The sequence below is a fragment of the Cajanus cajan genome, chromosome 5, assembly GCF_000230855.2.
Source record: "Cajanus cajan strain Asha chromosome 5, NIPB_CcT2T_4, whole genome shotgun sequence".
NCBI classification, from domain to species: Eukaryota; Viridiplantae; Streptophyta; class Magnoliopsida; order Fabales; family Fabaceae; genus Cajanus; species Cajanus cajan.
In genome coordinates, this window is record NC_138521.1 from 26,229,201 (window position 1) to 26,301,289 (window position 72,089).

General features: G+C 33.1%; 1 protein-coding gene, 1 long non-coding RNA gene and 1 pseudogene across 5 annotated transcripts in view; 2 read left to right on the forward strand and 1 right to left on the reverse strand.

Annotated features, from left to right (window-relative positions):
• Positions 1-16,170: 16,170 nt before the first annotated feature.
• Positions 16,171-26,883, reverse strand: LOC145958281 (uncharacterized). Of its 3 annotated transcripts, XR_014434015.1 has the most exons (4): positions 26,571-26,864; positions 22,954-26,451; positions 21,856-21,935; positions 16,179-16,715 (listed from the first exon to the last, which is right to left on the reverse strand). It is a non-coding gene; the product is annotated as an uncharacterized LOC145958281 (long non-coding RNA). The 3 variants fall into 3 exon arrangements; XR_014434014.1 differs by having other exon boundaries at positions 16,171-16,715; positions 21,856-26,451; positions 26,571-26,883; XR_014434013.1 differs by lacking the exon at positions 16,179-16,715 and having other exon boundaries at positions 21,550-21,935; positions 26,571-26,862.
• A 22,468-nt stretch (positions 26,884-49,351) lies between these two features.
• Positions 49,352-53,564, forward strand: LOC114917037 (myosin-7). Its single transcript, XM_083075158.1, has 8 exons — positions 49,352-50,921; positions 51,020-51,339; positions 51,427-51,569; positions 51,649-51,795; positions 51,910-52,011; positions 52,333-52,390; positions 52,476-52,577; positions 53,227-53,564. Exons 2-8 carry the CDS (start codon positions 51,160-51,162, stop codon positions 53,413-53,415), a joined length of 921 nt encoding a protein of 306 aa, XP_082931284.1. The 5' UTR covers positions 49,352-50,921; positions 51,020-51,159; the 3' UTR covers positions 53,416-53,564.
• A 17,306-nt stretch (positions 53,565-70,870) lies between these two features.
• The window catches only part of LOC109798779 (cytochrome P450 84A1-like), a 2,017-nt pseudogene continuing 798 nt past the window's right edge, over positions 70,871-72,089 (forward strand). The window contains exons 1-2 of the transcript XR_014434016.1: positions 70,871-71,495; positions 71,615-72,089. The exon at positions 71,615-72,089 is cut by the window's right edge and continues 798 nt beyond it. The product of XR_014434016.1 is annotated as a cytochrome P450 84A1-like (transcript). The remainder of the gene's footprint in view (positions 71,496-71,614) is intronic.

Consider the following 72,089-nt stretch of genomic DNA (forward strand, 5'->3'; position numbering starts at 1 on the left):
GAAAATTGTTGAGTAGCCTCTCCAGGTTGTTTGCATACCTCGGCGCTTCTGACAACCTCGGTAGCTAAGTTTACCCTCTCCAGGGTCAACTTCACTCGACGCCCGAGCCGGAAGCTGAACACCAACGTGCCTCTGACGACGCTGATGGTTGAGTACTGTCTCTCCAGACCTTGAGTACCGTCTCTCCAGACTCTGAGTACCGTCTCTCCAGACTTTCTTTGAGTACCGTCTCTCCAGACTTTCTTTGAGTACCGTCTCTCCAGACTTTGAGTACCGTCTCTCCAGACTTTGTTTGAGTACCGTCTCTCCAGACTTTCTTTGAGTACCGTCTCTCCAGACTTTGAGTACCGTCTCTCCAGACTTTCTTTGAGTACCGTCTCTCCAGACTTTGAGTACCGTCTCTCCAGACTTTGTTTGAGTACCGTCTCTCCAGACTTTCTTTGAGTACCGTCTCTCCAGACTTTCTTTGAGTACCGTCTCTCCAGACTTTGAGTACCGTCTCTCCAGACTTTGTTTGAGTACCGTCTCTCCAGACTTTGTTTGAGTACCGTCTCTCCAGACTTTGTTTGAGTACCGTCTCTCCAGACCTTGTTTGAGTACCGTCTCTACAGACTTTGTTTGAGTACCGTCTCTCCAGACTTTGTTTGGTCTCTGACGACCTAGGCAACTGAGTTTGCCCTCTCCAGGGTCTGCGTCCGTGTCTTCTGATCACTTCGGCAATGCGAGTTTACCCTCTCCAGGGATCTGAGATGATTTTTTTTTGTCTCCACAGTCCACTATGCTGCTTCAACGTTTTTCTGATTTTGTGCCACTGAGGGCTGGATAACGCAGGGATCCGTCTAGGGGATGTGCATTCATTCATAGGTTCTTGTGCCCCAACTTGCATTTGCATAGTTGGTACCCATGGGGAATTTCTGACTCCTTGGGGTGTAGACACAGATGCTCTTCTTGATTTGAGCGATGCCTTATGTTTGGCTGACGTCCTTTTGACGTAAGTGGAGTATCCCGGTTATCCTTATTCGGGTGTCTCTCTTTGATTTTTCTGATTTTTGTAGCCTCTGTGTAGGCTATTATCCACTGAGGGTTCTGGATGTTGATTTTGATTTTGTCTCCACAGTCCACGATGCTGCTTTGACGATTGTTTTTGATTTTTGTGCCACTGAGGGCTGGATAACGCAGGGATCCGTCTAGGGGATGTGCAGTTACTCATAGGTTCTTGTGTCCCAACTTTCCTTTGCATAGTTGGTGCCCATTGAGGAATTTCTGTTTCCCTGGGGTGTAGACACGAAGATGCTCTTTCTGAGATGAGCGGTGCCTTATGATTGGCTGACGTCCTTTCGACGATGGTGGAGTATCCCGGTTATCCTTATTCGGGTGACTCTTTTTGTTTTTCTGGTTTTGTCGCCTCTGTGTAGGCTGTTATCCGCTGGGGGATTTTGTCATTGATTTTGATTAGCCTCTTCTGTCAGGCATATCATCTTGATGTTCAATGATTGGCTGAAAAAGCCAAATTCCGCTTGGGGAATTGTTATTGATCTTTTGATTTTTTTTTCTTTTTGTAGGAATGCCTCTTGAGTAGGCCACTGGGGATTTGGGGATCTTATGTATCCCAGAGTATTATTTAGAAAGCCTCTTCAGGCTTAGCTTCACTCTTCGTTTGAGTTGGAAAGCTATCTTCCACTGAGGAAGTCTAAGTCCTTTGACTTGGATATTTTGTTTGGATCATGCTTCCGTTGGGGAATTTGACGATCTTGCTTTGATAGCTTTCACTGGGGAATTTGGCCCGTGAGTGGAAGCTGAGATATCTCTGGGGAGTATTATTTCGGCGAGCCTCTCCAGGCTCATTTATTCTGTACAGTTGGGGAGTATTATTTCAGCAAGCCTCTCCAGGCTCAATTATTCTGTGAGAGTATTATTTCGGCGAGCCTCTCCAGGCTCAGTTATTTCTGAGAGAGTATTATTTCGGCAAGCCTCTCCAGGCTCAGTTATTCTGAGAGTATTATTTCGGCGAGCCTCTCCAGGCTCAGTTATTCTGTATGGTGAGAGAGTATTGTTTCTGCAAGCCTCTCCAGGCTTAATTATTCTGAGGAGGTATTTTTTCAGCAAGCCTCTCCAGGCTCAATCATTCTGTACAAACTGAGGAGTATTGTTTGTACCCTTGCCTTTTTTCGTTTTCGGCTTTTGTTGACTGCTGTCATACACAAGCAATTTTCTATTTTTTCTATTTTATGCAATTGCCTCATGATGAGATCTTTGAATGTGCAATTAATGTGCGTGATGCACAAAATGCAAGTTTAATTATTTTATTTTTGGAAAAAATGAATGGCTCCCCCTATCCTCTTCTTCTTGGAGGAATTTTGTCATTGATGTGAGGGAGGATTTCTGTTATTGCCAATACGGCCGTTATTCATTTCAGTATGCCCGTATTGAATTGAAAATTTGTTCATAACCCTAATTTTGGTACGGGCATACTGAACATGATACGGGCGTATTGTTTTTCTGAAGTTTATATATTTTTTTTGTTTTTTTCAATAAACAGAGAATAAGTGATCTTCCATTACACCTATCATCTGTATGCATGTATGCAGTATGATGCACCTAATTCTATTTGATTCACTTTTCAAAAGAATTAACCGATGTGTTTCTCTGTTTGGATTTTTGCCATTCCTCTAGACGGGCTGTGTGCTGCCGATTTCTGTAACCGAGGAATGATGCATGTTATATTGAGATTTGGTGTCATCAACCAAATGATTTTCCTTTCCTTTAGAAGATGTGTCAACCCTCCTATTGACTACTATATCTCCATGTTTCCACTAGATTATTCAAAAATCGTTTGGGACAAGAGAGAAAATAAGGAAAGGATATATTTTCAAAAGTTTGTGTTTTAGAAGGGATTATTTATTTTTTTGAAAAATGGATTTTGTAAGAATGGCTTGGCCAATGGTAGGCTTAAGTGTTTAGGCTTGTTTGATTAAACACTTATGAAGTTAAGCACGTCTTGGTTATTAACATTTGTGATTTGATAACTTGGATAGCTTTTCTTGAGCCCCTTCGTTGAATTCAGTTGGTGGTACCATCATGGATTTATTCTGTTTTTCGATTGCCCTAACTTTTGCCTAAAACACCCATTTGTGGAGTTTTAGCGGACTTTTGTTTTTGTTCATTATTTCGTAACCCTAATTTTTGCCTAGGTCACCCTTTTGTGGGATTCCTAGCGGGTCTTTTGCTCTTATTTTTGCGCAGTCCCCTTTTTGGGTTTCCTGCCGAGCCTTTTGTTTTTTAGGATTTTTGTCCTGAATGGATTTCTTTTTATCCATGACGGCACTTATTGAGGCCAAGGAAAGGTGCTCCAAGTTGTCACACACTTCCACATAAAAAAGATGCGGGTTTATTTTTATTAAGACGATTTTAACCTCATTTATGTTTATTCAAACAGGGTTAAATAATGCGGTCTAGAATTTTATTGCAAGCAAGAAAAGAAGCAATAAAGAATTAATAAAGAATGATTTTATTATAATCATAGTGGAAACATGTGCCCTATCGAGGCTCGGGGGTCGGGCTGTCCCCGAGGAGTAATCTCTAATAGTCATCAGGTTTACACATCCCTATCGGAAGGAGGAGAGCACTTGATGACGACGACCGGCCTTGATGTTTGTGAACCGGCCTTCCTAAAGATCTGGCTTAAAGAACGTCGAGAAGGATCTTGATTCCTCTTCGTTCTTTGATCTTTGTTAGGGTTGTATCCTAACCCTTGTTTCCCCGAATTCTCCTTAATGATGAGTAGCTCGGGAATTCCTTGGGAGTCCTTGCCAAGTCCTTGTCCAGGCAAGTATCCGTGCTTCGTGAGCATGTAGGCTACCTTCTTCGTTTCTCGGGGAAACGTTTCAACATTGGCAATTTCCAATGCTTGGAAGGCGGTTTCTAAAGCTTCCTCTGCTGCATCCACGTAAGGTATGGTAGATGGTTTGCTGATGAGTATGTCATCTTCAGCTTGTACAGTCACCAGTTTGTCACCCACTATGAACTTGACTTTCTGGTGGAGCGTAGAGGGTACAGCTTTCGCATCATGAATCCAAGGTCGGCCGAGGAGACAGCTGTATGCGGGAGTAATGTCCATCACTTGGAATTCGACATTAAAGATAGTGGGTCCAATTTGGATGGAAGATTGATCTCTCCCACCACTTCTCTTTTAGAACCATCGAAGGCTCGAACGATCATGTTGCTCGGGCGCATTTGGACTCCCTTGATTGTCAATTGCTTGAGCGTTCTTTTTGGCATCACATTCAAGGAAGATCCATTATCTACCAAGACTTTAGCGATGTGATACTCCTTGCACTTTACAGAGATGTGCAAGGGCTTGTTATGATTCGGTCCCCCAGCGGGGATTTCTTCATCGGTGAAGGTGAGGTGATCACTAGCCGTGATGTGACTAACAATCCCCTCAAACTTGTCTTGGGAGATAGTGTGCGACACATATGCCTCGTTCAAGACTTTCGACAGAGCTTGCCGATGCGGTTCGGAACTTAGGATCAACGACAACAGCGTAATCTTTGCTGGCGTCCTATGAAGTTGATCCACGATGGAGTACTCGCTCTGTCGGATAAACTTTAACAGCTCGTCTGTCTCCTCCTCGGATTCTTTTTCCTCGGTTTTCTTTTCTTCTTTTCCTTTATTTTTGGGAGCTTTGTCGTGCAGATCATCGGGAGTGTAGATCCTGCCACTCCTAGTCATGCCCCCAAGTCCAGCGATGTTAGAAATATCGCTGTAGGCAGAAGAATGGATGTCGTATATCCACGGCACAGCCTTATTTGATTCGTAGGGGAAAGGTCTTGGAGCAGTGATCCTTAATGGTGTTGGACCTTCCCCTTTATTCGTCTTGATTACCAACAACGGAGTTGATGTGCGCTCGCTTGGCGCGGTTGTTGGCTTACACTTAATAACAAATGGCGTGCGATCCATCTTGAACATACGCATCGATTATTTCTTTCTTTTTATTAATGTTTATTAATGATTTATTGGGAGGGATGTATGAAATGCAAACCTAGATCCCTCCATGATCTTTGATAAGAATGCATGATATGAGATGATGGCGATGAATATGCATGCATTGTGTTTATTCAACTAAGCATTATCATGTTTTTAGGATGTCCCTAAGATGATGCATGATATTGCTTGGTTTGGATAAATAACCCTTTTTTCCTTTTTTTTGGGTATTTTGTTTTTTGTATTTTTTTTGGGTGAAAAGGGAAACTACCTACATGAATGTGATGAAGGTAGATGTTAACACCATGCAATGGAAGATCCTTATTCCTATTTATTTTTATTTTAAAAGAATAGGAATGTTGTATGTTTAAAGAAATGCAATGTATGCTCAAACAATTTCACATAAACAATGCACAAACAATTCACTCATCCACGAACAGTCACGAGCGAATCACGAGGTAGGGGTATCCTGCAGAAAAGTGCATATTCAAGGTGGTTCTAACTGTTCTCACCGGTCTGAGGCCCCCAAGGTGCCCCCATTATAGGGACCCAATTCCTCTCGTCGTAAGCCGATGGAAAGCTCCAACGCACTGTCGGACTCGAGTTCATGGTTATCACCTTGAGTGATGCTTTCCGACAACGGTCTACGGGCACCTATAGACCCATTCGACAACCGGCCGTACTAACATCCACTCCCTATGGCTTACCACTCATGCCCCCGGGTATAGAGGGAACTGTTGTGTGCAAAGGTTTGTGTGCAATTTTTATTTCAAACATTTGCGAAAATTAAACAAACAACAGTTATTAAAAGCCAAATAGGTAAAACATGTTATTATACAAGCGAGGGGTAATGAAGTAATTTTAACTATTATTTGTTAAAAATAATCTGTCACTAAATAGGACTGACTCTCGAGGCTTCCCCAGCGGAGTCGCCATCTGTCGCCACCGGCCCGAAACGGGCTTTCGGCATTCGCGAAGGATGGTTGGACTCTTTTATTTGTTTAAAAATATGGATTGCTAGAATGACTTATTCTCAAACTGAGACCTTGTCAGACGAGCAATTTTATTAAAAGGCTCACCAATCCATGTTAATCCCAAGCAGGACCCTCCATGGATTAGCGGTTTTCATAAAAAGGAAGGGTTCGTGGAGTCGCCACCAATGTTTTACTCAAAACATTGGAAAAAGAAGTTTAAGGCAATCGATTCAAAAATCGACTTCGGCCATGACAACCAGAATCGGGTAAGGGAGTCGGTTACGCGTGGGGAAGGTGTTAGCACCCCACAGCGCCCCTTTCGGGTTCCCTATGACAGATTATTTAAAAATAATAGTGCGAAATTACTAAATTACCCCTATTTATTCTAAGCAATTATAAATTAACTATCTACATGATGACAGTTTAAATATGTACACACAGAAAGCGGTAAAAGAAGGGACTTTAAAGAGATAAACCTTTGAAGCGTGCTTTCTTATATATCTTGACAGAAATTGGGAAGCGTTTTGGCGTTCCCTCCCTCTACAAGACCGCTCGCTCCCTCCTATAAAATTTTAACTATGGAAATCCGGAGGATTTCCCTTCGACTAGGTTCGAGACTCAAGCAAATGGCTCGTGACTCAAGAACTTCGTCGGATCAACTCTCCGAGTGATTTCTAGGCAGAGCACTGCTCAAAAAAACCCAGAATACTCAAGAAGAGGGTTAAAACTCAGTGTAAAAGTGTCAAATGACGTCCAATTGACGTCATATTTATAGGGATGAGGCGCAATACGGTCTCTGGGGGTCAATACGGTCCGTATTGAAGTTTTGAACTACAATACGGCCGTATTGAATTCAATACGGCCGTATTGAAGTTCAAAAAACCTCAATACGGCCGTATTGAAGTTCAGTGCAGCCGTATTGAAGTTCAGTGCAGCCGTATTGAATTCAATGCAGCCGTATTGAAGTTCAGAAACTTCAATACGGCCGTATTGAGTTCAGTGCGGCCGTATTGAAGTTCAAAATGTTCAATACGGCCGTACTGAACCTCTGGGAGGCCGTATTGGGCTTCATTCCTCCCACTTTTCTTATTTTAGCTATCCTAAGACCTCTAGACCTATAGAGAACCCTCCTTGGGCCTTCTGGAAGTCCTTCTGGCTGATCTTCCTTCAGTCTTCGAGAGTCTTCAAGCTTTATTTCCGACCCGGACAATTTTAGGGGTCTACAGCTGCCCCCCCTTTACTTAGTCGGACGGCCTTTTGGTGTACCGGCTGATAAGTAAAGGAGTTGACCCAATTGTCCGGGTGATGTGCCAACCTTCTGACTTGTAGCGTCTTCCGGTGGAAAATTGTTGAGTAGCCTCTCCAGGTTGTTTGCATACCTCGGCGCTTCTGACAACCTCGGTAGCTAAGTTTACCCTCTCCAGGGTCAACTTCACTCGACGCCCGAGCCGGAAGCTGAACACCAACGTGCCTCTGACGACGCTGATGGTTGAGTACTGTCTCTCCAGACCTTGAGTACCGTCTCTCCAGACTCTGAGTACCGTCTCTCCAGACTTTCTTTGAGTACCGTCTCTCCAGACTTTCTTTGAGTACCGTCTCTCCAGACTTTGAGTACCGTCTCTCCAGACTTTGTTTGAGTACCGTCTCTCCAGACTTTCTTTGAGTACCGTCTCTCCAGACTTTGAGTACCGTCTCTCCAGACTTTCTTTGAGTACCGTCTCTCCAGACTTTGAGTACCGTCTCTCCAGACTTTGTTTGAGTACCGTCTCTCCAGACTTTCTTTGAGTACCGTCTCTCCAGACTTTCTTTGAGTACCGTCTCTCCAGACTTTGAGTACCGTCTCTCCAGACTTTGTTTGAGTACCGTCTCTCCAGACTTTGTTTGAGTACCGTCTCTCCAGACTTTGTTTGAGTACCGTCTCTCCAGACCTTGTTTGAGTACCGTCTCTACAGACTTTGTTTGAGTACCGTCTCTCCAGACTTTGTTTGGTCTCTGACGACCTAGGCAACTGAGTTTGCCCTCTCCAGGGTCTGCGTCCGTGTCTTCTGATCACTTCGGCAATGCGAGTTTACCCTCTCCAGGGATCTGAGATGATTTTTTTTTGTCTCCACAGTCCACTATGCTGCTTCAACGTTTTTCTGATTTTGTGCCACTGAGGGCTGGATAACGCAGGGATCCGTCTAGGGGATGTGCATTCATTCATAGGTTCTTGTGCCCCAACTTGCATTTGCATAGTTGGTACCCATGGGGAATTTCTGACTCCTTGGGGTGTAGACACAGATGCTCTTCTTGATTTGAGCGATGCCTTATGTTTGGCTGACGTCCTTTTGACGTAAGTGGAGTATCCCGGTTATCCTTATTCGGGTGTCTCTCTTTGATTTTTCTGATTTTTGTAGCCTCTGTGTAGGCTATTATCCACTGAGGGTTCTGGATGTTGATTTTGATTTTGTCTCCACAGTCCACGATGCTGCTTTGACGATTGTTTTTGATTTTTGTGCCACTGAGGGCTGGATAACGCAGGGATCCGTCTAGGGGATGTGCAGTTACTCATAGGTTCTTGTGTCCCAACTTTCCTTTGCATAGTTGGTGCCCATTGAGGAATTTCTGTTTCCCTGGGGTGTAGACACGAAGATGCTCTTTCTGAGATGAGCGGTGCCTTATGATTGGCTGACGTCCTTTCGACGATGGTGGAGTATCCCGGTTATCCTTATTCGGGTGACTCTTTTTGTTTTTCTGGTTTTGTCGCCTCTGTGTAGGCTGTTATCCGCTGGGGGATTTTGTCATTGATTTTGATTAGCCTCTTCTGTCAGGCATATCATCTTGATGTTCAATGATTGGCTGAAAAAGCCAAATTCCGCTTGGGGAATTGTTATTGATCTTTTGATTTTTTTTTCTTTTTGTAGGAATGCCTCTTGAGTAGGCCACTGGGGATTTGGGGATCTTATGTATCCCAGAGTATTATTTAGAAAGCCTCTTCAGGCTTAGCTTCACTCTTCGTTTGAGTTGGAAAGCTATCTTCCACTGAGGAAGTCTAAGTCCTTTGACTTTTATAAATAGTTTGAACTTTGAGAAACTTCAGACATTGAGTTGGAACTGATAATCAATCTGTGAAAAGCGTTTTTGTGAGTCTTTGTGACATCTTGGAGAAGTTTTCTTTGTGAAATCCAAGAGTAAAAACGTTTGTGAAAAGCTTTGTTAGAAAATCATCATCATCATATTCTTGAAAGGGGAAGATAAAGATTTGTTCAAGAATTCCAGGTGAATTCGTTCCTTTTATTCTTTGTGAATCTTTGTGGAAAATCTTGAGAAGGGTTTCTCAAGTAATAAGGTTTCTTGTAGTGGGTTCTACAAGGGGTGCTTTCTTGGGGTCAAGAAAGTGGTTATCTTTAGTATAGAAGTATATGCATGTGTGTTTGCTTGTAAACCTTCTTGATTAAAGATAGTGGAACAAATCTTAATTAGGTGTTGATTAAGGACTGGATGTAGGTCACATGTGGAGTGGCTGAACCAGTATAAAAGACTTGTGCAATCTTCTTCTACCTTATCTTTTACATTGTGTAATTTCTTGGTTGAACTTTAAAGAAGATAAAACTTGATTAACAAGTGTATGTGAATCTTGATGGTTTAAATCTGAATTAGTGCATTGTTATTGAACCTCATTATGTTGTAATCAAGTGGGCATATTGCATTCATATTTTCATAACAAGTCTTTAGAAAAGCTTCATTTGGAAATTCAGTCATAGAAAAGTTTTAAGTGAAATAAAGATCCTAGAAACTCTGATAATTTTTTAAAGGGTCATAGAATCCAATTCACCCCCCCTCTTGGATTGTGCCATTCTTTTCTATCAATTGGTATCAGAGCAAGGTTCTTGAGAGTTATTTAAGATTTCAAAAATGGCCAACAACAACTTACCCTATGGTGAGGGTGTGTCTATTCATAGACCTCCTATTTTCAATGGTGAAAACTATGTCTATTGGAAAATTAGGATGAGAATTTTCATTGAAGCTATTGATATTGCTGTATGGGATGCTATAGAAAATGGACCCTATATTCCTATGAAAAAAGATGATGATGGTGAGCTTAAGGAAAAACATTGGAGTGAGTGGAGTGATGAGGAAAAGAAAAGAGCCCAACATGATAAAAGAGCCAAAAACATCATAACATCTGCATTGTCTATTGATGAATTTTTCAGAATTTCACAATGTTTATCTGCTAAAGAAATGTGGGATACTTTGCAAGTCACTCATGAAGGAACAAGTGATGTAAAGAGATCAAGAAAGCATACTCTCATTAGAGAATATGAGCTGTTTAGAATGCAAAATGGTGAATCTATTTCTGATTTTCAAAAGAGATTTACACACTTGATAAATCACCTTGTTGACCTTGGTAGGAAATTTGAGAAGGAAGAGCTGAATTTGAAAGTGCTGCAATGCTTGGACAGAACATGGCAAGCAAAGGTAACAGCCATTGAAGAATCAAAGGATTTGACCTCCTTGACATTAGCTACTTTCTTTGGGAAGTTGAGGGAGCATGAGAAAAAGCTGCACATATTTGATGAACATGAGCAGCAAGATAAGAAAGGCAAAGGAGTGTCATTGAAAGCCTTGAAATCTGCCAAAGGTAAAGAGGTGTGTGAAGAAACAAGCTCCGATGATTCCGAAACCGAGAACTTCAATCTGCTGGTAAAGAAGTTCAGAAAGTTCATGAGAAGAAAAAAGAATTCTCCCTATAAATTCAACAAAAAGACAAACAAGAAAGAGGAAGCAAGCACATCCTCCTTTAATTGCTTTGAATGTGGAAAATCGGGACACATGAAAGCTGAGTGTCCAAATCTCTTGAAGAAGCAACAAGAGGAGAAGAAATTTAAGAAAAATGGAAAAGGGAAGAGAGCCTACATTGCTTGGGAAGATAATGACTCAAGCACATCAAGTGATGAATCTGAATGTGAGGAGAACAACCTGTGCTTGATGGCTGGAACTGACCATGACACAATTGTAAGTGACTCTGACCTTGAATCCAATCCGGATTATGATCAGCTTCAAGAAGCGTTTATACAAATTCATGAAGAAGCTGTCAAATTAGGTGCCTTAAATTCAAAGTTGAAAAACAAGCTGAAATGGTATGAAAATGCTTTAATTGAAGCTGAACAAGAGCTTGAAGATTTGAAGCATGAGCATGAAAATCTTCAAACTATGTTTAACTTTAGTGAAGCTCACTCCTCAAAAGATGGTTGTGAACATTGCAAAATTTTTGAAAAAGAAAATGCTGATTTAAAATCTACACTTGCAAGGTTCACTAATGGAAATGAAAACTTGAACATTCTTTTGGGAAAACAAAGAAACACTTTTGATAGGAGTGGACTTGGTTTCAACCAAAGTATGAGCATGCCATTTAAGTCAAAGAAAGTAGCTTTTGTGAAAAGTCAAAACTTTAGAAAATTCAAAAGAAACTTTTCTAGACAAACAACTTGTTTTTATTGCTGCAAAAAAGGTCATACAATTAGGAACTGCTATTCTAGAAAATATGGAGTTCCAAATGGAGAGATGGCTTGGGTTGAAAAGAGTCAAAGGCTGAGAACTAACCAACAAGGACCCTTCACCCCCCCTCTGATAATTTTTTAAAGGGTCATAGAATCCAATTCACCCCCTCTTGGATTGTGCCATTCTTTTCTATCAAACTCGACCCTATAACACCCCATTTTTCTATTAAATTATATTTTGTTAATTAATAATTATTATATTCTGTTATAATTAATTGGGTTGATTTTAAGAATGATTTTAATGATTTCATATGAATATGCTTATATTATAAGATTTTATAATTAAATAATTTATTACTTTATTAAGTGAGGGAAGGATTTTGCAACTGGAATTAATTATTTTAACGGATGGGTCAAGAGGGAGTAACGCTTTTTTTTTTAGAAAAAGGAAGTTTTATGATCAATCTCTTTTTATGTTATTTTCACATATGCTTGCTCTCTAAAGGCTTTGGAGAACTAAAATTGGTGGAGAACACTCCAAAGATCCACGTCCATCTCCTAATGCTCATTAATATAAGAGGGAGTGAATAATCTCACTCTAGGCATGGGATGTATGTTGGGTAGTGAAATTGACCCAATCCCTTTTTTGGTATCTGCATTGTATGATGGGGTTTTCTAATTATGTATCTTTGTCTTTTTTGTTGTTCTTTGGCAATCCAATTGTTATTATTAACAAGTATATGTTTTTATCTTTGTGATTAGGCCTGTAATTATGTATCTCTGGATTGCTTGAGGGTTTATGTTAGAACCCTAGGGGTATGTGATAGTTATTGTGTGAGTAGTTAGTTAAAGTATGTAATTGATATGTGTATTATTTTCCTTTTAGAATGTTTAACATGACTTTTAGAACACTTTAATTTACCGATTGAATTGTAATTTGCACAATTGTTGTATGTGGTTTGAAATTTCTTTTTTTGTAGGATGTGTGATTTTTAATATAACACTAGGCACCACCTTGAGCTCATTAGGCATCATTGAGGTTGAGAACAAAGATTGCTCTCAAGATCGCTCACGTCAAGCATTAGGTGACCTTTATTGGGTGTAAAAGCTTCAAGGCTTCTTTGTGGTGCCTTTGTTGGGCGTGATCCTAGTCACGTTGGGCGCTCTCATTCTGAGGGCAACGAGGCTCTCTGGTGATCCAGCATCAGCCATAGCATGTGTGTCATCAAGGGTCAAGCTTGTGTTGCATCGTTCTTGAGATGTATGAGTTATAGTGATGTGATCCTTTATGCCATTGATTGATAATAATTGATTGATATAGTTGAATTTTTAAATGTTATATTGAGAATAGCTTATACCTTTATGGTATGAGAATAGTGATGTATGATATGACTTGATATGGAAATATATCCTTGCATAGAGTCTTGTGTAAAAGTTTGGGGATACACCACCAAGGAAGACCTCCTTGTGTAAAAGCTTGGGGACCAGTCCTTGGGGATAGTCAGGTTTGTGAAACCCCAATCCACCCATTATATGCCTAGGGTAAAGCTTGCGTAGATCCATTGTCCTGACTGGACCTTGGTAGTATATCCTCCTAGTGAGAATGGGTTGAGAGTGTGACATGGCATATACGCCTAGGTTACTCTATGTGTTGCTTGAGGCAATACACCACGTGATTATTTTTTACTAGCGCCACATGGATGATTAATTGCAGTCTATGTCTATTGCATAGTGCATGTGAATGAATTGTTTTAGTGACTTGTTATGAGTATGTGAATTCCTATCAAGATAACAATTGAATTGCGTGTTGTTATGCTTTAGATAATTGTATCTTATTTCTTATATTGTTATGTTTATATCCTTGTATATTTGCTTGTCTTTAACTATTCGGCTACATTCTACACTATGAGCTAAAGTGAGAAATTTCTCACTTCCTTTATTTGTGTTGTCCTTCTTATATGTTATTTCAGGTGACTTGCATCTTAATTTTGAAGATGTTGATGATGAGGCCTAGTCCTTATGTTTGAGTTTATGCTCTGATATAGGACGTGACATCGAGACTTAGTTGGAAATTTTCTTTCAGTTGTTATGTTTTAAGACAATAGTTATTTTCATTGTAATTTTAGTTGGATTTCCATTGCTATATGTTTAAGTTAGAATATGATACCTTCTACGTTGAGCTCACTGGATTTTATTTACAAAAGACTTGTTATTCAGTTTCTTTATTTTAGTGTGTTATGATATGCGAGGTAGAGGTGTCACATTTAATGGTATTAGAGCTTAGTTGATTCAAATTGGACGTGTGTGTTATATGTCTTAATTGTGTGTTTCATGTATTCTCTGGTGATGTTTTTTCTATGTCTAGTGTTTATAGTTGATTTGTTTGTTGTTGTGTATTAGTAATATGGCTAGTAGGAACGATCGTGTTGGCGCTAGCGCTCTTCAAGCATTAGTGTATACTATCGAGAATAATAGGGCTAAAGTTGCTCTTAGTTGGCTGGAAGGGTTTCAACATAATCATCTGCTTTCTTTTAAGGGTTGACATAATTCAGAAGTTGCGATGATTTGGTTAACTAAGATGGAGAAGATATTTAAGCAATGGGGTGTCCTATTGCTTAGAAAGTGAATTTGGCTATATTCATGTTGATTGCTGATGTATATTTCTGGTGAGAGGGTGTTTTACAAAGGATGATGGGTGAAGGCACACTCCTTAACTTGGATAACTTCAAAAGGCTTTTTATGGAGAAGTAATTGACATGATGAGCCAAAAAGGGGTGAAGTTTCTAGAGTTGAAGTAAGGAGATGGTACGGTAGGAAAGTATACTGCCAAGTTTGATGAATTGGTTCATTATTGCTTTCACTACTACCTTCCCCTTCTACATAAGCACTCCTCCTAAACCCATCTTAGATGCATCACAATACACTACAAAGGTTTCACTAGAGTCAGGTAACACTAAAAATAGGTGCAATAGTTAAGCTCTTCTTAAGCTCTTAAAAACTCTGTTCACACTTAGAGTTCCACACAAAAGGTTGGTTCTTCCTAGTCAATTTGGCCAAAGGCAAGGCTAACTTAGAAAACTTTCTATAAATCTTCTATAATACCTAGCTATTCCTAGAAAACTCCTAATCTAAAAAATTGACTTAGGTGTTTTCCACTCAAGTACCGCTTCTACCTTAGAAGGATTTACAGCTATCCCTCCTTCAGAAATCACATGTCCTATAAAGCTCACCTTATCAAGCCAGAACTCACAGTTACACAACTTAGCATAGAGTTATTTATCCTTAAGGGTTTGCAACACTATCCTAAGATGTTCGGTATACTCTTCCTTAGTCTTAGAATACACAAGGATGTCATCTATAAAGACTACTACAAACCTATCAAGGTATGGGTGAAATATCCTATTCATGTAATCCATGAATAATCTGGGTGCATTAGTCACACCAAAAGGCATAACTAAATATTCATAGTGCCCATAGCGAGTCCTAAAAGCAGCCTTTGGAATATCCTCAGACTTCACCTGAATCTGATAATAACCTGATTTCAAATCTATCTTACTAAGCACACAAGCCCCAACTAGTTGGTCCATAAGGTCGTCTGTCCTAAGCAAAGGATACTATTCTTAATGGTAACTTTATTAAGCTAACGATAGTCTGCACACAACCTCGTGCTCCCATATTTTTTCTTCACTAACAACATAGGCATTCCCCAAAGTGATACACTAGGCCTAATGAATTGTTTCTCTTAAAGCTCTTCTATTTGTTTCTTAAGTTCAACTAACTCCTTAGGGAACATCCTATAAGGTACTATAGATATGGGTGCAGTACCAGGTACTAAGTCTATGGAAAACTCGATCTCTCTCTCAGGTGATCAGCTAGACATGTCCTTGGGGAAATTTCAGGAAACTCACTTAAGGGAATCTCACTAAGCTCATTGTTTTTCTCAAGTTTCTTTTAAACAAATTTTTATCTTATTATCACTTAAAAACTCCCCACTCTTACTCTCACCAAAGGATTGGATTTTTCAAAGCAATTTAGTAGGACATGATTGGAAGATAACTAGTCCATTCCAAGAATGATGTATAGTTGACTAAGAGGCAAACAAATAAGATCAACTATAAATTCAACAAGGACTTGTAAAAGATGTTATAAATAAGCAATATGAATATAAACAAGACTACAAGTTGAAGTTGTATGAAGATGATATATTAGAAAAAAGGCAACAATTGACTTTTGACAAATAAGTGGATAACTGTTGAAACCCATAAAATTTTTTTAGTGTTTTCGAAAAATGCACTTAGTTTGACAGATGGTTTGAACCTTTGTTTGAAAATCTCATCAGCTTCAGAATGCCCCAAGATCAGACTAATCCACCGTCTGATGGTTTTTAAAATTGGTTCAAAGGAGTCGTCACTGATATTTTGCACAAAACATCAAAAAAAGAAAATAGTTTTCAAAAATTCAACTTTAGCCTTCACAGCCAGAGCCAAGTTCGGGGGTCGGTTACGTGTGGGGAATGTATTAGACACCCCACAACGCTTGAACGTGGTACCATTTGATAATTTTAGCATTATAACAACGTAATTAAATTTTTACCCCTATTTAATAAACATACATAGCAATTTACGTCTACATTACTCCTAATCTACTACATACATATTACTTTATTATCTACATGATGCCTATTCTATTACACACAAGAAAAGCGATAAATAAAGAAATAAATAAGAGGGAAGAAATTAGAACCTTCAAAGCAAGCTTTTTTATATATCTTCTTGTAAAGTTGTACAGGAGGGCTTTTTGGCAGACTCTGCACTCTACAAGACCTCACTAACACTCAAAACTTTTAACTGAGGAAACTTCAAAATCTCTGCCAAAGGTTCCAAAGATCTCTTAATCAGGCAATGATGAGTTTTTTCATTCAAAGTGACATTGAAGAGAGTCAAAGAGGGGAGAGAATGAGGTGTGTGTAAGAATGAGGGGGTGGCACGCATTTATAGGTGTCGAGGGAAAGGGAACAGTCATTCGCAATTTGGAATGGCCATTCAACACCTATAAATTACACTAAAATGTGCCAAGTGGAACGGCCATTCCAAGCCATGTATAATGTGAAGGGGGAACGGCCATTCCAAGCCTAAGGTTAGAGTTTTGACCCTTTTTGATGCAGAAATGCCTCTTGGATGTCCCGTGCTCATGTGTCTTCCTTGGCTTCAGTGGGTTGCTTCTCTTAACTTAGAAGCTTCTTGACCCTTGCAGATAAAGCCCGAACAAAAGTTGGTGTCTACAATAACAAGGAGTAAGTTGCACAAAATCAAGGAATAAAACTAAAAGTTTCAACACCACATAAGGAAAATTTTTCTAATAGTTTCAAGTTGATTAGCAAAAAGTGTCATTCACTATTACATGCACCTACACGAGCGATATCACCCTCAGCCATTACTCCTTATACAAGTAAGAAGTATCAAAACAAATAAGTAATCATCAAAATCAAGAAAACCAAGCATACTACAACACATAACAAATCATAAATCAGAGTACACACGAAAATGTAATTAAGACACATAACACACATGTCTGAGTTGAATCAACCGAGCTCTGATATTACTAAATGTGACACCCTCTACCCCACATACCATAACACATAAATAATAAAATATTAATAACTTAATCCTTCATAATTAAATACCAAACATGTTTAAACAAAGAGCACCATATCCGTAACTTGAACAAAATAACACAATCAACGAAAATTACAAAAGAAATAAAAATAAGTTTTTGAATAAATCAATAGAAACAACATCCTAATTTAATCTTATCTATGCCTTGATGTCACATGTCTTTTCAAAACAAAGCTCAACACTAAATCCTAAGCTTCATCACCAACATCCTTAGTCTCATGTTGATGATCACCTACATAACAACCAAAGGAAAATAACATAAAGGAAATGGGAGTGAGAAACATCTCACTCTAGCTCACGATGTAGGAATACACATTGGATAACCAAACACAAACAAGACATGTATATACATAGCATGGAAAAATTCATAACAATATCACACTTCACTCATCTATGACATAAAAATTAATTAACATATAGCATTAAAATGGACATGTAATGGACATGGACTACATATTATCATGTATGTGGCGCTAATAAAACATCACATGGTGCATACCGCTAGCTACACACATAAAGTAGTCTACGAGTACATGTCGGGTCACACTCTCTGCGCACTTTCATTAGAAAGACATACTACCATGGTCTAGTTAGGATAGCGAAGCCCTACAAGATACATACCATGCACATAATGGCCGAGACTGAGACTTACAAATCGAGTAATCCCCAAGGACTAATGCTCAAACTTTTACACAAGGGGGTCTTCCCTGGTAGTGTATTCCATATCGTACCCTTAAAAACATTTATGCAAATGATGCATGTAAATCAAGACTCTATGTATTATCATATCATATTATCATGTCTCATTATCATATAACCTCATCATGTAATTTCAATCATATCAATTTATCTCACATCATATAATCATCAAGTATATTCATTTAAGAATAACATTGAATAACACAAGAAATTCACATCACTTCCAATCATAGATCACAAGAGAGAAGTACCATAAGATTCACATTACACTAATAGAATTCATCAAACAGAGAAGGAAAGAAGCATAATAGGGAAACTGGCGCTTAGCCCCAAATTGGGCACTCAACATAAGGCTTCTAGAGAGTAACCTTGACTATCTGGTTGATCCATGCTCAGCGTAAAACTTACGCTCAGCATGAGGGTCACAAATAGCATTATAACTCTGCCACCTTGACACTCAGTGCTAAAAATGGCATTTAATGTGGTTTCTACATACAGAAACTTTAAAATTTGCAATTTTCATTTTTACATCCCAATCATCAATCTACTCATACAATCAATGAAAGTGTTATAAATCATGGAATAAACATTAAAAACAATACAATTTACTCATACAATATGTCTTCAAATAATCTTATCATAGAAACACCAAATTTGCAATTACCAGTCAAACACAAATAATACTCATACACACATACAAATCACATCAATTAGAACATTCAAGGAGAAATAGAAACGCAAAAGGCACATTTGGAAAAACCCCTCACTCATAGACATATAACAGATATAGGATTGGGGGCCAATCCCACTACCCAATATATATTTTCACGCCTAGAGCAAGGTTTGTCACTCTTCCTTACCTTGTTGAGCAGAAAAAGATGAACGATCAACTCTGGATGTTTTCCTCCTCCTTTAGGTTCTCTAAGTTCTAAAGCGTAAATAGTACGTGAAAAGTGAGAACCTAAAATCTGATCAGCTCTTTCTTTCTTTCTTTCTTTCTTTCTCTCTCTCTCTCTCTCTCTCTCTCTGTTTTTTAAAACTTAACCTCCCTTTAACCTTTTAGTTAAAAATGTGAGACATGGTTATCTAAAAAAAAGATTCCTTCCCTTATTTAATAAATGATTAAATAATATAACCTTTAATTATAAAACCTTAAAATATATTCATATGAAAATAATTACCAATAGTTACTAAAATTATCATATTTAATTATCACAAAATATAGTCATTAATAAAATAAATATTAATTAGCTCTCATTAATAAAAATAAAAATATCAAGATTATTAATAAAATACCTGTATTATATTTTATGAAAAACGGGGTTCATTTTTGGTTTTATGAAATAAAATTGTTGCTTTCAAATATTTGTTTAGAGGGAGCATTGATTTTAAACTCAAAATGAATGACATTCATAACTCATAATGATGATTTTTTGAACCAAAAATGAATATCTAACTTTTTTAAAAACATTTATTCGATGATTAATTATGAAACCTTTTTAAATGTTTTACTAAAACCTCTGCATATTAAAATATTATTTTCTTATTTCTAAATTAATTTGCAACATAATGTTTTACTTTCAAATAAGAAGTAGTAGAAGAAGTAAGGATTAAAAATAGGAAGACAAAAAGTTTTATACTAGTTCACCCCAACTCAAGACCACATCCAATCCTCACTTCACTAGTGAGATTTTTGCTATAACCAAAACACCACCTACCACAGCTAGGTACAGATTAACCTCACGTGGTTGTTTATCAACACAAAACACACAACTCTTACAATATATTCAACACATATGCCCTCACACTACATAGACTTAACATCTCTTCAACCACAACACCTTCAGTGCTTGGTTAGGATAATAAAACACCATATCTAATTATTTTTTATTATTTGCAAAGATTAAAATTGCTTTTTTCTCTCTTTCTCCCTAACAGATGCTTCCACTAAGGAAGATAGTGTCTCACTTCTATGTGCTTATATATGAATGCTTAGCTTCATAAATACAAAAGTGGTTACACTTTTTCAAAGAGGGTGAAGTAGAGAATGAGTTTCCTCATTTGAGATCGTAAAGCTTGAATTTCTCTCTTTACCATTGGCTTCACACCTTCAAGTGTCATCTTTAGATCTTTTTATAAAGTGCACAGGTAGAGGTCAATAAATGTGAAACCCATAATGAAACAACTCTTTCCATTGAAAGAGATTTTGAAAATATCAGTTGTACATGACTTGTCACCACTAAAGTTGTCATTCTTAAGTCATCATTATGATCAATAATTCAGATGAGTGGTTCTAATGTGCAATTTTTGATGATCTTATAAGAAGGCATAAACTTGCATTTTGATGTTGTTGGGGAAAGACATGATCTAATATAGATATCATACTTAGTCTTCAAATGAGCCCTTGGTGTGGTGGTCCATATGAAAGACATAAGGATGATTATTGAAGCGCCTGTGTGAAGTTAATTAAACAAACACATCCTTTTGTTGGTGTCATAAATGCTTACATTGAATATGTTTTTATCAAATTACCACTTATTTGATCTAAGGGACTACTTAACAATTTTTTTCATTAAAAGAAATGTAAAATTTTGTGTATTAGTTCAAAAAAACTTTTGTGTTGAATACACTCTTCCCAAGGAGTATGTTTTATTTATTTATTTTTTTAAAAAAAAGCTATCTACATTCTTAAAGGTGTCATAGATTCATAAGAAACATAAGTTTGTTTATTCTATTAAGAAAGACAATAAAGACAAATGGTAAAATGTACAAGAACATCAAATAACGCATTTAAGGTTATCGTCTTAAGACACACTACTAGAAAAATTAAAATTAGAGAGGGAACAAATTCGTCACTAATCTTCATAAAATCCGTCACAAATAAATTAGTGACGGAATTTGTGACGGAAATGACTCCGTCACAAAATTTGGCGTCACAAAATATTTAGTGACGGATTATTTTCTCCGTCACAATTAGTGACGGAATTAAGGCATCACAAACAGTATAATTTCCGTCACTAATTTATAACAATAAATGTTTAGAAATTAATAAAAATCCGTCGCAATTTGTGAGGGATTAAATCCCTCGCAATTTGTGAGGGATTATACCCCTCGCAATTTGAGAGGGATTGAGAGGTATGTGAGTCCCTCACAAATTATGATGAACGAATCCGTCATAATTTGCGACGAAGAAAATCCGTCACAAACTGTGATGCCTATTATTGAGTAGAATCCGTCACAATTTGCGACGTCATAATTCCGTCACAATTTGCGACGGATAAAATCCGTCACTAACTGGGTTGAATCCCTCACAAACTGGGCGTCTTTAATGAGGAAACTATTGTTTTAAGAGTCTGGTAATCGATTACATATACATGTAATCGATTACCAGACAATGAAAATCATATGTTCGAAATTGACTTTTTAACAGGTTCTCTGGTAATCGATTACCCATTTCTTGTAATCGATTACCACATATAGCATATATTGGTGCAATTCAGTTTTCACATGCAGTCATATTTTGTGGTTATTGGTTCTTGGTTTTCTCAATTTGTGGTTATTAGAATCAGTTGCTGCAATGCTATTGGATCAAATCAGATTTTAACACTCTATTAAGACTATTGTTGTTGTTGTGGCTACTACAAACTTAATATGCTAATACAACATATATATGTATGATAGAGTAAAAATGTAATAAAGCAAACTAGTGAAGCAGAGGTATAAGGGTCCTCTCTCAACTTTAGAAAATGCCTCAGCTTATAATTGAAGGAAAATGACATTTAGGATTATTTATAGTTGAACAAACTAGAAGGAGACATGTAATAACATGAATAGAGTACAAGCAACTATGAAAGATCAATGTTGACCATGCAAGACCAATTTGTAAAGTAGGGAGCTCAATGTTGACCTTTCCTGTAGTCCAATAGTGTAAAAATTCGTCTGTGACAAACTTTCCCTATCTAAACCCTATAATTTCAAAATAATTAAAATGATCTATTTGCACAAGCATAGAAGATAGAACTAGTCCATCCAAGACTAAATTACCTCTAGCCACACTGAGGTTGTTTCACTTCCTGTAAACAGGTATTGACCAATAAAAATAGTATCACGCCCTTCTTCACAACCTGCAAAATTCTAGATTCCTGTTTAGCAAACACTATACAGTACAGACAATCAAAGTACAATATGAGATAAATGAGAATTAGTTTCAGAACTCAATCTGCACATCACACAGTCAAGAGATAAATCTGTTACAGGTTTTCATATTTGAAGTAAATCATTCATATTAATCCTTCCTAGAATTGAAGTCCATACAAAGGATTGATTTCTTAAAAGACTTGTCCAAAAGGTAAAATTCATTGCTGAGATGAAGTAAGAAAAATGAAAATAGGACTTGCATGAAAATGAGTCCAAGTAGTCAAGAGAATAAATCCTTGTCTGGATTAAGGGATAGATGGATTGAATCCAGCAATGCCAAAAGGAATTACAGAGCTGGGGAACTTGAATTAAGCTCTGGTTTCTTTCTTTCAGTTCTATAATAGCTCAAGCTCTCTTCAATTCAACAAAACTCATTTTATTCAATATTTTGTTTTCTGGTTTCCGTCCTCACCTTACCATACTATTACTAATTTTACCTACTACTGAGTTCAAAGATGTCTTCCCTCATCATATTATTATTAATTTTATCATAGATGCATATTTAGTAGTAAATAATATCAGAATTCAGAATTATTCCAAGATCTGGAGACTAGAAATCATCATAGATTCCATAGAGAACTCCTTATTTGAAAGCAGTAATAGGTTCTTCCTTGGGCAATCCACAAAGGAAAAAACTTTTATGCAATTCCATAGGTCCAATTCATTTTGTTCTCTAATAAGAATTGAAATTTCACCTCAATAATCCACGTTGACATGTAATGGAAACCTTTATCATGTAAATTACCAAGGTAAAAATCCAATTCTTATTAGACAACAGCACCAAAAGTACCTATGGAACTACATCTAAGTTGTGTCCTTCCACAAAACCCATATATCCATTAACCTTTATAATTAAAACACATTTTATAGCAGCCAAATATCACAGATATTTTGGTCCATTACTCCATTAGCATCATTCCTTTCTTCCCAGCAAACCATCATTACCTTGATACATGCTCAATAAACCTTGAAACAACCAAGTTCCACTACTGATATCCATCCAAAACCATAAACGTAGCCCTTGACATTGTAGTTTCCTTAATATCCTATATGACACACCAATAAACCATGTAAAGGACTCAAGTGATATCTAAACGCAAATTTCAGTAAATAACTAAACGCATATGTTTTAGTGCATAGGCATCTTATTTGAAAGGTGGAACAGGCATAAAGTATCCTGTTATTAATCAAAGAAGTACCGTCAGAAACTCGATGGAGTAATGGACATTAAAATGCTCCTCACTGAAACAAAGAAGTCAACATTCATGTGGCTTTCTTTGCACCTCTTACTTCTCAGAGAACATAGTTTTAAAATTTGGATCGGTAATTATCTAATAGTTCAAAAATCTATAATGCTTAAAAAACTAAGCTTATGAAGCATTTTCAAAAGCCAAAACTTAACAAATCCAAAATAACGCCCTACTTATTTCTAAATGCTGGAAACATCTCAAACACAAACGAAACCAATCGAACACTCCAAAATTTGTAACACCCCAATTTTCAAAAAGGTTATTATTATTATTATTTTTATTATTATTATTAGTAGATGGTATTTGGTCATAATTATTTTAATAATTATAGAGGAATATTATTTTGTACGTTTTAAATAATTATTACTTTGGACAATTATTTTGTACGTATTAAATAAGTATTTTTATTAGCATTTTTTAAATAAATATTTATATGTTTTAAGAGAAGGTTGATTTTATATGATATTTTGTTATTGAAATTATATTATTATATTTAGGGTCAGAAATATATTATTATTATAGAGAAAAAATATTTTATAATATACATGTATTTATTTTATTTAATTATTTTGAGGAAAATTAGAAGTGGGTTAGAAGAGAAGGAAAATGGGTTGGGTTGACCCAGTCCAATGGATTAATTTTAAGAAAGGAGTAAGGTGGTGTTAACCCTATCTGCCTCATTTGCGTTCTGAAGGGTTAGGGAAAAAAAAGAGGAGAAACAAAGAGCTCTAAGGAAGAGTACTCAGGAACGATCTTAGATCACACCAAGACCATTCATCTTCTGCTCATTCAGGTACGGGGGAGATGGGTTTCTTCATATGTGAATATAGGGGTGTTCGGGTAGTGAGGGCAATCCCTAAGTCCCTCTAGGAACTCTATTTAAAATTCTGAACGATTATCTGTGCAATCGATGTTCTAAATTCTTAATTCATTTGGAAGAACTTATTTCTTGAATTGTCTTTGAATTCCATTGGGGCTTTCTTGTTAATTTTTTATCCTTAAATTTGATGACTTGAATTTTATGTGTTAAGAAGAGTTTAGATTTTTTTTGTAAAATCAATGGAAACCAATTTTTGAGGCTTGAGATGTGTATGGATTGATTTGGAACGTATGAAGAATATAAATGGAGTTAAACTGAACCAACGGGGTGTAGAAGTAGTGAAAATTGGTAAAAACCTTGTTGAAACTCGTAAAACGCAGGTTTAATTTCACAGAGGGGAGTCTGGACAGAGATTTGGGCGCTCAGCGCCAGTTTTGGGCGTCGGGCGTCGGGACCCCGACATACGTTTGTAATTTTGCGATATCTTTCTGTGTAGTTATCCAAATCGAGTGCCGTTTGTTTTGTTAGAAACTAGACATCTGGGGCTACCATTTAGACACAAGAATCGTGTAAACATATTAATATTTGATCAAGTTATGTGAGTTTCAATTTGAGCCTTCCAATCTGTGTGCGAACCACAACATCAATTTTTGTGAGCCCTGAATGGTAACCTAAACGACTTTATTAGGATTTGTGTTCTTCATAAAAGTTGTAGATATTGATGTTAGGATTCTAATGGAGTTGGGATCACTTAGAAAGGATATGTATATCTCGAGTTATGGTTAAATTATTAACTGAATGTCATAGATATTGTGATGTGTGTGAAGAATTATGTGAAATTTGTGGTCTATGATGTTGATAACTTAATGATAGGTACCTAGCATGTGAGGATGATATTGCATGGATTTTTATTGACATGTGATGATGTTATATAATGGAGATGCATTAATTATGAGTTACGTGGGATGCATGAGTTGCATGAAACTTATGAGTTGCATGTGGTGCTTGAGAAGCCAGACATGGCTATATTGCATTGGACCCTGGGCCCAGAGAGGGGTTGAGACAGGGGGGACCATGACGGGAGGCATTCCATGCGTGGGCCATTGGGTGTTTAACTGCGCAACTCACTGGCCACAGAGGGTTTAACGGTGGGTGGATTGCCTTTGCACGGGCCGCTGGGTGTTTAACCGTGCAACATACCGGCCCTGGGAGGGTGTGAGAACGGTATGCCCGCATTGACAACAACTAAGGGAATTGACGAGGTACGCCCATTGTGCGGAGTGCCAAGTTGAGACTCTTAGGAGAGGAGATGTGTATGAGCATATAGTGAGTATGTGTATGAAAGCTTGTATGATTGAAAAAAAATGATGTTTGGTAATTATATGAGATGTATTTGTTGTTTATAGTTAATGATGATATTTTGGTGCACGGTGTGGGGTGGGAATTGGGTAGCTCTATGTTCATATATGATGTTATCTATCTCTCACCGTCCTGTTTTTATGTGGTTTTCTTTTAGGTGAAGATGAAGGCACTCATAGTGTTGAGTTCTAAAGGGAAAGGGTTCTGCTCTGATAGGATGTGACATTGGGGCATGAATTTAGGATGCTTTACTTATGAATTGTTATTTGTCGTTTGAGGAGACTTATTTTTAGGAGTTTTATATTCACCTTATATTTGTAAATTCTGGATCCCTTTCATTTTTCTTTAGAAACCTTGATAATTTTCTTTTAAGAGTAAAACTTTATTATTATTATTATTATTATTTCTATTTATTTCAAGACTTGTGAACCTATGAGTTTGTATTAAAATATGTGGACCCTTCTTGATGTTATATTTATTGAATTATTCTTATTGTTGTTACTTATCTATTATGGGGTAGAAGGGTGTCACAAAATTCCCATCTAAGTTCCCATTCAAACAAGTTCCAAAGTAAAAACCAAAATGATACCATCAGCAAGAAACTCATTTTATAAATACCAATCAGAGATCAAAGGCTACATCAATATTGAAAATCAACAACAACAAAATAATAATAGTAATTCAAATTTCCAAAATTATATTCACAACGCTACTTGAAAAACAGTGAGATAAATCAGAATCACGATTAGCATCCATATCCAAATTCAATAGCAGTTCGTGAAATCCAAATCGTACTCAAGAGTCGTCGTCAGCAGCAGCACCCTTCGACGATCCACCAGCCTTCTTAGGCAGCAAGAGATTGTGAATATTCGGCATCACACCTCCATTAGCGATTGTGAAGTCACCGAGAAGCTTGCTCAATTCCTCGTCGTTCCTCACCGCCAATTGAATGTGACGAGGCACAATTCGCGTCTTCTTGTTATCTCTCGCAGCGTTTCCAGCCAACTCCAAAACCTAATAGAAACACCAAACGCAACACATTCGATTCAATCGCTCGAAAACAGATAATTCATTATTCCTCAAATTGAGCTTCGAAAACCTAGATCTGACGACGCGCGCGAAGAGGAAATTACCTCGGCGCGCGAATTGGAGGCCGGCCTTGCTGCTCCGGGAGCTGGCTTTCTTGGCGGTGCTGGATCCTAGGGTTTTGCCGCGACCTGCCATAGACGTGGAACGGAAGGTTCGAGAAGCGTTGAAAGAGAGTTCCGGTGAGTGAGAAAATATGAGAAGAGAGTGAAAGTGTGTTGGGAAAGTTTGAGCGGGTGCGAGGTTTATTTAGTGGGATAGAGGAGGGGATTTTAGCCAATGAGAGGGAGTCACGCGGATTGATGATGAGTGCCGTTGGATTACGTTGAGTATGGACGGTTGAGGTGTGAAGTACGAAAAATGTGAGGGAAGGGACAGCGGGAGAAGAAATAACGTAGAATAGTGGTATTTCTTGAATTGGATTGTGTAGAAATTAATTATGCAGGTGAGTTTTATATTTTTTTTTCTATAAAAAAAGTGAAGAAAATAAACAAATGGATTGTTCAAATAAAATATGAAAGTAACCGATTGTGCGTCAGTTTTTTTTACAAATAATTGTATTTTTTAGTTTAATTGATTAAATTAAAATATTAATAATTATCTATGGAAATTTCTGTAGATAAGTTATCTACGGAAATTTCCGGAGATAATTTATCTACAGAAATTTCCGTCGATAAGTTACCTACGAAAATTTTCATAAGTAAGTTACCTATATTATAGCTTTAAAATATGCTATATATATATTAGAGTCTAGATACACACTGCTATAGCTATCAAGAGTCTAGATTTTAGATTTTATTTATTTTGTTTTATAATAAATAAAATCCAATATTAAATCAAAAGATTATAACAATCATAACTCAAATCCAGGTAAATATATTTCATAATCAAAAGAAATCCAATATTAAATCAAAAGATAATAAAAATTATAACTAAAATATTTATAAATTTTCTAATATTAAATTTAGTATATATTAAAATTAATTAATTAAATATTTGTATTTAAGAAATTGCTACAAATTTTAGATATATATTTTAAATTTTTTATTTTATTAAATTAATTAAAAATTAATTAATTTTATCACTTTTTAATCAAGTGAGTGAATGATAATGAATTAACTAAATTACTAAAATTCTAAAATATATTTTAATTAAAAATAATTTTTTGGTAAATACGGTAACTAAAAAGTATTATAATAAATAATTAAATTAAAAAAGAATAAATTTTATAATGATTATTTTTTTAATGATGTTAAATTAAATATTCTAATTATTTTATAATAAATAAAAATGAAAAGATAATAAAAATATATTTTACCTTAGGTAAATTGCATTTTATCTCATTATAATGTTTAATTTGAGATCTTCTCATCTAATTTTAATTTTGAAATCTTAATCTTCTAATAATGGTAAATCTTAATCTTAATCTTCTCATGTTAAAAGAAAAATTTCGATGCAATAAAAAAATCTCATTATCTTTATTTATTTAATGCAATATATTTCTATAAAAAGAAAACTTATTATATTTTTAATTTGCAAACATAGCATAACCTATTTTTTTTGTCCTTACTAAAAAAAATTCATGGATCTGTTATTGATGATAACTAAATAGACTTTAATTATTTCTAAAAAACATTATGATTTTTGAAATTTATAAATTTTATGAATTATAATTCTTAAGTATAAAACAATTTTTTGTGTGCTAAATGTTCTTTTAAAATCATTTTTTAAGGTGTTATAAAACATATTGATATATCAAATAATTTGGACATCAAGTAATGAATATCATATATAATTAATTTGATCTTTCAATCATTTTTTCTTATACATATATTTTCTAATTAAATTTAAAAGTGTTATATTAAGTATTATTTATTTGAATTGAATTATATGTAGTATAGTCCTTTTAATTGCAAATGTAGCAAGCAACTCCACCACTCTCCACTCACCAAAACGTGTATGGTCCGTTAAATCTATTATATTCGTCAATTTTTTAAAAATAATAATAATCGTTGATATATTTTTTTAAAGTAATTACTCACAACTATTATTTTAATTTATTTTTTATTTATCTTTTAAAAATTAAGAGGTATCAAGTGTCTCCTTTTTTTTACTAGCCTAACTAAACACTTTTATTTTATTTTAGTTTCTAACATATACAATATCTTCATTTTAATCTCTAAATAATCTTGAAAATTTGTAAAGACTCAACTTAAAAATTTTAAGTAGTTTAAATAATTTTACTCACTAAATCACCATGTTCATTTAATCAATAACTTACAAATCTTAATTATATATTATCTTTAATATAAATTTTACTCAATTCATTAAATCTCTAAAAATTATTATATAAGATCTTAAAGAAGTTATTTCTTAAAACATATCATTATTCGAATTCATTGAATGTTTAATGTTAATTATAATTAAGATCTTATTATATAAAAACTTATTATATAATATATCTTAAATAAGTTATTTCTTAATCATATATATATATATATATATATATATATATATAAATAAGTGATTTGTAATGTACGAATTTTTATTATTTATATATACTTTATTTTAGTTATATCATTATTCAATATAAAATTTTTAATACATTTCCTCACATTTTGAGTGTAACATTTATAAAACTCTAAATATATAAATGCACTTAATACCAGAAAAATTTGATAAAGGGTAATACAATAAATTCAACAATAAAATATTAATATAAACTTTAATATAAATCTTAATTAAGAATACTTAAGTGTCACTCTCCTTCTTTGTATGATACTCTGTATATAGTTAACTTGGCCGGTTCCCTCTAGCATTTAATATTGCATTTAAGTTTTATCTAAAAATAAATATATTATCCATTATCTTGTCAACACATTTCTAAAAAGTGAAGAAGACGAAAGGGAGGATTTATTTTATATAAAAACTTATTATATAATATATCTTAAATAAGTTATTTCTTTATCATTAAATTATTAATTATAGTCATTTTTTAACTAAGTTATTTAATTTTAGTTTTTATAATCATTTTTTTATTATTTTTATACTGAATTTAAATTTATTCCGTAACAGCAGACGGAACGGGCCGTTTCAAAAGTGAAACGGGCCGTTCCGAAATAACAAAAATGCCCTATATTGGAGAAGCAGAACGGGCCGTTCTGGTTTCAGAACGGGACGTTCTTCTGGTTATGAGAACGGGTCGTTCTGCTTCTCCAGTTTTGGGCATTTTTCTTATTCCGGAACGGCCCGTTTCACTTTTGAAACGGCCCGTTCCGGCCACAAGCAATTTTGAGTTATTACATATTCAACTTATTAAAAATCTAAATTTAAGATATTTCTATTTATCAAATTCATTTTTTTTTTATATAAAATAACATAAATATAAATTATCGTTTCAATAATTTCTAAATTCATTTTTAAAAATTTAAATATATAATCATATTTTATTATAAATTCAATTTTAAAATTAGCCTAATTTTGAATTTTGAAATTTATATAATTCTTATGGTTTTTTAATTACAAAAATTCAAATAACTAAATTTATGTTATTTTGAATATTTTATTTAGAAATTTGATTTCATTTGAGTTTTTTCCAAAAAAAAAATTATAAATAAAATCTACAATAAATTATTACGTTTAGTCATTTTTTTAATCTAAATCATGTTTACTCATTTTTAAAAAAAATCAATTTAAACTTATTTAACTTAACTAAAGATAAAAGAAATACAAAGGTTTTGGTCTCCACTTTATTAAAAAATAACCTCCATGTAGTAGTTTTGTTGATTATCCAATTTTACAGTTTTGTTGGTTTTTATAATAAAAATAAGACATAATTTAAAACAGATAAATTATTTACGGTTGAAAGAGGATGGAGCAAAGCAATTCTTGCATTTCAAAATCAAAGTGTTTAGGGTTTATCGAATATGCATTCCAATTCATCACAGTAGTAATACTTTCTATTTTCATTCGAATTAAATCTTCGATATAAGGTTCCCAACCTCTCCATGTTCTTGTTAATCGAATTCATAACGACCATGTGTTACTGTCAAACCCATGGTTGAGTCAAGTACTATGGTATTGATAAAAATTTATTCACTAGAGTGTGAGATTGTTTCTCATAATTTGTTAGATATGACTCAATGAAGGGTTTCAAGATATCTTGTTTTCTTACTTTTTTTCCTTCATTTAGAAGCAATTAAAGTTAAAAAAATAATTAAAAACTTGTAAATTATCCTTGTCACTTTTAAATCTAAATTACATTAATTTATAGTTTGTTTTTAAACATAAAAATAAAGAAATTAAAAGATATTATTTTATTAACATAAAATAAGAAACTTTTAATTTTTTAACTAAAAATTTACACTTTAAAATTATAAAATTATGACATTAGAAAGACATTTTTCAATAAACAACTAAACTAAAAAATAAGAAATCAATAACTTAGAAAAATAAATTGACACTTTTAATTTCTTTACTTTAATTTATAAGTTTTTTTAAAATTTATTATATTATAATTAAATTATTAAATTAAAAAATAAATATTTTAAACTTTTCTAATTACACATTCATTTTTAACTTTTTTAGCTAAAAAATTATATGCTTAATTGTATTTTTGATCTTTTAAGTATTGCAATTGTGCAATTTTGATCCCTAAGATTTTAATTGGGTAATTTTAGATTGCAATTGTGCAATTTTAGTCCTTCAATTTTTAATTGAACAATTTTAGTCTATTAAATATCATAATTGTGTGATTTTAGTCTCTCTCATTAAAAATTTCATAATTTTACTATATATACATACATACATACATATATATATATATATATATACAATATTTTAAAATTATATTATTTGTCTATTCAAATCAAGGTGTATTATAATTTTCATTAATATATCAAATTGTAACATCCCGAATTTTCTATTAGCAATTTAAAATTTTAAAAAAATTGAATTGACTTATACAAACAAAATATTTTAACAATGATAGAAATTGAAAACAAAGTAATTCAAATACCAAGAATTTCAAATTCCTTGAATTTGTAAAATTACTCATCCAAACACACCATAAGGGAATGCAATTGTAAGAGACAATTATATGAGTAAGATGTTTATTGTATGGATTAGAGTACTCTGTGGGTTCTTAAGAGAACCCTGAGAGAAACAAATAAACTATGCAAGTTTATATTTTGCTTTTTGATTGTTCTGTTGTATTCCTTGTTGCGTGAGATTTATGAATATCTATTTAATTCCACAAATACATGAGTTTTGATTTGAATTAAACATGTTTGGTATTTCAAATATGAAAAAGATTATGTTATTCAATTTTTGTTATTTGTGTTATGGTATGTGGGGTAGAGGGTGTCACACAAATGATATATATTTATTATTAATAAATACATAATATATATATATATATATATATTATATTTTTATAATATTATTCATAAATTAATATCAATAATATTATTAGTATATTTATACATAAACTAATAATTTGATAAATATAACTTATTATATATTAATATACTTTTACAAAAATATAAATATACATATCTTATCTACTATATTTATATTTTTGTAAAAGTATATTAATATATACTAAGTTATATTTATCAAATTATCAATTTATCTATAAATATACTAAAAATATTATTGATATTAATTTATTAGCAATATTAAATTATTAATAATATATAAATTTTATTTATTTAGTAATAATAAATATATATCATTTGTTACATTAATAAAAATTATAGTATATGTTAACTTAAATAAGCAAATAATGGTATAATTTTAAATTATTATATATATATATATATATATTAAAATTTTAAAATTATTAAATTTTTAATGGGAGAGATTCAAATTGCACAATTATGATTTTTGAGAGACTAAAATTGTTCAATTAAAAATTAAAAGACTAAAATTGCACAATTACAATTCTTTAGGGACTAAAATTATCCAATTAAAATCTTAGGGATCAAAATTGCACAATTAAAATACTTGAGGGATCAAAAATGTAATTAAGCCAAAATTAAATTAATATTTTTTTTTAATTTCACAAGTTTTTTTAAAATATTTTTAATGAATGTCTTAGTTTCTTATGTTCAAAATTGACAATTTTTTATTTAATTAAATGAATTTCATAATTTTTTCAGTCCTTTAATGAAATAAAATATTTTTAATTTTATTATTTTTTTAAAAAAAATTTAACATATTTTCTTTAATTATGCATAATTCTTAAATATAAAAGTTTCATAAATAAAATTTAATATTTTGAGAGGGAACAATTTGTCACAAATTTTTTCACAAAATATTTTAACCTATTTGTGACGGAATTTTGAGAGAGAACAATCCGTCACTAAATTTTTTCATTTTAGTGACGAAATTTGTGACGAATTTTTTAGAGACGAAGTTTATTCCGTCACAAAATCCGTCACAAACATTTTTTTTATTTAGTGATGAAATTTGTGACGAATTTTTAGAGACGAAAATTTTTCCGTCACAAATATATTTTTTTTGATTCAGTGACGAAATTTGTGACGGATTTTTAGAGACGGAATATATTCCGTCACAAAATCCGTCACAAAAGTCAATAAATTCTTGTCCGTCACAAAACTTAAAATTCCCTCACAAAATGCGTCACTATTAGCGATGCTATATTTTCTGTCACAAAATTCGTCACAAATATTAACTTTTCTAGTAGTGACAAATGATGTATATCATTTATTCTTTTCTTTAAAAAAAACATTGTTTTTATGTTTTACTAATAAAACAATGACATTTAGCCTATATAAAATTGATCTTTCGTATTTCGAAAATACTTGTTTGTTATAATTAAAACATAATCATTTGAGGGGTTCTAATTCATCATTTTGTTTTAAAAAAAAATGTGTTATATTAATCTCTATCATTATACTTTGAGCATTATGTGAGACATGTCTCACTTCCTTTATTTTTTTTTTTGTGCTTTACTTTTAATGATTTTGACACAAAGGTGATGTTAGTGATCTAGAAGAAGAGGCATTGGCATACATATTTATTGTTTCTGATTTTCTTATTTTGGGATTGTGTAGCTCTAACAAGTAACATCAAGGCCTTGATAATTATTGTTTTCTTTATTTTAAACTTACTTCATAAACTATTTTGATATAGTTTCTTTAATTGGAGTTTATATGATCATTTAAGAGACAAATTTTGTATGTTCTTGAGATGTTGATGTGATGTTCCTTACCAAGTGAAAAATAGTTTCAAGAAATTTGTATTTCCATTAATCATTAATTTAATAGTTATGTAGTTTTTTTTTGTTTTTAAAAACCATATCCTTCATGATTCAGAGAAATTATTTTGCCAAAAGTTTTTTAACAAACTTAATTTACACCTTCTCTTGTATCTATATGACCATTTGGGTTACAACATTGCTAACCTTCTCCATCTCACTCTTACATTTTCAAATATGAATTGATGGGGTAGTAACTCATGCAACAGTTAAAGCTTTATTAAAGGAATCAAACCTTACAACCACAAAAACAACCTTTGTAAACTCCTCAACAATCTTAATCTCAGAAAATTGACAAAATAACCACAACCAACACATACTTGATATCTTCCATAACAACCTTATTTGATTGAATAATTTCATCAATGCTTAATTTTCATACCCAAATCAAACCCTTCATAATAGTGAGAAAGTCTCCTAAATAGAATATAGTGTCCTCTTTGCAAACTCCAAGGCCATGCCTTGAAACCACCACCATAAAGCTATATATAAACACACTCTTTCTTGAATATTCTCAAATAACTTATTCACATGCCCTTCTTACTTCTCCATGTCATGTCCAAATTACTTTACATTAGAAATGTCCAGTTGTACAAAAAATCAATGCACCACCATGCTATCTCATTCCATTATTCCATAATTCCCATTATTAATATGAGCATGATAGAGAGTAACATGGCCTTACCAATGTTGAGTTTTTAATAGAGTTCTTCAAGTATATTTCGAATCAATTTTCATATTTGGCAAAGACCCTAATTAATAGAAATATCATGGAAAATATTATCTCGACAACTTGTTAATTACCAAAATCGATAGTGGTTGATGATTGTTATTCACCTAATATGGTTTTTAGATCAAATTCATTTCCTTTCTAAGGTGGGAGTTTATATAACAATGTTGTCCTAACCGTAAGTCTGCTAGCATTGTTAGGGTCCCCGCGCCCAAAGTATTGTCTACTTTGGTGCTCGTTAGGCCATCATGATTTTGTCCTTAAAAAGGCGCTTCAGTGGGTTAAGGGAAAAAGGTGTTTATAAATTACCTTTAACCTCAATTCCTAAGCAAAGTGAGACTTTTAGGCATACCAAAATAAGCCCTCAATCGAGGCTAAAGGGTAATAGTGGCTTAGGCCTTCCTTCCAACACCAATGTTCCAACTATAAGTCCACTAAAATCGTTAAGATCACTGTTTTCAAGATATTGTCTGTTTTGACACTTGTTGGGCCATCACAGTTTTTCTCTTTAAAAGGCATCTTTTGAAGGACAAAATGGTGACATCCTAATGAGTGTCAAAGTGGACAATCTCTCGAGTGCAGTGACCCTAATGATTTCAATGAACTTACAATTAGAATAGTTGTAATTTGTAACGAGAGAGATAATGTAATATGCTTCAAAGACATGTATGGAATTATTGTTCTATAATATAATTACTAGTGAAAAAATACTTTTAAAATTGATTATTTTTTACTTGTAAAATTAATTGTTTGATTGATTTTAAAAGAGCCAATTTTGTATGTCTTGACTTTTAAAATCGTTTGTAAAATTAATTTTAAAAGTAACACATTTTTTTAAAATAACATGTCTATTTTGGGATCATCCCAAAACAAAACATGCAAATCAAAAAATACTAAGCAGTTCATATATAGATTTAGTTTATTAATGAGTCTTCAATGGACCAAAAGGTCTACATTTCCTATATTACTTCTCAATGGGCCAAATTACATACAAATGAAGCGTTAAAGCTAAATGTTAACCATATATATAATCAGAAGAGTTTTATATACATGCAATACATACTTGTGAACATAATAAGTAAAATAATAGTATACATCCTTAACTACAAAAATGTGTGAAACTAGAAAACATAAGTCCTAGTCAGTCTAATGCTCAAGGAAAAATGTAGCTTATTGTTTCCTAATGGTGTTTATTTCTTCTAACAACAATGGTGATCGATCTATAAATATTTATTAAGGAAAATTAGAACAACAATTAGTAATAATTTATAAAACATATAATAAAATAAGAACTTAAATTAATAACTTTTAAAATTATAAAACTTACTTGAACTCATTCAAATACTATTTGTGAATTTTCAATAGTATGCATTATCTTCATTACATAAATCGTCTCTTGATTATATAAATTTTAGGCTAAATTGCACTTTTTGTCTCCTATAATATCAAATTCGCAATTCTAATCCTTCATTTTTTAATTCCACAATTTTAGCCTCTAAATTTTATAAAATCATCAATTTTTGTCCCATTATTATATATTTATAGATAACACAATAATTATTTAATTTAATAATATTTAGGTTAAATTGCACCTTTACTTTCTATTTTCATCTCATTATACTAATTTTTATGATATAAAAATAAAAACTAAAAAGTAAAACTTAGCTTGAATATTATTAAGTTAATATTAATTTTTATACCATTTACTTAATATCAGATCATAATTAACGTTACGTTGTTTAACCATTTAAAGAGGGTTAATATTTAATTATTTAGTCATAGAAATAAAGTTTGACCCCAACGTATTTTTAATATATGTTGTCTTCAAATATTTGAATATGCATTACTTTAGACATTTATAAAATTAGTTTTTATAATTTGTCTATTAAAAATCAACAATAACAATATTTTGTTTTTATTTATAGTATCGTCAACTTGATGTTAAATTTTACTAAAAAAATATTAAAAACTATACCAAAAAACTTTAATAATTTGAATTTTTATACATGACATAATAATAAAATAAATTTGTTAGTCTATTCCATACACACACACACATCTATATATATATAAGGGATCTACTTACTTTAAGAGTAAGTCTATCTAAATTTACTTCTCTAAATAATTTATATTTTACATCAAATTTTAATAATTTATGTAACACCCCATTTTTCATAAAATATAATATAAGTTTTTTTTGTTAATAATACTTTTATTTTCATAAATAAAAATTGTTTAATATTTATTTTAATTATTTGTTATATTTTAGAACATAATATATGATATTTTATTAAAGGATATAAAAATATTTTATTAAGAGGGAAGAATTTTGTAACTGTAGTTAATATGTTTTAACTATATGGTTAAGGAAAGGTTAAGTTTTAAAAAAGAATTGATCAGTTTTTACGTTCTCACTTTTCACGTATGCACTTCAAAGCTTAGAGAGCAAGAGCAGGAAAGAAATCACCTAGAGTTGCGCACATGTCGTCTAGAGCTTATCCAGGTAAGGGGAATGAGAAACCTCGCTCTGGGTGTAGTTTGTATCCTGGATAATGGGATTAACCCCTAGTCTTGTGTTTGTTGTATGCTCATGTTTGAGGTTTTTTCCTAATGCTTCTGTTTTGCTCCTATCCTTCTTACTCATAATTAATGTCATGAATTATTCGAATGTATGATTAATTTTGTACTTTGGATGATAATTGTATGATTTGACATCCCTATTGGTTCCCATAGGAAATCCTAAGGGAAATTAATGTGATTTTGAGTAAAGATATTGGTTGTATGTGTAAATTGGGTGATATTGAATGTTAATTGCTTGTTATAGAACATGTTTACTGATTGAATTAAGCATTTGATGAATTGATGCATGATTTGTAAATTCTATATTTTCTACTATGTTTGTTTTTTGAAACATTGCCAAGTTCCACTTGAAGAGCATCAAGGGTCATCGAGGCCGAAAGCAAAAGTTGCTCTTCGGGTTTCTCACGCTGAGCGTGGGATGACTCTTGTCAGTGTGGAAGCTCTAGGAGTTCCCTGTGATGTTTCTGTCAGATGTGAGTTGATTCACGTTGGGCATGGACACTCTAGAAAGCTCTCGATGGTGTTCTCGCTAGACACGGGCTCAGTCACGTCAGGTGTGGTCAGACAGATACCAATGTGGTCCTCTAGAGGACTCGTTCTGGGCACAAGGCATGTGTCGTTGGGTGTCGTCCTACCTATGAATCTCTCGTTGTGCTTTTGTTGAATTCTATTTTGTGATCCTTTATTACGATGTTAATGTGATATGAATTGATAATGATAGCATTGTCAAGTCACTATCAAAAGTAAACTAGATTTCCCCTAAAATTTATTTGCAATACATGGAACAACCTGAGTCATTCTTCAAAAACACAAGCACATTAAACTCATATTTTATCATGCAGTTAGCAAGGAGATTTTTAATATTTGAATAGTATTCAATCAACAAACAAATAATTAGGAATTGGAAATTTAATAAGAGAAGTATCGATTTAAGGTTTCATTCCATATATAGTAAAATTTTCATAATTTAACAATAAATCCGAATTTTTAATCAACATACTTCAACATGAACATAATAATAAAAATATATATAGATATAGATCTAGACCTATGAATTCCATCAAAAACATAAAATGCAATTGCGATATCACAATTTTAATAAAATTCAATGGTATAGTGAACGGTTGAGTTAAGCAATTTAGGTTACTTTAGGTCTAAATTTAAATCTAAAAATAATCTCTAATCTTTGTTCTAGATCCAAAATGAAATTCAAAATTATGAAAAACAAAATAAAATTTCAAAACAGAGAAGAAGAGAAAAAGAGAATTTGTTAGGTAAAAGGATCAGGAACTCAAATTTTATCATAGTTCTTAAACCTGGAATCAATTAACCAACTAGTCACGATTCATAATCATGTTGCAGCAATCCAATTCATGTAAGCAAGAGAGAGTGAAAATTTAGAAAAATTACAGAGGAAACAACTCTAAAATTTGAAAAATGAGGTATATGATGTTAAGTGTACGTGTTTTACACTTATTTATAGACTACACTAATGGGCATAATATGATTAATTAAAGGTCCAACCCACTAAATCAATTAATTACACTTGTAAACAAATCCTAACATTACAATCTAAAAAGAAAAAAGAAAATATTGTGCAGGACCGCAACTTTGCAATGCAAGTTTGGGTAACTTATTGTCTAAACTTGCATTTGCTTTCAACAGAAAAGTTGTAGAACTCTCTTATCTTTTCAAGGAGACCAAGAACGTCCAAGTCTGATGTTAGGAACTCTAAATATGGTCTGCATAAGAAACAATGTCAAAATAAGAAAAGTTATAGAAATTAACTAAAATTTATAGCTAAGACCAAAATGACTCACTAGAACAAATCAAAGCTAATATATCACAATATGGTAATAATAAAAGTCAAATAAACCAAAAAATAACGCATAGAAAGATATACAAAAATTGGTTTATCAATGAACATATGAATATGAATGAAAAGTAAATATGAGGAGAATGTTAGATATTAGATTATGGAATCATGTGAATGTAATGCATAAAATCAATTTTTCATGCATTATATGCATAAAAATGTTTTTGTAATAGTACGATATGGAATACACTACTAGGGAAAGTCCCTTGTGTAAAAGCTTGGAAACCAACCTTGGGGATAGCTTGGTTTGGAAGTCTCAGTCGTGCCCTCATGAGCATAGGATGTATCTTGTGTGACTTAACTGTCCCGACCAAACTCTGGTAGCATGTCCTTCTAGTGAGAGTGCACAAAGGGTGTGACCCGACATGTACTCCTAAATTACTATAGTGTACTGCTAGCAACAATGCATAAGTGTGATATTTTTATTAGCGCCTCATGCATGATAACATGTAGTTCGTGTCCATTGCATACACATTATAATCATATTTGTTGTTTTTTTATGTTATGAATGAATTAAGTATGATGATAATGTGTAACTGTGTATGTTACATCTTACTATATGTGTTGTTTGTGTTTTGCTAACTAGTTTGCATTCCTGCACCGTGAGCTAGCTAGAGTGAGATGTTTCTCACTCCCTTTTCTTATATGTTGTCTTTTTGTGATTGTTATAAGTGATCATCAACATGATGTTAAGGGTGCTGGTGATGTGGCCTAGTCCTCAATGTTGGGTTTTGCTCTAATAGGACATGTGACATTGGGGATTAGTTAGGGCTAGCTAGTATTTGATTCATGTTATTTAATTTGAATAGTCTGGTTTTATTTCCTTTGTAATTGTTATTTTTGCTAAGTCTAATTGATATTAAAATGTGATTCTCTCTACTTGTGTGACTTTGAGTTCATTTATTACATCGCGGTTATTCAATTTATATTATAATATGTGTTATGGCATGCAGGATAAAGGGTGTCACATTTAGTGATATTAGAGCCTAATTGATTTAAATAAGATGTGTGTATTGTGTGTCTATCTACATTTTCATATGTTCTCTAATTATTCATTTGTTATATTTGATGTGATAGTTAATTTTTTTGTTGTTATGTATCAAAATTATGGTTGGTAGGAATGATCATGTTATCGTTAATGCTCTTCAAGTGTTAGTAAGAGCTATAGAGACTAATAGAACTAGAGTTACTCCTAGCTAGCTGGAGCACTTTCAACATAACCATCTACCCTCTTTTAAGAAAGGATATGACTCGAAAGGCATTGGTTGACTAATATTAAGAAAATATTTAAGGCTATGGAGTGTCCTGCTACTCAAAAGGTGAATCTTGCTACCTTCATGTTGACATCTGACACTTACTTTTGTGGGAAGGAGCTCTACAAAGGATGATGGATGAAGTAATGCTAGTTAATTGGGATAACTTCAAGAAGGTTTTTCTTGAGAAGTATTTTCCTAATGATGTGAGGAGTCAGAAAGAGGTGGAATTCCTTGAACTGAAGTAATAAGATGGTACTGTTACTGAATATGTTGCTAAGTTTGATGAGCTTGTCCATTATTGCTCTCACTACCATGTAAGGGTAATGAAAGGTCTAAGTGAATTAAATTAGTGAATGGCCTTTGTCTTGAAGTGAAGACAACAATCAATTCCCAGGAGATGTATCACTATGTTTTTTTTCTACAAGGGAAGTGGTCCTATTTGTGATGGGAGATTTGGTGGTCAGAGTAGAAGTAAGTCTTACTTTACTTCAGCCAAGTTTCAAGGGAATCGTGCTAGAGGCAATGGAAGTAAGTTTGTTGTTAGAGGCTTTTTCATGAATGGTACTGCTAGTGTAAGAGGCTTTGTTTCTACACCTATTAGTAGATGCAAGAAGTGTGGGCAATATGGGTATGAACATTATAACTATTCGAATAAAAAGATCATGTGCTTCAACTACAATGGAAAAAGTCATATTAGTACTCAATGTCCACAGCTGCCCAGGCCACGCATAATTGGAGTGGGAGATAGTTCTCAATCTGGGCATTCAAAGACTACTGGAAGAGTATTTGCTCTTAGTGGTGCTAAAGTTGCTCAATTTGAGAATCTAATACAAGGTATTTGTTTCATAGTTGAGAATCACTTTGTTTTACTGTTTGATTCTAGTGCAACCCATTCTTTATTTCTTTTGCATGCGTCTAAAAATTGAAATTGACCATGTCTTGTTTGAGCTATGATCTGGTTGTGGAGACTCCCACTAATGGTCCTATAACTACTTCTATTATTTATCTTAAGTGTCTTATTTTTATTTTTGAAGAGAAATTTTCGGTTGACCTCATATGTTTGTCTCTTAGTCAACTAGATATCATTCTTGAAATGGACTTATTATCTTTCAATCATGTCCTTTTAAATTGCTTCAAAAAATCCATATCCTTTGTTGAGAGTAAGAGTGTAGTGTTTTTAAGTGCTAATAAGATAAAACTTTTTTAAAGGAAAACGATATGGTATATATGATTCTTTCCTATTTAAGACTTGAGAGAGAAAGTGAGCTTAGTGAGATCCCTTTAGTGAGTGATTTTCTTGAAATTTTCCCTAAGAATATGTCTAGCTTACCACTTGAGAGAGAGACAGAATTTTTCATAGACTTAGTACCTAGTACTACACCCATATGTGTAGCACCCTATAGGATGTCCCCTAAGGAGTTAGCTAAACTTAAGAAACAAATAAAAGAGTTTCAAGAGAAATAGTTCATTAGGTCGAGTGTATCACCTTAGGGAGTGTTTATATTGCTAGTGAAGAAAAAAAGATGGGAGCATGAGATTGTGTGTGGATTACTACCAGCTTAACAAGGTTACCATTAATAATAGATATCCTTTGCATAGGATAAATGACCTTGTGGACCAACTAGTTGGGGCTTGTGTGTTTAGTAAGATATATTTGAGATTAGGTTATCACCAAATTCGAGTGAAGTCTAAAGATATTCAAAAGATTGCTTTTAGGACCCACTATGAGCACTACGAGTATTTAGTTATGCCTTTTGGTGTGACTAATGCACCTAGAGTATTCATGGATTACATGAATAGGATCTTTTGCGTATACCTTGATAGGTTTGTAGTGGTCTTCATAGATCATATCCTTGTATATTATAAGACAAGGGAAGATCATACTAAGCATCTTAGGATAGTGTTGCAAAACCTTAAGGATCAGAAGCTTTATACTAAGTTGTCTAAGTGTGAATTTTGGCTAGATAGTGTGAGTTTCTTAGAACATGTGGTTTTCGAGAGAGAAATAGTTGTAGATCCTTCTAAGGTAGAAGTTGTACTCGAGTGGAAAACACCTAAGTTAGTTTTTGATATTAGGAGTTTCCTAGGTTTAACTGGGTATTATAAGTTTATAAAAGATTTTTCTAAGTTAGCCTTACCTTTGACTAAGATGACTAAGAAGAACCAACCTTTTGGGTGGGACTCTATGTGTCAGGAGAGCTTTTAGGAGCTTAAGAGGAGACTGACTATTGCACCTATTTTAGCATTATTTGACCCTAATGAAACCTTTATAGTGTATTGTGACGCCTCTAAGATGGGTTTAGGAGGAGTACTTATGTAGAAATGGAAGGTAGTAGCCTATGCATCTAGGGAGTTAAAAATCCATGAACAAAATTATCTTACCCATGACTTAGAGTTAGTTGCAATAGTTTTTGTTTTAAAGTTACAGAGACATTACCTATTTAAATCTAGATTTAAGGTGTTTAATGACCATAAAATCCTTAAGTACCTATTTGACAAAAAAAATAGCTTAACATGAAATAAAGGAGATGGTTAGAGTTTCTTAAGGACTACGACTTTGAGCTTAGCTATCACCCCGGTAAGGCTAATGTAATGGTTGATGCATTGAGTAGGAAATCCCTTAAAGTGTCTACTTTGATGGTTAAAGAGCTTAGCTTATTAGAAGAGTTTAGAGACTTTAATTGGGCTTTTGAGTTGATCCTTAGAAGTATTAGATTGGGAACCTTGAAAGTGACCAATAGCCTAATAGATGAGATTAGAGAGAGTCAAAAAGTAGATCCTTTCTTGTTAAGTCAAGTAGATAAGATGAACCAAGGGAAAGAGAATGAGATTAGAGTTGGAGTTTGAGACTTAAGGATAGGTTGTGTGTTCCTTATGTGCGTGAGCTTAAGAAGATGATCTATGAGGAAGGTCATAAGAGTAGCCTTAGTATCCAACCAGGAGCTACTAAGATGTACCAAGACCTTAATAAGATGTTTTGGTGGCCTAAGATGAAGAGGGAGATAAAAAAAGTTTGTCTATGGTTGCCTAGTGTGTCAAAAGTCTAAGGTAGAGCATCAAAAACCTTTGGGAAAGTCGCAACCTTTAAAAATAAAAGTGTGAAATTGGGATAATATCTCTATGGATTTTGTGATTGGGTTACCTAGAATCATAAAGAATCTAGATTCCATTTGGATTATTGTGGATAGACTAGCAAATTCTGCCCATTTTATCCCTATCAATATTCAATACCCTTTGGAGAGGTCGACCTAGATAAGTGAGATTGTGAGGTTGCATGAGGTTCCTGCTAGTATAGTTTCTAATAAAGACCCGAGGTTTACTTCTATATTTTAGTTGAGCTTGCATAAGGATTTAGGTACCAAGGTTAGGTTGAGTAGCATATCACCCTCAAATAGATGGTCAGATCGAGCGAATCATATAATCTCTAAAAGTCTTGTTGAGGGCATGTGCCTTAGAACATGGGGGTAATTGGGATAGTTATCTACCTTTGATAGAGTTTACCTATAATAATAGTCACCATTCCATTATTGGGATGGCACCCTATAAGGCACCTTAGAGTAGGAGATATAAAATACCCTTGTGTTCGATAAAACCTAGGGAGAATTCTATATTAGGATGTGAGGTAGTTCAACAAACTATTGAGAATGTGACACTAATCCAAGATAGAATGAGAGCATTCCAGAGTAGGTAGAAAAGCTATCATGATAAGAGAAGTAAAGACCTAGAGTTTAAGGAGGGAGACCATGTATTCCTTAAGGTAACTCCTTGGACTGGAGTTGGTAGAACACTTAAATCTCGTAAGCTTAATCCACGATTCATTGGTCCTTATCAAATGCTTAACAGGATTGGTAATGTTGCTTACCAAATTGCTTTGTCTCTATCCTTTTCTAATTTGCTTGATGTTTTTCATGTTTCCCAACTTCGAAAATACATTCATGATTCGTCCCATGTTGTTGAGTTCGACAACTTTAGTTCAAGGATAACCTCACTTATGAAACCGTTCCTTTGAGGATTAAGGATAATAGGATGAAACAACTAAGAGGTGAGGAAATTCCTTTGGTCAAGGTTGTTTGGGGAGAAAATATTAAAGAAAGTGTTATGTGAGAGTTAGAAAGTCAAATGCAGGAAATATATTCGATTTTGTTTACTTCAAGTAATTTCGAGGACGAGATTTTTAAAAGAAGAGGAGAGTTGTAACATCCTATCTTTCATAAACTATAATATAAGTATTTTATTAATAATTTTAGTACTTCTTATTTTTATTAATTAAAGTTGTTTAATATTTGTTTTAATTATTTAATATATTTTAAAATATAATATATAATATTTTATTAAAAGATATTAAAATATTTTATTAAGTAGGAAAGATTTTGTAATCGTGGTTAATATATTTTAAGAACAAGATTAAGGAGAGATTAAGTTTTAAAAGGAATTGATTAAATTTTACGTTCTCACTTTTTATGTACATGGTTCAGAATTTAGAGAGTAGAAAAAGGAAGAAAATATCTTTTAAAATTAGATAATGATGACTTTGAGAATGGTGGTGGTGACTTTAAAAGAAGGAAATGGTAAAGATTTAACTTATTAATTTAGTTACAAAATAAAATATTCTCTTTTTATTATAATTTCAATTAGAATTCTAATTTTTTAAATTAAAAAACTAAAAATCAAGTATTAATAAAAAAAGACTTAATTAGTCCAAATTTTTTTATGTAACAAAATTTAGAAAAGTCTAATAATATATATATATATATATATATATATATATATATGTATGTATGAGGAGAGATCTGTATACTCTAAAAATAAGTTTATCTACATTTATTAACATTCAATAACTCATGTTTAACATTAAATTTCAACAATCTAATAGTTGAATTTAAAATTTTTAATGTATAGATAAAATCTGTAAATTTTAAAAAAAAATTAAAAATTATTTGATATTTTATTTTATTAATTTAAATCAACGTATAAAATATTTTTATAATTATTTAATAATTTAAATTAATAAAATAAAATATTAAATAATTTTCAATTTTTTTTAAAATTTACAAATTTAATTTATATATTAAAAACTTTAAACTAAATAATTCAATCATTAAACTATTAGGTACCGAATGGAATTATAACATGAAATCAGTAACAGCAGTAACGACGACGCAACACATACTTCACCCGATAACCGAGCAAAAATCACACCTTATATTATGGGAAGTAGACCACAATTACAAAACTTTGTATAACACGACTCTTCATTTTCATTTCTTTTTCTAATGTAACCACCGGCAAAAAAAAAGAAAAGAAAAGAAAATTGAGAGAATTTATTTGCAAAGCTTGAACTACGTACGTCCAAATCAGAAGATCATCATCATGAACAGTATAGTAAATTTAGAGAAAACACCATGAAAGCATAACCAAATCCACAAGAAGTCAACAACGTTATATATATATATTCCTTTATCCCTTGGAGTTTGACGCAAGAATTCCACTCTTTTTTTCTAACTTCTTACCACATCCCCACACCCAACATCTAACACTGCCAGCTCCTCCACCACCCCAACCCCAACCCTCACCACCACCACCTCCTCCTCCACCGCCACCACCACCACCACCTCCTCCACCTCCCCCACTTCCACCACCCCCTCCTCCTCCTCCTCCACCTCCACCACTCCCACTTCCTCCTCCCCATCCATGACCTCCTCCATTTCCTCCACCACCACCACCACCTGACCCTCCTCCACCCCCACCTCCTCCACCACTTCCTCCACCTCTTTTTCGTCCTTTATGTCCACCTTTTCCACTCCCACTTCCATTCCCTCCACCACCACCTCCTCCACTCCCACCATTTCCCCCACTAAACTTCCTTTCACCCAATAACATTTCCGATGAGTTTCTCTCACTTCCACCAACATCTCCACCCAAACCACGGTTTCCCTGAGAAAATCGAGTGGTAGAGTTAACAACGCCTTCCCTTGTCTCATGAAAATCGTTTCTCACATTAGCCAAACAAGGACTTACGATCACAACAACCACCAACACCCCAAACACACTCCTCATAATATCCCCCATGTCTTGCATTGGCTACGCCAAATGATGCATAACACTTACCCAATACCACCCTTTTATACCCTTCGCAATGCAGTGGGAGCACTCGTGTATTCCCATTCACAGACCCTAATGTAGTACAATAGTCCCCACATAACAAACTCCAAGCCACATAAGGCTGCAAAAGTTAGGAAGGCATCGTGATAATGAATGAAGACACACAACTTTGATTTGCCTTCAAGTGCAATTTGTCCCCACCTCAATTTCCCTGCTAGTTTTCTATCACTGCAATGCTATTGAGAGCATATAATAACTCTAGTACGTACTATCTCTCTGTCCTTATTCAACATTTTATATTATTGTTGAAACCGCAATTCCTTTATGTTAATTAATCAGTTGAGTTGACTTCGTTTGAAAATGATTTCCTATTAGTGCAGCACCCAAGCATGAGTACCTTATCGGTTTAAGATGACAGTTATTTATGTGGGAGACAAAAAAGAGCAATTACAACCCTTTTTTTTTGGGGTGAATAAGAATAAGTAGAAAGAAGAGAGAGAAAATAAAAATAAAGAGACTAACATAGAAAGAAGATATAACAGAAGAGATAGTACTAATACATGTGAGGGTGACAAATAATGTAACTAAAATTAAAGAAAAAAAAAAAAGGTTAAAGTGAGAATGAATAGAAAACATGATATACCAATATAATAACCCATAAACACATACGAAGGCCCACTTTCTATACCTTTTTGTAGCTATATATTGGCACAAATGATAAATGTCGTGGAAATTTAATATATTAGTCTTGCTAGCTGCGTTATGTGTTGATAGTTCATACTAGTGCGCTTAAGTCTTGTCTTTTTCTTCGCTTAGCTTTTGTTTTGTCGGCTAATTACATGAGAAGATTATCCATTGGCTTGGTTGCAACTTGCAAATTAACCTCTAGCTATTTTAGTTGCAAGTCCATTATAAGAAAAGAGATTCACCATGCTATATGTATATATGTATGTAGCGTAAAGCTAGGTAGCACATGGGATAGAGTGGATGTTGTTGGGTGGGGGTAGTGTTGGCTAGCTTTTTCTTAACGATTAGAATTTTGTTGCAAGCTGCGCTAGTGGCGGCGTGATAAAGATTGCATGCGGAGGACATCAACATTATAGAATTAGATCAAAGGGAAGATTGGTAGTGGAGTGTAATGTCAATGTTGCTTTAGTGCAGTGACTTAGATTTTTCAAGTGCATTATTACTATGTGCATAAGTGAGTTCCAATCTGCGGGTCTTGGTTTGATGCCAATGGGAAGGTGGATTAGCTGTCTATGCCATCATTTCTAAGTATGGAGGAAATATTCCGTTTTTCTCGTGCCATTACCATAGGATCTCATTCGACAAATATCACTGTGTTTGTTTTATTATGGAAATATAAGCATAAGTATGTAATATTTTTGTGTCCGTTATAAATTTTAAAAAATTATTTAGTATTATTCATCTCGAGAGAAGTTATCCTATCATATTTTATTTTATATTTTTATTCCCATATTGAGGGATAGGTGTTATACCCTCTACCCCAACATAATATTTAATAATTGTAAGATAAAATTAAAATAAATAAAACTTTCTCGATTAGATAAGTTTTAATTAACAAAGAGATAAAAGATTCACATTCGCATACATAATCATAGTTCACTTGCAAAAATTACAGAAGAAATAAAGTTAAAGGTTTTCCAAAAACAAAAGAAAGAAACTAAAGTCTTAAATTAGTCCTAACTATGCCTCGATATCACATATCCTATTAGAGCACGCCCAACTGAAGCCTAAGCTTCATCACCAACATTCTTATGTTGATGATCACCTGCAACACAATTTAAACACATACAAAGAGCAACAAGGGTGTGAAAAACATCTCACTCAAGTTCAGGTGCAGAAATAAAGGTTAGACAACACACACGCAACAAACATAATACAAGTCACAAGCACAAATTACATATAAACAAAACACATACAAAATCAATATCACATGCACACTCATTTACCAAGCAATGATGTCAAGGATTTGACTCATAAATGCACGCATGTGGCACCAATCACATATCTCATATCACTGGTGTGCTGACTAAACAACACACCTAAGGTAGTATAGGAGTACATGTAGGGAGCTACTCATACACTCTCAACTAGAAGGATGTACTGCTAGGATCTGTATGGGATAGCGAAAATGTGCAAGTTACGTCTCGTGCTCACAAACAAGCGAAATTGAGACATCCAAACCGCACTATCCCCTAGGACTCCGCCAAGTTGTTACACAAGGAAGGCTTTCCCTAACGGTATACTCCATATCGTACCCGTCACATAGATGCACATGATGCATGTCACACACATTCACACTTCATGGACTCATCACTCTACTTGTCTTGGAATTTCATGTCTTATCTCATTTCATCACATTTCACATTCTCCTAGTCATAGTATTCACAATAGCACGTAATTCACATCATGTCTCATGTCACTTGTTCACATTTCACATTTCTCATAGTCATACTCATTAGATCATCATTTGAAGATTCTTGTCCTTATCATGCTCATAAAACACATCACTTACGTTAACACAGCAATAAGGTAATTCTTACACAATTTGCACCTTCAAATAAGACATAAAACGTGTAAAACATCATACGGATCACGCCTGGCGCGCCTCAACTCATGCCCGGTGCATTAAATGCCACACCAAAAGCGAAGCGTCATACTTGCCGTGCCCGATGAATTTAATGTCGCGCCAAAGCGGAGAAATCTGCCTAACGAGACTTTCCTGTGCCTGATTTAAAAAAATTGCACTTGGCTTAACTATTAAGCATGGCTTAAAAAAATTGCATCTGGCTTCAAAACTGCACCCAACGCTAAGAGCTGCGTTCGACGCCCCAACGCGAACTTGCATTACTTAACTTCGCAAAATCTTGCATATTTCACAACCACACACGTAATTATAGCATTCAATTAGTAAAAAGACTTCAAATAACACCTAGAACACAAATTCATACTCAAATTTATGTAAACTACCTCAAATCTCGTCAAAAGATCATACCCCTAATTGTTTCTCATAGGGTTTCATATAGGAATCCATAGAACACTCTAATTCATATAAAAACTTATCTAATTTTGAAATCAAACACATATTCACGCATCACATCTAACCAGAAACCCAACAGAAAACTCAGATATTAAAACAGAAAACTTTGATAATTTGTCTGTTCCTAAAGTATGCATCAGGCAAGAGATTAGGGGGTCAATCATGCTACCTAACAATTATTCCCACACCTCCAAGCGAGGTTTCTCACTCCCCCTTACCTTGATGAACAGAAGATGAAGCATGAGCAGAATTGAGTTGGTTCTCTTCTTCAAGTTCTCCTTGGTCTTCAAAAGCGTAGAAAGAAAATGAGTAAGGAAGAAATGAATACATGAAATGACTTGGTAACCTCTAATAACCTCTCATAACCCCCTTTTTCTCAATTAATAAAATAAATATTAATAACAAATACCGAAAGACCTTCACGTCGTTCCTTCCCTTCTTATCACATAAATAATAGCCTAATATAATTAAAATACAACTCTTCCCTTTTAATCAAATAACATAAGCATCATAAAATAAAATACATTTCACAAAATTACCTTCATAATACTAATCAAAATAATAATCATAAAATCATGTCTCGTGAATAAAATATAATTTATATAACAGAGTAAATAATATTCATAACTCTAAAATAAATACATTACAAATAATCAAAATACACTTTCTCTTTTTTTTTTTAATTAAAAATAAGATATGCTTAGCCTTTGATAAAATACATTTCATTAAAACATGTTCCATATCAAATAATTAAATATTAATTAAAAATCATGTTTTATATTAAAATAGAGCTCACTTACACTACTACAAAAAGCGCATTTTACATCGCCATATTTACATCGGTTCACCAAAAACCAATGTAAAAAATATATGCGGTGGCAATCTTGTAAATAAATACAAAATATGAGCATATTTACATCGGTTGTTCCTAAAACCGATGTAAATATGAAGTATTCTACATCGGTTTCCTTTTAACCGATGTAGAAGGGATGAGCAATAGTGACTTTGGCGCCTCTCAACACTTTTTCCTTTCTCTCGTCTTCGACCAAACCCATCTTTAGCGCCTCCGCAAACCCTAACCCTCGACCCTTCCTTCTCTAACCTTCCGTGATTTCTTGAAATCAATGGCCAAAGGCACTGATTCTGACGAGTTCGTCTTGCTCTCTAGGGTTCGCTCTGGCCTCAAGCGTGAGTTTGCCTATGCCATGAAGGCCCAGTCCGAGATCTACGCTGGCTCCTTGGGCCAGACGCGGGCCAGCAAGAACCATCTTGACCCACCGCTTCAGCCCGTAAGCGCTCCAGGAAGGCCGAGGAGACCAAGCCCCCCGAGGATGCCGCCATGAGCGAGGAAGAGGCCAAGAGCGACGTCGTTGATCTTCAGAGCGATGATGAACCCAAGATTCATGCCGGAGAGTCTACGCCAATGTCGGTTTGCGAAGAAATTGAAGGAACTTCTTGCTACGGGGATTCTTGAGGGATTGCCAGTGAGGTACAAGAAGGGGACGAAGGTATTGTTTGTTTGGTTCTTTTGATTGTCTTGGTTTTAGATTTGAATTGGGAGTTTCTGCTTGATATGTGAGTTTCATGTGTTTGAGGATTTTTGTAGGCACGGAAGCCTGGAGAATCAGCGCTTCAAGGAGTGATTCGTGACTCTGGGGTTTTTTGCTTTTGTGAGATTTGTAAGGGGGTTGAAGTAAGTAAGTTGAGGATAGGTTACTTTTTTTTGTGTTTTTAGAGTCTCAGATTATGGGTTTGTATTTTTTTTTTAATTTGGTTTTTGGTGTAAGTAGGTTGTCACGCCCATTGTGTTTGAGCTGCATGCTAGGAGTGCAAACAAGCGTCCCCCTGGATGGGTTGGATGATTCTAAAGAGTACATTGCTACTAAAAGAGCTATGGAGGTTGTTGGGATCAGCTCTGATGAGCAGGTGCCACTCAGTAACATCCCTGTTGGAGAGTGTTTTCTTTCTCTTTTTATTGTTTTCATTAGAAAATTTTGCCATCCCTCTTCTCAGGATGCTATATTTCGAATAGTAGCAGCAGTGCTTCATTTAGGAAACATTGAATTTGTTAAAGGTGGGGAAGAGGAACTGGATTCCTCTCAGCCCAAGGATGAAAATTCCCATTACCACCTAAAAGTCGCAGCTGAGCTTTTGATGTAAGTGATGTTGTTTCTCTGGAAGTTTAATCTTCAAATCTAGTATGTATATGGTTACTTATTTATTTGTTTATGGTAGGTGTGATGAGAAGTCCCTTGAAGCCTCTTTCTGCAAACGTGTTATGGTGACTCGTGGTGACACCATAACAAAATCGCTTGATCCAACTTCTGCAGCTCTCAGTAGAGATGCATTGGCTAAAATAGTTTATTCAAGGCTTTTTGACTGGTAATTTCTGTGGTGTTTATGAAAATATAAATAATTTTATATATCCTTATGAAAGCTTATTTTAGTATGTATGAGTTTCTGTTATTCAATTGATGCGAACATCTGTTGATCCAGGATTGTGGACAAGATTAACAACTCTATTGGGCAAGATCCAGATTCAAATAACTTGATCGGGGTTCTAGATATATATGGATTTGAGAGTTTCAAGACAAACAGGTGCTTAGCCAGTACCCTTTGCTTTCCTGCTGTTTATATGAAGTGGGATTATTAATCAAGGAACTTATATGCTTTGTGTCTGAATTATGAAATAAAAGTTGATAAAGATGTAAAATTTTTATTTTATGCATTAGTTAATATTGTCCATAGTTTTTGCTTTGCTTGATGGATACCCAGGATAAATGGTGCAACAAAAACTTTTTAGCCAAAAATGCTTTGTAATTAATGACTATAGTGTAATTTCTTGGATTGACCTTTTTCTGTGCCTATGTTACTAATATTTTGAACTGTTCTCTGTAATGTTTAAATGGTCCTGCACAGCTTTGAGCAATTTTGTATCAATTTGACAAATGAGAAATTACAGCAACATTTCAACCAGGTTTGATTCTTTTATTTTCTGTCTTCTTGGAATTCATTATCTTGTAAACAATTTCTGTTGACTCAGTTAACATTTTATTATGCAGCATGTCTTCAAAATGGAGCAAGAGGAATATACAAAGGAAGAGATTGATTGGAGTTATATCGAGTTCGTTGATAATCAAGATGTTCTTGATCTCATAGAAAAGGTATAACATTTTCATGATGCTTGTTTTCTTTCTTAAAACCTCCCATCAAATAAAAACTTGGAGTAAGTTAATCGGTTATGAATAGTGATTATTCTATTATTTTTACAAATACCTAGATTTTTTGACAAAATGTAGCATGGCTAATCTTGGTCATTTTGCTTTAAATATACATCTATATATATGCATTATGTAGTGACGTGTGCATATGCATAGCCTTTGAGATTGTAAGATTATCCTGCTTATTCTTTGTAGCATGTTTCCAAGATCAACGCATGAAACATTTGCTGAAAAGCTATATCAAACATTTAAAGACAACAAACGCTTCAGCAAGCCAATAGTTAACATTATTGAAAAATGTTTTTGGTTTAGTTAATAGTTTGCTAAGAAGTAAGAACACTTTGCCTACGTGAGATCTTATAATCTTCATCAATGGCGCAATTTTTATGTTCACTAAAAAATAAAAACTTCAGGGTCATTTAATGAAGAAATCTTGATTGTTGGTTGATATTTACCAAGAGATGAATGATTCTTTAGTGGATGAATACTCTTTGGTTGTGATTTTCATTTAATTTTACTTGAAATTTATATTGCAAGAAAATTTTTGTTTTATTCTTGATTCTTATTTATTTGCTATTTGGACTGGATGCAGGGCCAAAATGCATTTACTAGATCACGGGGTGGTCTTCCAGTTGGAGATGGAATATCTTTGAATTCTGGTGTGCATTCTGTTTTTGGTGTGAATCGTGTTGTGGGGGGTGGAGTTGAAAAGTTTGTTTCAGTTTTTTTCATTTTCTTTACAAAAACAACTTTATTCGGAAAAAAAAAAATTGTTTGCTGAGGTTTTAGTGGCCACACTTATATTTGTTGCACTCTTGGATTTGACTAGTTAGAATATCCACTTGTGTTTTGATACTTATTTTTGGTTTGTTTCTTTAATGATATACATTTATTGATTTATATTTAATGTCTGTAAGCACTTGAGTTCAACTTTTTTTTTTGGCGTTCCAAACAATTGCAAAGCTTATGGTTATGCAATTGCAAAGATTTTTTTTTTTTTTTATATGCAATCTACATCGGTTTAAGGTAGAACCGATGTAGATTTGAATGCAAATCTACATCGGTTTTTCTGAGAACCGATGTAGATTTCAACGCAAATCTACATCGGTTTTTCTGATAACCGATGTAGATTTGAACGCAAATCTACATCGGTTTTCTCACAACCGATGTAGATTTAAACGCAAATCTACATCTCTCTATTCTACATCGGTTTTATAACCGATGTAGATTACCTTTCAGAACCGATGTAGAACAGTGCTTTTGTAGTAGTGTTAAAATATATAAATAATATAAAATATATTTCTCCCTTTTGTAAAAATAACATATATTTTATATATAAAAAAATAAAACTCATATCAAATAGTTAAATAATACTAAAAATCCTTTTAATAAACACATTAAAATATTAAAATAAATACTATATATTATTAATATAATTTTATAAAAATTGGGGTGCACTACAACAAAATATACTTTTAGTGGCATTTAATATAATTTTTAGTGGTAATAAAAATTGTTACAAGATCTTTTACCGCATTTTCACATTAGCCATTGTATGCAGTGTCGCTAAAGCATTTAGCGGCAATTATTCAAAATGCTGGTAAAAACCCTTATAATGGTCGAAAAAAGTATATATCTTTTTGTGACATTTTTTACTTTCTAGTCAATGTGGGACTTGTAAGATGAGTACAAATAAATAATTACTTTATCTCTAGTTGATGTGGAACTTGTAAGATGAGAGTTGTCTTTCTGCTTATATATTCTTTTTAATTATCTTATTTCTAGTTGATGTGAAACTTTAAGATGAAGGTTATCTTCTAATTATATATATATATATATATATATATAATTATTTTCTAGTTGATGTGGAACTTTAAGATGAAGGTTATCTTCTAATTATATATATATATATATATATATATATATATAAAATTATTTTCTTATCAATAGTCGACCCTCTTAAGTTTAAGGATTATTGAGTTTGATAATAGTGAGTAATCTCATACTAATTTAGCATAATAAGGTCTAACTCAATCCTACATAACAAACTTGTAAGGTGAGAGTTATTATTCATTTATATACTCTTTAATTATTTTATTTCTAGTCGATGTGGGACTAAAGTTTTTCTTAATAAATAATTGTCGCTAATAATAAATTTTGGTGTGATATAAATATATTTTTAGTGACCATTATATATTAGTCACTAATACTTTTATTAAATAATAAAACAAAGGCAATTAATTTATTGCCGGTAAATAATTGTCGGTAAAAATGAATTTTGTTGTAGTGGTGTTACAATAGGAAAATGATATTCTCGTGAAAATATGGCAAGTTATATATTAACATACTTGTAACTTCATTTTTTTTATTTAAATTATTTTCAATTTAAAAATATATCAAGAAATATTAAGATGCAACCGAACACGTCTTTTAAATATACCCAAAAATAATAATATTTTAGTTAAAATATTCTTAAGAGTACGATTTCTTAGAAACTTATAATTCGTGAAACAAATATTTTCTAATGGAGTCAGCAAAACATCATATGTAATCAAATATTATTAATTTTTTTATTAAACTAATATAAATTAATTGATTAAAATCACTAGCACGATAATTTGAACTGCTTAATAATTTCTTGTCTCTTTTTGTCTTAGTCAAATTATTTCTGTTTCTATGTGTAAATTGCCAAAGTATTTTTTCAGATTATAAAAATTAATGTAGCCTTTAAAATTATATAATGAAATTTTAGTTCTTAAAATTAGTAAACTAATGATAATCACTTTAAAACGTTGATGGCTATATAAATTTAAAAATATACAATTGTGAATCTAATATACTTTTATTACTTAAACTTGGCCATTTTTTAGTCATACTTTTATAAAGTATTAATATAATAAATAATTCAACCTGACGGGTACACCAGTCAGGTAAGATGAAAACTAAATTTTTGTTTTCAAAAAGTAATCCAACTTGCAGTTTTTGTTTCTTTTGTTCTTTACTTTTTGTTTCCATCTCGTTTAAAAAAAATTAAAAAAAAAAACAACAACAACAACTTTTTTGTGTCTTACCTAAGTAGTACCCATCAGTTCAAGAATTAGGTCCAAGAGTCTTGATTCTAATTAGCCCATCAAAATCTAAAGCCCATCAAACAATGACTTCACACAACAAGTAGATTCAGGTATCTATGTATCAGGAGGAGTGAATATTTGTTTTTTTTTTTTTTTTTTTTGTAATTTTAGGAAAATTTGTTTAATTTTGAGTTTGCGTATATATTTGATTTGTCATTGTTTATATATTGTGCACCATTATGATGCTTTTTTTAGTATAACATATTTGTGTAAGTTTCACTGAATATTTTCAATGAATGATCAAAACTAATCTATGCAAAGGATTTTTTGAAAAAAACAATCGTGAACAATGCGAAAAACAAAAAAGGACAGTGCAAATAGCAACCCCTGATTGATTAGTACGCATTTGGGTCTAACTATGCATAAGCCCAAAAAGACATACAACTAAATAATCATAAATCTTAAATAGAGATGGTAAATCAATCTTTTATTCACCAACCATTTAATTCATTCATAAATAAATTCATTTAATTTGATCATTATATAAATATAAAAATAATAAATTAAATTTAATCCATCTACTTATATTTATGAATCAATAATAGTCCATTTATTTTTCAAAATTGGTTGGATATTTAGATTACAATAAGAAAAATATATTCGATTGAGATTTTAAAAGATTATATAATAATATAAGGACTTATAATATTTTTTTAAAAATATTTTTATAAAAAAATATTTTCTTTAAAACATATTGTCATGGATGAATCGTATATCTGTCTATTAAAAATTTGTTAATAGATGGATTAGACTTTTTTTTCTTAAATGAATTAGATGAATTGAATTTTTAAATAACTTTTTAAAAAATCTAAATGAATTAATATATTTTTTATTTGATCTATCAAAATTTAACTTAAAAATCATATGATCCATTTGTTTGCCACCTCTATTCTTAAATGTATAACTAAATATTTTGAAGATTATTGATTAACCTTTTAATTAAAATGAATATGTTAGTATTACTATTATTATATAACCTTAATTTGAGCTAAGTCAAATCATCTTCTATTTCCCTCAAGGTGAGCTTGGATAGGCTTCTTGCAACTCCCTACAATTGTGTGCAATTAAAAGGAATTTAAATTCCTAAATTTATGAGATTAATAAGAACAAAAGTTTAAAATGGGGGTGAATAATTCAAATTACTGGATGAAGGGAGAAATTTCTTTTCAAATAAGGGGAAATGAATTGTCTTGCTTAAGGCACAAATCAAATTGGAGGTTGGCCCCAACTCTAAAGTTTCTCACTTTCATTATTGGTATATCTTTTGAATGATTGTGAATACCCTAAAACTAAGTAAAAATTACAAAAGTTTGTACCCTGTTCAATTCCTTGGCACCTAAAACATTTGATGTCCCATGATCTAGAAGATGTGTTAGTTTCAATTTTACCTTTAGAATGAGTGGATGAATTTAGCCTTCAAATCAGGATTTGCAACGGCTTTGTTGTTCTTCCAATTTGATCTCCATAAAGAGTTAGAAGATGAATTAACTTTGGAAGGGCCTTTCGACTTCATTTGTCGTTCTACCTGAATTGCCTTGTGCAACAAATCCTCCACCTCCACATAATGTTGTAACTCCACCACATCAACCATCTCCTTCTTTAAACCTCCAATAAACCTTGCCATAGTTACCTCATAGTCTTCCTCAACATTAACTCTAATCATGGCTAGCTCCATCTCTTTATAGTAGTCCTCCACACTCATAGATCCTTGAGTTAAACTTTGCAATTTTCTATGCAAGTCCCTATGATAATGACTTGGTACAAATCTCCTTCTTATGACAACCTTCATTTCTTCCCATGTACAAATAAACCTTTCTCCATTTCTACGCTTGTTAATCACAAACTGATCCCACCAAATACTAACATAATCAGTAAATTCAACAACTGCTAATTTTACCTTTTTCTCTTCTGAGTAATTATGACAATCAAACACATGCTCAACCTTTCTCTCCCACTCCAAATACAATTCAGGATCATTCTTTCCTTGAAATGTTGGAATTGTCATCTTGATATTACCCAAATGATTATCACTTCTTAGTTCAAAACTTCTTCTTTCACCATGACTACCATCTAAATACTCTTCTTCCTCATCACTACATTGTTTAGGAGGGGTCCTAGGTCTAGAATTAGATTGTAAATTATCCAATCTTGCATTTAGAGCATTGAATTGTTCTTGAACAGCCTTCACAAAAACTTGAAATCAACATCATTTTCTCCTCCACTCATGATTAAAATTTCTGCACAAATTTAGTTAGAGAGAAAAAAAATCCTCACCCAAACACTCTCTCACATGTTTACACTCAAATTTATTTTAGTCCCTCGTGTTTCACTCAATTTGGCCTTTTCCCTTTTGATGGTCTCACCACTCTTGCCTTTTACCACTCAGCTTCTCCTTATGAGCTCTTAAGTAAGAACTTTTGAGGATGATTCTACACAACAAGAAATAGTAAGAGATGGATGATATGATAACTTTAAAAAACAAGAACAAGGAAATTGGGGAAACAAAAAATGACAAGGATCTATTTTCTTTCTTTTGATTTCTATTTTTTTTAGGGAACAAACAATGAAAGTATTTAGAATTGAACAAAAGAAGAATCATTTTTTTTGAATGTGCAAAATGTAATTTGACGTAAAATATTAAACAACACCAACTATTTTTTTCTCTTTCTTTTTTTTTCAATTTTTTTTTCCTCAATACACTTCTTTTCTCAACACATTTTTTTAAATTTTTTTTGTTGAATGATACCAAGAGAGAAGAAGTACAAGAGATAACAAAGAAGATGATCAAACAATGAAATAGAACAAAGGAAAAAAATGAAAGCAGCAAAGAATTTTTTTTTTAGATTAAAGAAGATAAATAGATAAAGGATAGATACACCTGAATTCAAGAGTTGAAGCTCTGATACCAAATGATATGATTTTTAAAACGTAGGACCATCTTGAAAACAGGTAAAGGAATAAAGAGGAACTTGACCTTAATCGCAACCGCCGATAGAATCAAAGTTATCAAAATAAAGAAGTGTGACCCTAACTATGACCTACCAGTAGAACCAACACTATCAAGTTCTTTTCTAAGAACAAAGGAAAAAGCTTTTATAATGAGAAACTCAAAAAATGAATATATTCAAATCTGATTTGGATGCTTACAAGATGTTCCTATTTATAGGCTAAGATAAGTAACTTATCACTTACGTGTAATAACTTTCCACTAAGCTCCACTAGACATTAAAATCCCACTAATTCTCACTAACATTTATTTTCCACTAAAATTCCTACTGACACTTAAAACTAACCTAGGCAATATGAAAAGCCATATGAACTTATTTAATTAAAATAAAATACAAAAATTAAAATAACAAAAGAAAATGGACTTAAGTAATTATTCAGCCCAAAACTATTTAAGCTTCAGCCCATTAATGCTTCTTCTAGATATGAGTTTGGGCTTGTCATGTTTGTCTTCAATTTGGGCCGAAGTCTTCATCAACTTGAAGGAAAGTGATCCATTTTGGTACGGTCTTTGAATTTGAACTTGCATTGATCTTCATAATTATTCTAAACCTTACTTCATCATCTTCATCTTGAACTTTGTCATGAGACTTCCAATATCACACAAAGAATCTTTTCCTTGATTGGTTGGATATTTATCAACTTGTATTTTATTCTCTACAAAGCATGGAATAAATGTTTATTTAATATAATTGAAATTTAAAATAAAAAATATTTTTTAATATATGAATTATATTTTAATTTAAAAAATGTCATAAATAAATATTTTAACATTTAATTTATATTTTAGATTTATAATAAATAATTTATACTATGATATAAAAATATTTTCAATCAATGATGATTTTTTAAAAAATATATATCAAAATTTAATTTAAAAAAATTGTTAAATTGAAAGAGATAAGAGATTAATTTTTAAAAAAAAAACACCTTCATTGAAGAAAACTTCCTAAAACCTTTATCACTAATTAAAAACTCCTAAAATTACTTATGCTATCGAAAATTATTTTTTTTTTTGGGTAAATTATGATATTTCGTAGCCGAAAATTAAAAACTAATATCTTAAGGTGATGAGATTTCTTATCAAATATTACTTAACAAACATTTTTTAATATGAACTAATAATCAAATTTTTGATCACATATTCAATAGACAAAGTTATCTATTAATCATATCACACTTTGTTGATAACTATTCTAACTAATATATATATATATATAGAGAGAGAGAGGGAGAGATAGATAGATAGGAAGGTTTCACTCACTTCAATATATAGTAAGTCTTAGTAGACTTATTACATTGAATATAACTTATGTTTTACATCAAATTTCAATAATTTAACAAATTTTTTTTTAATATATAGATGATGTTTGCAAATTTTTAAAAATTATTTTTCAGCAAACTTATAAAAAAATTATTATAATTATAATCAATTATACACATAATCGATTGTTGAAATAATATAACTTTCGTAGCTTTCCTAAACACATAATAGAATTTGAAATTTCTAAAAAAAAAATCCTAAGAAAAGTAAAAGGAAAAATACCACTATTAATTTTATAATTAAAGTAATAGAATTATATTTTTATAATATTTAAAATTATAAGATTTTCTCTCTCCATATATATATATATATATATTAAAGGAGGGATCCACTTATTTCAAAAATAAGTCTACCTAGACCTATTTCATTCAATAATTCATATTCTACATCAAAATTTAATAATACAACCATTGAATTCTTAATACATAGATTAAATCTATAAATTTAAAAAAAACTTGAAAATTATTTAATACTCCGTTTTATTAATTTAAATCAAAGTATAAAATATTTTTATGATTATCTATCAATTTGAATTAATAAAATAGAGTATCAAATAGTTTTCAATTTTTTTTAAAAAATTGTATAATTGATTTATGTATTAAGAACTTTTAATTCAACGACTGAATTTTTAAAATTTAATATTAAATATGAATTATTGAGTTGAATGAGTCTTGATGGACTTATTCTTGAAATATATATATATATATATATATATATATATATAAAGAGAGAGACAGAATTTTTTTTTATAATTTTAATAAATTTTAAATATCAAAAAATATAATTCTATTACTCTACCTATAACATTGATAGTCGTACTTTTCCTTTTATTTTTGTTAGGAAAATATTTTTTTAAAAATCCCAAATTCTATTATATATTTAAGAAAGTTATGAAAGATATATTATTTTAATAATAAATTATGTGCATAATTGATTATAATCATAATACATTATTTTCAAATAAATTTGCTAAAAAATAATTCTGTGATATTTAATTTTGTTTCAAGACGATAAAAAAAATCAATTTTATCTAATAAATTAGCTTAAAGAGAAGAAAAAAATAACTATAAATTTGAAACTTTCAAATTTATAAAAAAAAAGTTGTTTATAACTTCCTATTGTCCCAAACAACTAACTTACTTTATACTAGTATCGTAAAATAAAATAAAATAAAATAAAATATAAGTATAATAAGTGATATAATATAAAAAAGAGAGAAAAATAATATATGGATAAATCACTTAAAATAATAAGATATATAAAAAATAGGTTAAAATCCTTATTTAGTCCTTGATAACATTTTTTTTGTTTCAATTTAGTCCCACTTTAATTTTTTGTTTCAATTTGGTCCTCAATAATTTAAATTATTGCAATTTGAGACTTCCGTCCAAATGATTTAAACAGAGTTAACTGTTGGCCACGTGGGTGCCAGGTGGATGCCACGTAGATGCCACGTAGATGATGCCAAATTTTTTGAATACACCTGGAACCAGAATGACCCATTCTGGTTGCACTGTTGGTGTGTTAATTTTGTATCTGGAACGGGTCGTTCCAGATGCAAAATTAACACACCAATAGTGTAACCAGAACGGGCCGTTTTGGTTCTAGAATGGATGATAATTATAGTTCACGGTTGTAAATCGTGCACGGAAAAAGACCCAAGTTACAAAACATTTCAAACACTAGATTTGGTAATATTGTCAATGGGGATTGATAACTTAAATTATTAAACATTTGAACTATACACTGTATCATTAAAGACGATGCAGTATATTACTAAGGACAATGGTAGCAGGTTTTATTTTATTGTTTGTCAAACTGGAGTGAACCACTTACTTCCAAATTGACACTATACAGTCAAGGATGAAACGAAACGGTGTTTCCCCTTGAAGTCATTGACGATGTACCTCAACAATAACAACCTGTTCTTGAGGAGGTACAACTTGAATTTTTGTGGTTTAGAGTTTCCCTTCAGCGTTACCCAAATGATTTTCTTTCTCGGTAATTTCTTTGAACTTTTTTAGCATATGTTATGTTCTGAATTTTTGTTTTCAGTTTCTGAACCATGTTTCTGTCTTTAAATTTATGATATGTTATCAACTTTTAGTGTAATCACACCAGGAAAACGAAGTTGGCATTTTGGAACGGGCTGTTCTGAATCTAGAAAGACTTGCTCTAAAACCAGAACGGCCCGTTCTGGTTTTAGAACGACCCGTTCTGGTGCACTCATGGTGTGTTAAATTTGCATTTGGAACGGTCCGTTTCAGTTGCAAAATTAACACATAATATGTACAAGCAGAACGGGTCGTTCTAGTTTCAGAACGGGCCGTTCTGGTTCCATGTGTATTCATGAAATTTGGCAGCCACGTATGCATCTACGTGGCATCCACCTGGCATCCACGTGGCCAACAATTAATTCTGTTTAAATCATTTGGAAGAAAGTCCCAAATTATAATAATTTAAATTATTAGGGACCAAATTGAAACCAAAAATTAAAATGAGACTAAAATAAAACAAAAAAATATTATAAGAGACCAAATAAGGATTTTAACCTAAAAAATATAATTTTCTTACACCCTAAAATCCATCTACCATTTCCTGTATATTACCATACTTGGCTTCATAAAGGCACGCAGATTAATTAATTTGGTTGAACAAGCACAGAACATAAGAGTAGATCCATTCAACATGGCTCTCTTGTCCATCATCCCACTAATAATGCTTCTTCTAGTTTCACTGTCTCTACTCCGAAGAACCAAACCATATCCACCGGGACCAAAAGCCTTACCCATCATCGCCAACATGCTAATCATGAAGCACCTAACCCACAAGGGCCTCGCCCACCTCGCAAACAAATACGGCGGCGTTTTCCACCTCCGTATGGGCTTCCTCCACATGGTCGCCATTTCAAACACCAATATGGCCCGTCAAGTGCTCCAAGTTCAAGACAACATCTTCTCAAACCGCCCCGCAACCATCGCCATCAGGTACTACGTTAGTCTACAAATACAGATCAACATAAACACTTATCTTTGAAAAAATATCTTCCAAAATCGTATTCCAACATAATCTAAATAAGAATATAATTATATTGATTAACATATAAGTAAGAAAGAATCATAAACTTGATTGTAAGAAAGTTAGGTCCAAACTTATATTCTTTGATGGAATCATGCTAAGGAAGGCAAGAGGTGACAACTTAAAAGTTCCAAGAGGAGTGGGCTAGACATGGAGGTTTGGGCCAGTCAAGGCCCAATGGGCCCGATGGGCTTGGAAAGCCCAAGTGGAGTTTTGCATGGGCCATATCTTGTTTAGCTATTTTTCCTTATGTCTTGTATATAACATGTTAGCATAGGTTTACTATATGTTGGTCTTGTATTTTGGACCATTTAGAATAACATTTTTAGGCTTTAGGCTTATTGGGCCTAGTTTTGGGCTTCATGGGCCTTTGGGCTTTTGGTACCCAATATTGGGCTCATTTTCATTCTTGTAATTTTTCCTTTCCATTGTAATTGATTGGCCATTGTATTTAGGCCATTAGAATAGGATTATACAAGGATTACTTAAATAGGCAAATTAGACTAAACTAGGTTTAATTTAGAAGTCATTTAAGTTACATTTGAGTCACATGTTTCACACCATGGATGGCTGAACATGTGTCACTCAAATTAACCCTAAATGACACTCCAAATTTAACCTAGATGCACCTTTAGTACCTAAATTTTCGGCCAAGCACATGGGAGCCAAAATTTGAATTCAAATTTGAATTCAAATTTTGGGCGCCACATGTAGCCTTTGATTTAGGCGCCCAAAGTTTGCGTAACCGGAAGCCTACTTAAGTGATTCTCCTACACTTTGTATTCACTTTGACATTTTATGAAATTTGAGAGCCTTAGTTGCCGAGTTTCTTCATCAAAGTCACCTAGTGATTTCTCCTTCAAACCTTGGAAGTTCATCTTCTTCCTTCCCTTTGAAGTGAGCAATCCATTGCTCCTTAAGCTTGGATACTTCCTTCTATGTTTAACCTCATTCCATTCCGAAAAACCTCCTCTCCTAAAGCCTCCATTCCATTCGTTCTTGAGCTCCTTGAATAAGATCCGAGCTAAAGGTGAAGCTAAGGGGAAGAACCACATTTCACGTCTCCTACCTTCTCCATCATTTTTGGTATCAAGAGCAAGGTCTTCAAGGAGATAAGTGTTCTTCATCGTTTTGTGTCGGTGTGTCTTGTGTTCTTTGTGTTCTAATTGTCTTGTTTGAGTCTCTTTTCGGATCTACTTGTTTTGAAGCAAATTTTGTTCCATAGATCCATTGCTTGGTTGTATTTGAATTCTTCCACAATCAACATGTTTTAGGACCTATTTGCTTGTGCTTATTTTGATTTTATTTGAGTCTCTCCATTCCTTGTATGTGTCCGTGATTGGACCTCATTCATTGCATTAGAATTTTTGTTTTGAATCTTTGTTTTGTCTTAGAAGTTTGTGTTTAGTCCTTATATGTTGCAAATTCCTTGAATAGCATGTTTAACCTAGTTTTCTTTTGAATTGTGTGTCTACATTTTGGTCTCGGTTTGTGTACTCTTTTGCCTACCTATATGTGCTTTTTATTTTACCTTATTGAGTTCATAATTTGCTATTAGTTCTAGCAAATTTCTTTAGAGTTAGGTTTCCATTGTGTACTTAAGTTTTCAAATCACTTTCTATTGAAAATTCTTAAAAAGAATTGTGTTGCTTAAAATTTCAAGTGTTTAATCCTTCTTCTAGTGCACTATCTCTTTTGGATTCAAATTTTTGAAAACATAGTTGCTGAAAAACAAAGAAAAGACAGAGCATATTGTCTCAAAAAGTTAAAAAAAAAGTGAACAAAAGGATCCAATACAAAACCTAAAAACTAGTGCACTAGTTTCACCAATTTTTCACTTGAATTTTGAACAACTTGTAGTCTCGGTTTCTATATCTTGGAATTGTGAAAAATTTGAAAACAAAAGGCAAATACCTTCTCTGGAATCTTAATTTGAATTCAGAAAAAGAAAGAATAAAAAAAATATATAAAACATTTTAAAAGGAAAAAGTCGAGAAGAGTAGAAACTAGAAAACTCACTTGATTCCTTATTCTTCTTTAGACTACTACTTTGTGTATACTTGTTCAAATTCCTTCAAAAATTTTTTATGTTATTAATCTACTCTAGTACCTATCTAGGAACCTTCCTAACTGAGTGCTAGCCTTCTTTGGAGTCTTATTTTTTCAGTTTTATTTGTTGGACATCTTTGAGTCTTGTCATATACACATTACTCTTCAATTTTTGGTATAAGCTTCTTAAATTTTACTTTTGTTGCTTGTCTTGTTTTCTTTCAATAAAATTTTTGTGCTGGAAGTGGCCTCAAATCCTTGCTTAAGGATCAAGCATTGACTCAACAAAGAGTAGGAAAAGTTTTGGACATTAAGACTACAAAATTTGACCTAATTTAGTGACCAAACTTTTCCTAAGCCACCTTCACAAGAGTGACCATTCCTTTCACCTTGTGAGCAGCCTACATTAACCATTTTTGTTGTGTTCATTGTGCAGGTCCAGGAGCAACTTAATTCAAGGGTTAGTGGCGGATTGAAACACTTAAACAAGTGTTAGAAACATTGGACAACAAATCCGTCACTAATTTGGACACAAAAGCCGCCATTATTTGCTTTCTAGTTTAGTTTAAATTTTGCCAATTCTCTTGTATTTTTAAATCAATTTGTAAAGCTTGGAGGGAGTATTAAGAAGCTGGTCAGGTATATCTAATCCCTTGGTAGCCTACTCACGTGTAGTACTAGTGGAAGTGGCTTGGAAATTTCATATGTTTCAAGCTTCCACTTAGGGCAAGCCGACTAGTTGCTTTACTTGCTTCCTTTAAGTTGTGTGATCTCATTTGTGTTTTACTTTACTACCTTAATTCGTCTAGACTTGTGTAGCCTTATTTGTTCACGCTTAGTTTAGCTTCAAAGACAAATTGTGAAAAGCATAAAAAAAAAAAATTTGTGAAAAGTTTTGGGGAATTGAAAATACCACAAAGGAGTTTAGTGATTTCCACTTGAAAAGGCTTGGTTATTAAGTGGCTCTTAGTAGCTCACCTCCCTTGATAGTGCAACTTGTACACTTAGACTTCCAAGTGCTATTTTTGTTCCTAGAAAATACCCAAAATTATTTTATCTCTTTTGCATAGCATATAAAATTCTTATTGCTTAATCATGAGTCATATTTCTCAAAGTGATAGTGATCTTGAATCTCCTAAAAGTTTTTCAAGAATTGTGAAGGAGGTTGAAGCACTAAAACTTTGGAAGCAACAAGAAGTACTTCAAAAAGAAGGAGAAAAGATTTAAAGAGAAGTACAACTTATTGCTCTTGAGGAAGAGATAAACAAGATTAAGCAACAAGAAGAAAAACTTTTGAAAAAAATTAACAAAAGAAAAAGTCAAAAAAGTTCTTCAAAAAGTTCAACCAAGAGTTCCAATGACTCTCCAAGCCAAGAGGATGAGGGTAGTTTGAAAATAGATGAATATTATCAACCCAAGCCTAGAAGAGTCATTAAGGAACCTAAAGTGAGGGAATCAAGGGTTGATCTCCCTTACTTTCATGGGAAAGAGGATGTGGATGCCTACTTAGATTGGGAGATGAAAGTGGATCAAATCTTCACTTGTCATCAAGTAGGTGAGGAAAGAAAATTTCCCTTGGCCACCTTAGCTTTCCAAGGACAAGCTATGTATTGGTGGACATCCTTGGAGAGAGAGAGAAGACTTCACAATGACCCTCCTATTACTTATTGGAATGAATTGAGGAGTGCTATGAGAAGAAGGCACATACCTTCTTATTATAGTAGGGAGCTTATGGATAAGCTGCAAAGACTCCAACAAAAGAACATGAGTGTGGAGGAGTATAGACAAAAAATGGAGTTGTATCTCATGAGGGCTGAAATAAGGGAAGAAGAAAGATTGACCATTGCTAGATTTTTGAGTGGTCTAAATTTTGATATAAGAGATAGGGTTGAGTTACTCCCTTATAGGTACCTTGATGATTTGGTCCAACTTTGTATAAGGGTGGAACAACAAAATTTGAGGAAAGATTCTTTTAAAGGAAAAATTCAAGCTAACTCTTATATCAAGAAAGACTACAAGAGGGAGGGTCAATATGACTCTTCTAAAAACTCTAGTAAGGGTCAAGAAAAAGAAACAGAAAAAGAAAAAGATAAAAATAAAAATGTTGTCACTTCAAGTAGTAAAACTAGTGACATCAAATGTTTTAAATGTCTTGGAAGAGGCCATATAGCTTCTCAATGTCCAACTAAAAAGGTCATGATTTTGAGAGGACAAGACATTTATAGTAGTCTTGATGAATCTAGCTCTACCACTTCAAGTGATAATGAAACTAGTGAGGAAGATCATCAAATTGAAAAGCTATATCCTGTTGATGGTGATCTTCTTATGATCAAAAGGCTTCTTGGAAGCCAACCTTGTCCCACTTCACTATCACAAAGAGAGAACATCTTTCACACAAGATTTTTAGTTTCTAAAAGATCTTGTTCTCTCATTGTTGATAGTGGATCTTGTTCTAATTGTTGTAGCACAAGGTTGGTTAACAAGTTAGCCCTTACCACCATTTCTCATCCTCAACCTTATAAACTTCATTGGCTCAATGAAGGTGAGGAATTGGAGGTAAATCAACAAGTGAAGGTCAAGTTTTCTATAGGGGACTATAAAGATAAAGTTTTATGTGATGTGATCCCTATGGAAGCTTGTCATATTTTGCTTGGTAGGCCATGGCAATTTGATAAACAAACTAACATGATGGCCTCACTAACAAAATATCCTTCACTCATAAAAATAAGGAAATTGTTTTTAATCCTTTAACACCATCCCAAGTGTTTGAGGATCAAAAACAAATGAAAAGAAAAAGAAATGAAGAAAGAAAAGAACGTAAATTAGGAAAGAGTGTGGATGATGGGAACTCCACTAAGGCCTTGGTGACCAAAGAGAGTTATTTTATTAACAAACAAGCCTTGAAAAGAACTCTTTTTATTCATAAAAGTCTTGACTCTTATCCTAATGCTGCCACTAATCTTAAAGTTGAGAATGAAGAACAAAATAAATTTCAAGCAAAGAATTCTCAACTTCGAGATATAGTGAATAAGGAGTGGACTATTTCTAGTTTTATTCCTTATACTACTTCCTTGGAGGTGCACAAGGGAGAAAGTATTTTTGTGGTCTTAATAAAGCACCCAATTTTTGGTTTTCATTGTTTGATAGATACAACTTGTAATAATCTATATTCTATGTTTGTTCTTATGGGATGTTCTTACTCTTTTGAACTTAATATGATTCCTTCCCTACAAGACAAATATAGCTTATATGATTTTGAGCATCTAGTAAACAATCAAATCCAAAATTGTTTAGGGCGTTTTATAATAGTCTTTTCTTTATATTTTAGGAAAAGCCTAGGTTACCATTTAGGGTACTTTAGGCAAAATGTTGTAGTTTTCAAGAATCATTCTTTTCTTTGTTTTACCCATAGTTTCATTACATTTTTAGGATTTCATTCTAGGTTATACTTAGAAGAGGATCCTAATTCTACTTTTAGGGAGTCTAATTTTGATAGTTTATTTTTCTTTCTTAGGATAGATAGAAGGACTCCTCTTAGGATCCTTATTCCACTTTCTTATCATGAAGATTTTACCTCTTATACTTCACATGTTGTGTATGTAGGTGATGATTTTTATTCCATACATCCTCGAGATTTGAGGACAAATCCTTTTCAAGAGGGAGGGGATGATGGAATCATGCTAAGGAAGGCAAGAGGTGACAACTTAAAAGTTTCAAGAGGAGTGGGCTAGACATGGTGGTTTGGGCCAGTCAAGGCCCAATGGGCCCGATGGGCTTGGAAAGGCCAAGTGGAGTTTTGCATGGGCCATATCTTGTTTAGCTATTTTTCCTTATGTCTTGTATATAACATGTTAGCATAGGTTTACTATATGTTGGTCTTGTATTTTGGACCATTTAGAATAGCATTTTTAGGCTTTAGGCTTACTGGGCCTAGTTTTGGGCTTCATGGGCCTTTGGGCTTGGTACTCAATATTGGGCTCATTTTCATTCTTGTAATTTTTCCTTTCCATTATAATTGATTGGCCATTGTATTTAGGCCATTAGAATAGGATTATACAAGGATTACTTAAATAGGCAAATTAGACTAAACTAGGTTTAATTTAGAAGTCATTTAAGTTACATTTGAGTCACATGTTTCACACCATGGATGGCTGAACATGTGTCACTCAAATTAACCCTAAATGACACTCCAAATTCAACCTAGATGCACCTTTAGTACCTAAATTTTCGGCCAAGCACATGGGAGCCAAAATTTGAATTCAAATTTCAAATTTGAATTCAAATTTTGGGCGCCACATGTAGCGTTTGATTTAGGCACCCAAAGTTTGCATAACTGGAAGCCTACTTAAGTGATTCTCCTACACTTTGTATTCACTTTGACATTTTATGAAATTTGAGAGCCTTAGTTGCCGAGTTTCTTCATCAAAGTCACCTAGAGATTTCTCCTTCAAACCTTGGAAGTTCATCTTCTTCCTTCCCTTTGAAGTGAGCAATCCATTGCTCTTTAAGCTTGGATACTTCCTTCTAAGCTTAACCTCATTCCATTCCGAAAAACCTCCTCTCCTAAAGCCTCCATTCCATTCGGTCTTGAGCTCCTTGAAGAAGATCCGAGCTAAAGGTGAAGCTAAGGGGAAGAACCACATTTCACTTCTCCTACCTTCTCCATCATTCTTAATCAAATTATTCATTAATCAAGGTCGACCTAACATATTTTGATACTTAAAATGAGTTTTGAAATTAGACATTTTTTAAAATGAGAGGGAGTGACAAGAAAATTAACAGTCACCCATAAAAAAGAAATTTTCAGTAAAAAATTACAATACTAGAATCGAATCCAGTCCTTATAATAATACTAGGCTTAGAAAATAATCAACAAACCAAAATTAATACTAATATAACTGATTCATTAAGTTCTATAAATAAAAAAAAATATTTTGTAGACATAAAACTAGAATTTGAGCAGTCTTATATTTGGATTGGCCCTTTTACTAATGTTTGTAAATTTTATGTTTTAAGTGAGCTAAAAATTTCATATTAGTTAACTACTAGTAATATAAAATTAGTGTATATAAGTGAGTTTTAGTTAAGTTTTGGTGGTACTACTATGTTATTTATGATATAATTAATTAAAAAAAATTGATTTTGAATTAAGATTTGGGAGTTATTATGGTACCCTTATAAATTGAGATGTTTTGGTATAATTAATTTTTTAAACTAATAAAAATGTCTAAAGTGTGATTTTTTTTCTACACTAAATGATGTATTATTAATAATTAGACGAGTAATTAACTTACAATTTCTTTTTATTAAATATTGATCTAAGTGTTTTAAATAGTTTTATAAAAATCAAAATGACTTTGAGAAGAATACAATAAGATTCTATTAACTTAAGTTAAATAAAGGTTTTATAAATTTTTTATTCAATTTACTCCTTATGATTTGTATACAAATGTAAAAAATCTCAATTTATCATAGTTCATAATATATCAAAATTTTGTTTACTAAATCTAAACATTTCATGTATATATTAAAATTTTAAAATAAATATATATATACTAAACTAAAAAATATAAACATGTTAAAATTAAATTAAATAATTTTAAATTAAATATTCAAATATTTTTTTTAAAAATAAAGACAATTTCAAAACCCTTTAAGAATACTAGGGGTAGAATTTCTAAGGTAGTATATATGTGCTTATATTCTCAACAGGTACCTCACTTACGACCGCACTGACATGTCGTTTGCGCACTACGGGTCCACGTGGCGTTGCATGCGGAAACTGTGCGTGGTGAAGCTCTTGAGCCGCCACCGCATCGAGTCGTGGCGTTGCGTGAGGGACGAGGTGCGCAACGTCGTTTGCGCCTTGGGGTACCGCACCGGCGAGAGCGTGAACATTAGGGACACAGTGTTCAACCTGACAAAGAACATCGTTTACCGCGCCGCGTTTGGGTCGCGGTTGGAGGAAGGAGAGAACGAGTTCTTTCGGATTCTTCAGGAGTTTTCCAAGCTCTTCGGGGCTTTCAACGTCGCTGACTTCCTTCCCTTTCTCGCGTGGCTTGACCCCCACGGTTTCAACGCAAGGCTCGCCAAGGCTCGTGCGGCGTTGGACGCCTTCATCGACATCATCATTCACCAACACGTGCGGAAGAAGAGCCATGGTGCGGTGCGGTCCAAGAAAACGACATCGTTCATCAGATGTTGGATCTTCAATTGGATCAAACACACCACTCTGGTAGATTCACCAAGGATAATATCCGAGGCCTCATCATGGTACGTAAATTTTTATACACCACGTGTTAATTTCTTTGCACTTTTTTTTAGAAAACATATACATAAATGAAAATGACATAATCATATTTTTATTCCTCGTATAATGTCTCAAATAACAGGATGTGATGTTTGGGGGGACAGAGACAGTGGCATTGGCGATAGAGTGGGTTATGGCGGAGCCAATGAGAAACCCTTCAGACATGAAGCTCGTGCAGGAAGAACTCGCGCACGTGGTGGGCCTTCACCGCCACGTGGAGGATTCCGACATCGACCACCTCAGCCACCTCAAATGCGCCATCAAGGAGACGCTGCGCCTCCACCCGCCGACCCCGTTGCACCTCCACGAGACGGCGGAGGACGCCACCTTCGCCGGGTACTTCATCCCAAAGAAATCGCGCGTGCTGATCAACACGTGGGCCATTGCTGTACCCAGGAAGCGCGTGATGTTCCCACTCTAAAGACAAAATCACTCGCTAAATAAAGGAATGCGTGTTCCCTTTCATGCTTTGAGTTAGAATGTTGTATAGAAGTGTTTTTAAGAGTTTAGATGCACTAAAAACGCTTAAATGGACTTAATAGTTGGATTTTGAAATG

Coding starts and splice junctions, on each gene's coding strand:
- LOC114917037 (XM_083075158.1), top strand. CDS start 51,160: ATGGGTTTGTATTTTTTTTTTAATTTGGTTTTTGGTGTAAGTAGGTTG. Junction 52,012..52,332: donor GAGAGTTTCAAGACAAACAG/GTGCTTAGCCAG, acceptor GGTCCTGCACAG/CTTTGAGCAATTTTGTATCA. Junction 52,578..53,226: donor TTCTTGATCTCATAGAAAAG/GTATAACATTTT, acceptor GACTGGATGCAG/GGCCAAAATGCATTTACTAG.